The 72089-nt window shown below is 36.1% G+C and overlaps 4 protein-coding genes, 1 long non-coding RNA gene and 1 pseudogene across 7 annotated transcripts in view; all 6 read right to left on the reverse strand.

The window, feature by feature from the left end:
* Window positions 1–10851: 10851 nt before the first annotated feature.
* On the reverse strand, window positions 10852–20074 carry LOC125776092 (uncharacterized). Its single transcript, XM_049446977.1, has 3 exons — window positions 18972–20074; window positions 17189–17374; window positions 10852–10985 (listed from the first exon to the last, which is right to left on the reverse strand). The coding sequence occupies exons 1-3, from the start codon at window positions 19930–19932 to the stop codon at window positions 10852–10854; spliced, it is 1281 nt and encodes a 426-aa protein (XP_049302934.1). The 5' UTR covers window positions 19933–20074.
* A 4371-nt stretch (window positions 20075–24445) lies between these two features.
* LOC125776093 (uncharacterized) lies at window positions 24446–26210 on the reverse strand. The gene is made up of 2 exons (XM_049446978.1): window positions 25938–26210; window positions 24446–24904 (listed from the first exon to the last, which is right to left on the reverse strand). The coding sequence occupies exons 1-2, from the start codon at window positions 26208–26210 to the stop codon at window positions 24446–24448; spliced, it is 732 nt and encodes a 243-aa protein (XP_049302935.1).
* Window positions 26211–28714: 2504 nt separating this feature from the next.
* Window positions 28715–30368, reverse strand: LOC125776094 (nicotinamide/nicotinic acid mononucleotide adenylyltransferase 3-like; annotated as a pseudogene).
* Window positions 30369–34415: 4047 nt separating this feature from the next.
* Window positions 34416–40212, reverse strand: LOC125776095 (uncharacterized). The gene is made up of 4 exons (XM_049446979.1): window positions 40194–40212; window positions 35081–35233; window positions 34855–35024; window positions 34416–34778 (listed from the first exon to the last, which is right to left on the reverse strand). The coding sequence occupies exons 1-4, from the start codon at window positions 40210–40212 to the stop codon at window positions 34473–34475; spliced, it is 648 nt and encodes a 215-aa protein (XP_049302936.1). The 3' UTR covers window positions 34416–34472.
* Window positions 40213–56592: 16380 nt separating this feature from the next.
* On the reverse strand, window positions 56593–57766 carry LOC125776588 (uncharacterized). Its single transcript, XM_049449643.1, has 3 exons — window positions 57575–57766; window positions 57401–57517; window positions 56593–56830 (listed from the first exon to the last, which is right to left on the reverse strand). The coding sequence occupies exons 1-3, from the start codon at window positions 57686–57688 to the stop codon at window positions 56648–56650; spliced, it is 414 nt and encodes a 137-aa protein (XP_049305600.1). The 5' UTR covers window positions 57689–57766; the 3' UTR covers window positions 56593–56647.
* A 5880-nt stretch (window positions 57767–63646) lies between these two features.
* Window positions 63647–72089, reverse strand: part of LOC125776589 (uncharacterized) — a 32141-nt gene continuing 23698 nt past the window's right edge. For all 3 annotated transcript variants that reach the window (XR_007421834.1, XR_007421833.1, XR_007421832.1), the window contains 3 exons: window positions 67935–68516; window positions 64305–65024; window positions 63647–63955 (listed from right to left, as the gene is read on the reverse strand). This is a non-coding gene — a long non-coding RNA (uncharacterized LOC125776589). The remainder of the gene's footprint in view (window positions 63956–64304; window positions 65025–67934; window positions 68517–72089) is intronic.

Here is a 72089-nt window from a genome sequence, read left to right on the forward strand (position 1 = left end):
GCCAGCAGCTGTACACTCTTAAAAAAGATTGTACCTGCTCGATTCAGTTCTGCAGCTCTAATAATTTTCTCCAGCAGCAGATTGAAAACGACGCACGATAGGGAGTCGCCTTGTCTGAAATGTCGTTTGGTATCGAACGGCTCAGAGAGGTTCTTCCCGATCCTGACGGAGCTTTTCGTGTTGCTCAACTTCAGTTTGCACAGCCGTATTAGTTTTGCGGGGATACCAAATTCAGACATCGCGGCATAAAGGCAGCTCCTTCTCGTGCTGTCGAAAGCAGCTTTGAAATCGACGAATAGGTGGTGAGTGTCGATTCTCCTTTCACGGGTCTTTTCCAAGATTTGGCGCATGGTGAATATCTGGTCGGTTGTTGATTTACCAGGTCTGAAGCCATACTGATAAGGTCCAATCAGTTTGTTGACGGTGGGCTTTAATCTTTCACACCATACGCTCGATAGAACCTTGTACGCGATGTTGAGGAGGCTTATCCCACGGTAGTTGGCGCAGATTGAGGGGTCTCCTTTTTCATGGATTAGGTATGGCACACTTAAATTCCAATCTTTGGGTATGCTTTCATCCGACCATATTTTGTAAAGAAGCTGATGCATGCTCCTTATCAGTTCTTCGCCGCCGTGTTTGAATTGCTCGGCCGGCAATCCGTCGGCCCCTGCCGCTTTGTTGTTCTTCAGGCGGGCAACTGCTATTCGAACTTCTTCATGGCCGGGTAATGGAACGTCTGCTCTATCGTCATCGATTGGGGAATCGGGTTCGTCTTCTCCTGGTGTTATGTGTTCACTGCCATTCAGCAGGCTGGAGAAGTGTTCCCTCCATAATCTAAGTATGGTCTGGGCATCGGTGGCTAGATCACCTTTGGGGGTTCTACAGGAGTATGCTCCGGTCTTGAAACCTTCTGTAAGCCGCCGCATTTTTTCGTAGAATTTTCGAGCATTACCCCTGTCGGCCAGCTTATCAAGCTCTTCGTACACACGCATTTCGGCCTCTTTCTTTTTCTGTCTGCAAATGCGTCTCGCTTCGCTCATCAACTCTTGGTATCTATCCCATCCCGCATGTGTTGTGATCGATCGTAACGTTGCAAGGTAGGCAGTCTATTTTCTCTCCGTTATGCCGTCCCACAATTCCCTTATACCGAGTTGCTGACGTGTGCTCTCAGAGAGCAGGAGTGAAAGCCGAGTAGAAAATCTTTTGGCTGTCTGTTGTGATTGCAGCTTCTCGACGTCGAACCTTCCTTGTGTTTGTTGGCGTGAGTTTTTTGCTGCACAGAGGCGGGTGCGAATTTTGGCTGCAATAATATAGTGGTCCGAGGCGATGTTATGATGGAGACGTGTCTTCCGTCTATCACAACATGATCGATCTGGTTGGTGGCTTTCCGATCCGGAGACAGCCAGGTAGCTTGATGTATCTTCTTATCCTGGAATCTAGTACTACAGGTAACCATTTACTTCGGGCCCCGGCGAAGTCGATCAGCCTCAACCCATTTGGGGATGTTTCCTCGTGGAGGCTGAATTTACCGATTGTAGTGCCAAAGATACCTTCTTTGCCCACCCTGGCGTTGAAGTCGCCAAGCATGATTTTGACATCGTGGCGGGGGCATCTCTCATAAGTGCGCTCCAAGCACTCATAAAAAGCATCTTTGGTCACATCGTCCTTCTCTTCCGTCGGGGCGTGGGCGCAAATCAGCGATATGTTAAAGAACCTCGCTTTGATGCAGATTGTGCCTAGACGTTCATTCTCCGGAGTGAATGATAGTACCCGGCGACGGAGTCTCTCTCCCACCACGAATCCAACACCAAACTTGCGCTCCTTTATATGGCCACTGTAGTAAATGTCACAAGGACCTACTCGTCTCTGTCCTTGTCCCGTCCATCGCATTTCTTGGACGGCGGTGATGTCAGTCTTTATCTTTACGAGGACATCTACCAGCTGGGCAGCGGCACCTTCCCAATTAAGGGACCGGACATTCCAGGTGCATGCCCTCAAATCATAGTCCTTATTTCATTGGCCATGGTCGTCATCAAAAGGGGGTCTCTCATCCGAGGCCTTTTCATAGGGGTGTTTTTTACGTGGCGGGTCCCAAACCCAGCGCAAAACCCTATGCAGGAGATGTTTCGCCTTCTCACTTTAGCTCGCCTTCAAACGGATGTTCTTAGGCTACCCAGAGGATACTTGGTCAAAGACCGGAAGTCGTGAGCTGCTTGAGTCTTATGTAAAAGAATCGTTTCTGGCCACTCCCAAGTAAATGGCGATCAGAGAACTTTTCTCACTTGCATGACTCCATCCTCCACTCACTCAAAATTATTAAGATAAATATCATATGGGGAAGGATCTCACCGAGTCGTTCGATACCAAACGAGGTTTCAAGCAAAAAGAGTCCCCATCGTGCATTTTATTCAATATTCTACTTCTTCTTAATTGGCGTAGACACCGCTTACGCGATTATAGCCGAGTTAACAACCGCGCGCCAGTCGTTTCTTCTTTTCGCTACGTGGCGCCAATTGGATATTCCAAGCGAGGCCAGGTCCTTCTCCACTTGGTCCTTCCAACGGAGTGGAGGTCTTCCTCTTCCTCTGCTTCCCCCGGCGAGTACTGCGTCGAATACTTTCAGAGCTGGAGTGTTTTCGTCCATCCAGACAACATGACCTTGCCAGCGTAGCCGCTGTCTTTTAATTCGCTGAACTATGTCAATGTCGTTCTATACATATCTTATACAGCCCTCGTTCACTGAAGCCACACTGATAAGGTATAATCAGTTTGTTGACGGTGGACTTTAATCTTTCACACAATACGCTCGACAGAACCTTATATGCGATGTTGAGGAGGCTAGTCCCACGGTAGTTGGCGCAGATTGTGGGGTCTTCTTTTTGATGGATTGGGTATAGCACACTTAAGTTCCAATCGTTGGGCATGCTTTCTTCCGACCATATTTTACAAAGGAGCTGATGCATGCTCCTTATCAGTTCTTCACCGCCGTGTTTGAATAGCATGGCCCCCTATTGCTCGGCAATCCGTCGGCTCCTGCCGCTTTGTTGTTCTTCAGGCGGGCAATTGCTATTCGAACTTCTTCGTGGTCGGGTAATGGAACGTCTGCTCCATCGTCATCGATTGGGGAATCGGGTTCGCCTTCTTCTGGCGTTGTGCGTTCACTGCCACGCAGCAGGCTGGAGAAGTGTTCCCTCCATAATTTAAATATGCTTTGGGCATCGGTGACTAGATCACCTTTGGGGGTTCTACAAGAGTATGCTCCGGTCTTGAAACCTTCTGTAAGCCGCCGCATTTTTTCGTAGAATTTTCGAGCATTACCCCTGTCGGCCAGCTTATCAAGCTCTTCGTACACACGCATTTCGGCCTCTTTCTTTTTCTGTCTGCAAATGCGTCTCGCTTCCCTCTTCAACGCTGGGTATCTATTCCATCCCGCACGTGTTGTGGTCGATCGTAACGTTGCGAGGTAGGCAGCCTGTTTTCTCACCGCTGCGACACGGCACTCCTCGTCGTACCAGCTATTCCTTTGCACTTTCCGAAAACCAATGGTTTCGGTTGCAGCTGTACGTAAGAATTTTGAAATGCCGCCCCACAGTTCGCTTATACCGAGTTTTTGACGAGTGTTCTCAGACAGCAGGAGTGCAAGCCGAGTAGAAAATCGTTCGGTTTTCTGTTGTGATTGCAGCTTCTCGACGTCGAACCTTCCTTGTGTTTTTTGCCGCACAGAGGCGTTTGCGAATCTTGGCTGCAACAAGATAGTGGTCCGAGCCGATGTTAGGACCTCTGAGCGCACGCACATCTAAAACACTGGAGACGTGTCTTCCGTCTATCACAACATGATCGATCTGGTTGGTAGTTTTTCGATCCGGCGACAGCCAGGTAGCTTGATGAATTTTCTTATCTAGAATCTAGAATCTAGTACTACAGATAACCATATTTCGGGCCCCGGCGAAGTCGATCAGCCTCATCCCATTTCGGGATGTTTCCTTGTGGAGGCTGAATTTACCGACCGTAGTGCCAAAGATACCTTCTTTTCCCACCCTGGCGTTAAAGTCGGCAAGCACGATTTTGATATCGTAGCGGGGCATCTCTCATAAGTGCGCTCCAAGCACTCATAAAGGCATCTTTGGTCACATCGTCCTTCGGGGCGTGGGCGCAAATCAGCGATATGTTGAAGAACTTCGCTTTAATGCGGATTGTGGCTAGACGTTCATTCACCGGAGTGAATGATAGTACTCGCCGGCGGAGGCTCTCTCCCACCACGAATTCCTTAATGAAAGCCAGGAAATATGTTTTTGGTTTTTGGCATGATAGTACTCGTAGATAAAAATCAGGTCGATATTTTTTAATCATCCATATAGTAACATTCATATACTCTTCTGAGAAGCAGAACATTAAATAAAAAACTACAATATGATCGATCCAATTATGTGTTCATGTCAGGGAAGTAACCGATTTTAGTTGAGGTTCACTTGGAACTTTTGGAATTTTTATGATACGCATAATCACACTTCGTTGCTGACTCTAGTAGACAAGCTAAGTAAAAAGAAAGATATTATACTTTCAGTCTAGATTAATTTGTGTTCTGCACTACACAGTAAAATGTATGTGTAAATGTTATGATCCAAACATGTTTCACTGATATTATTACTGAGTGGACCACTTGATGGATATATATGACTTGGAACACTTGGCGAGTTGTCCATGTGAGTGTTGAGTTGAGTCGTCATTTAATGAAGCTCTATTGCATTTTAAAAAATGTGTCTAGAGAGTTATGTAGACTGCTACTTATGTCCATATCACGTTGTTATGTATCTTAATAACTTCTTACTGTATCAAACGGCCAACAAGTCCAACAATGCAAGTCTATGAATCATGCAACATAAGAGGATAATTAATTAACTTGTCAGAGAAATAGATAAGTGGTAGCTCGTAACTTTCAACGAATATGCTATATGCTTGTTCATGTTGTGGACACATCTATTGCTAAGTAACGGGTGATTTTTTTGAGGTTAGGATTTTCATGCATTAGTATTTGACAGATCACGTGGGATTTCAGACATGGTGTCAAAGAGAAAGATGCTCAGTATGCTTTGACATTTCATCATGAATAGACTTACTAACGAGCAACGCTTGCAAATCATTGAATTTTATTACCAAAATCAGTGTTCGGTTCGAAATGTGTTTCGCGCTTCAGCGATGAGGCTCATTTCTGGTTGAATGGCTACGTAAATAAGCAAAATTGCCGCATTTGGGGTGAAGAGCAACCAGAAGCCGTTCAAGAACTGCCCATGCATCCCGAAAAATGCACTGTTTGGTGTGGTTTGTACGCTGGTGGAATCATTGGACCGTATTTTTTCAAAGATGCTGTTGGACGCAACGTTACGGTGAATGGCGATCGCTATCGTTCGATGCTAACAAACTTTTTGTTGCCAAAAATGGAAGAACTGAACTTGGTTGACATGTGGTTTCAACAAGATGGCGCTACATGCCACACAGCTCGCGATTCTATGGCCATTTTGAGGGAAAACTTCGGACAACAATTCATCTCAAGAAATGGACCCGTAAGTTGGCCACCAAGATCATGCGATTTAACGCCTTTAGACTATTTTTTGTGGGGCTACGTCAAGTCTAAAGTCTACAGAAATAAGCCAGCAACTATTCCAGCTTTGGAAGACAACATTTCCGAAGAAATTCGGGCTATTCCGGCCGAAATGCTCGAAAAAGTTGCCCAAAATTGGACTTTCCGAATGGACCACCTAAGACGCAGCCGCGGTCAACATTTAAATGAAATTATCTTCAAAAAGTAAATGTCATGAACCAATCTAACGTTTCAAATAAAGAACCGATGAGATTTTGCAAATTTTATGCGTTTTTTTTTTTTTAAAAAGTTATCAAGCTCTTAAAAAATCACCCTTTAGGTTGCGTGTAGATACTCAATTAACCATTCATTGTAGGCTATACGTACGACTAAACGACTGTCAAGGTCAAATAGCTTTTCCTGTGACACAGTCTTCACAATAACAAACAATTAGTATGTATTTCTGACGAAATTAACTACGTACGTAGTGGTGACTACCACGGCTTTCTGACTAAAGCTTTTTATTTGCTTGCTGCTGTTGATGACAGGACAATTTTTAGATGTATCAGAGGCAGGAACCTAAACCGGAATAAAATGAAGATGATAAGGAATTCCCCTAATTAAACTACTGTAATTAAAAGCCAAAGATTTTGAAAGTTTATTTGCTTGAAATGTCTTAATCAAATTCTCGTATGGAAATGTTTTCATTTGTGAAGCTTCATTGCATACGAAGCTTAGATTTTCTCTTGATTTTTTATATTCATAGATAATTTAAAATATAGAACTTTATACGAATTTCGATCTTCAGCGTTCACTGATTTAAGTGTGAATCAAAAATTTCAGATACAATAATCCACCCTGGCCTATTTTACCCAACCATTTAACACATAATTTAATGATTGTGATCTGCATGAATTATTTACTGCAAATAAAACCTGGAATCTTTTTATATTTTGTGTGTATTGCTTTTATATACGAGTTGCCATTATATCTACTGTACAACACTCGGCTCGGTATTGAATCGCAAGGGACATTTGATATCTTGCGACAATAACGCTGGGTGTAAATTCCTGGGAGTAAGAATTATATGGTAGAGCTATGAAAATGACAACCTCAACATTTATGTGGAATTTCAGATATTTTGATCCAAGGGTGGTATGTAAAACTTATATAATGCAGGTGTGTACTTCGAAAAATCCATATTACACATTTATGAGTTCAATTGGATTATTTGGTATCAAAATAGATAATTAAATCGAAGTAATACTTAATACATAAAATATAATATAGCCGTCACTTACCCAAAAAATTGATTAGGTCAGTACTTTTTCTACCTATCATATACCGAAAGTGTCTCTTAAAATCATTATGTAGTAAATAGGAGTTGGAGTAGTATCGACCCAATTTTTAACTGTTCTCATGCCACAAATTAAAAAAAATGTTTGCTGGATTGCATTAAGGTACATCACATGCAATCACCAAACATATGGAGTAAAGTCAGATGTATGTTCGAAAGTCCTGATATTAGTTATATGGGGGTAAGTCAAATTTTCGCTCAATCTTATAAATTTTAGGCACAAAGGTATACTGTTATGAGTAAAAAACGCTCTCTTATTTTCATTTAGATAACTCAAACTCTCTAGCGTAATTAGTTATTGATATATCGAGCTTTTAGTAGTTTTGAACAGTGCCCTTATACAATATGAGGAGTTCTTAACAGTACCGTTATATCGGGGTTACCTTCCGATTTCATCCGTTTTTACACTGTCGGTAGAAGTCCTAATAATATTTGCGGCTCAGCAAATTTGGTTCTGGTAGCGTTAGTAGTTTAGGAGATGTGTACAACAAACTTATTAGAGACTTTTCAAAATTTTTTTCCACAAGTACCCCTTGCCACTGCGATCCCCTGTACCAAACTACAGATATATATCTTAATTTAATGCTTAGTTATTTCGCTTTCTAGGTTTTCAGTTAACGACGGTTTGTGGGCTTGAAGGTACTCCGATTACCATCTCCAATACCAATATTATCATGTTTCATCAAAATATCTTGATTTTTACTTAAGTTACAGCTCACACACTATCACCAGTCTCAGTCAAAAGTATTATAGTCCGTTGCAGCATGTTACAAGATTATAAAAAACGTTAAATTTGAATGCACCAAATAATCTTTTCAAATTGAAAAGGTTCCATTCAAGCACTTTTTGATCGAAGATTGCGCTGTTGTTTTGGAGAGAAGGTGTTAAGTATATATATACAATATAAATTGTGCCCAAAAAATAAGGTGACATTGTATTTCTTTTGAAAATTCTTTAATTATTCTTCCAAATCAATTTCATTCCCTTCAAAGTAATCCCCTCCCGATGCAATGTACTTATGCCAACGGATTTTCCAATCTTCGAAACACTGGTTGTAGTCACTTTCCAGGATGGCCTTCAGTTCCGTCTTCGCTGCGGCTGAATATCCTCTATCGTATAACCCGGATACCCGGACCGGTCTTTTGAGCTTGGTGAACAGCCAAAAGTCGCACGGCGCCAGATCAGGTGAATACGGTGGTTGCGGAACGATATGGGTTGCGTTTTTGGCGAAATGATCACGAATTACGAGGGCAGTATGGGATGGTGCATTATCGTGGTGTAAAAACCAAAAATTGTCTTTCCACAATTCCGGCCTTTTTCGGCGGATAGCGTTACGCAAACAACGCATAACGTTCAAATAATATTCTTTGTTCACTGTTTGACCGGTTGGAAGGAATTCATAATGCACAACACCACGATAATCGAAAAAAACAGTCAACATGACCTTGATTTTTGAGCGACTTTGGTGCGATTTTTTTCGTCTCGACTCTCTTTTGGCATGATATTCGCTCGATTGATCGGTTTTTTCGGGGTCGTAAGCATAGCTCCAAGTCTCAGCGCTAGTTATAATGCATTTCATGACACCCTGGTAGTCGGAAAGCATCGTTTCACACACTTCAACGCGACGCCTTTTTTCCAAAAAATTCAATGTTTTCGGTACCAGTCGAGATTTGACGCGCTTGAGGCCCAAAACATCCTTCAAAATGGTATTGGCTGAGCCTTTCGATATGCCAACTTCATCAGCAAGGTCCCTAATTGTTAATCGACGGTTTTTCAACACCAAATCTTTGATTTGTTGAACGTGAGCTTCGTCAGCTGAGGTTTATGGTCCCCCTGGACGCTCTTCGTCTTCAACACGTTCACGGCCGGCTTGGTACTCACTATACCACTTGTAAACATTTTTTTTAGACATAGTCTCATCACCAAAAGCTTTCTGCACCATCCTCAAAGTATCCGCATCAGAAAATTGATTCCGTAAACAAAATTAAACGCAAATTCTTTGCTCAACAAATTTCGACATCGCAAAAAACGAAAAACTCACTTTTAGCAGCTCACAAAACGACACGTATCCCAAACACTAATGAATATTTTGACATGAAATTTGACATAAATGTGACTGATAGTACTACCAACCTAAAAAAAAATAATTCTCCAAATCCTTCGACGCGCGCAGTTTAAATTCAAATGTCACCTTATTTTTTGGGCAATAAGTATATATTCTATATATATTATAAAATAAAATAACCTACCTAGAAATATTCCAATTACAGTTTTGATTTACTTTAAGTCAATTAATCTCCGTAATAAGTCATATTTCATCATAAGTATTTCTATGTGTGTACTTGCAACGATAGTTATTAATTTTAAATGCTCATAATGTGGAAAATGTCATAGTAAAGAGTTCGCAATTATGCCATTAAATATGCAAAATGCAATTACGTAATCATTCAAATACTGTAACTACTACCATAACCATTTCCATTAAATGCAACAAAAGTAAAATAGATTTAATTTTCTCTTCATAGAAGAGTCTTTACTCTAAGTAATGAAGTAATGCAGTTATTTCCATTTGACGAATAATTGTAGAGCTCGTCTTAAAACTTATAGATACTCGTACATATGTGTATACATACATGCATATCAACCTTACAATTTTGTTATTATTTCCAAGCAAATATATATATCAAATAGCAAGTTTAAATAGAATCAGAACAGTAGTAGCGACTTCACTTTGTTTATTAAATGACATTTAATACTGAAATTATAAAAAAATTAAGTTGGCTGAATAACTTGAATGACTAAATTGCTCTTTTGTGAGATAAATAAATTTTAAATTTGAGTTAATTAGACAATTAATTAAAACTATGAACTATAAAATCTGCTTGTTTAAATTTAAAAAAATCATATTCTTAGTACATAGTTAACCGCAGAAATGCGGGAAGAACGAAAAATCTGATCCAGCAAAAACATTAGTCATTCATTCATCAATAAATTAAATGAATATTATGCAAATATTAAAATTAATTAATTCTGGTGACGCATGAATGCAATAGAGTAAATTTTAGAATTAATTAATTTTAATGAGTATGAGTAAAAAAATATTTTTTTTAAGTAATAATTACCTTTTTCATTAATTTAACCGATATTATTTTTGTACTGCAAAAAAATTATTTTTCATTCTAATCGTTAAGTTTAGGCTATTGGTGTTGTCACTTCAGTTTTGTATGGTACAGAAAATCAGATTTAAATATACCTGAAATTGAAAAAGAGTATTTCCGGAACCCAAAACCACTTAGTCGTAGACTCTTTTAGTTACTATTTTTTCCTTCACCTCAGTGAAAATTGTATAAAAATCATCTGGAAAAGAAATATATTGTCACCTGAAATGCAAAATAACGTATCATCAAAAAATTTGAAATTGTGTGTTTTATTGATTACGCTTCACTACTTAAAATAACATACATAGTATTACATATATTCAACATTTTCAGGTTCTGCGCTCAGATATAAACCAGTTTTAACCAATATTAAAATTTTTTTTCACTCATGTTCCATTTTATTTCGTGTTTCGTTCATGCCACTGTAAATTTCCGAAAATGTTGTTACGTTATTTTGCATTTCAGGTGACGATATGAGATATGAACACAACTAAAGAAACGAAATTCAATATATTGTGCGTATAAAAAAAATCAACAACCAAAGGATCGAAAAATATTACTCATATATTAGGGAAAAAATCGAAAGTATTCACTATATCGCTGATGTTGGTGCTTGTTAAAGGTCTTAACTAATTGCATTCACCCCTGTGGATGAACGTCTAGCCACAATCCGAAGCGAAGCGAAAATGTTCTTCAACATATCGGTGATTTGCGCCCACGCCCCGGCGGAAGAGAAGAACGATGTGATCAAAGATGCCTTATATTAGCGCTTTCAGCGCGCCTTTAACGCCAGGGTGTGCAAAGAAGCTATCTTTGGCACAACAATCAGTTAATTCAGCCTCCGCGATGAAATATCCACAAATGGGTTGAGGATGATCGACTTCGCCGGGGCCTGAAATATGGTTATCTGTAGTACTAGATTCCAGCACAAGAAAATACATCAAGCTAGCTGACTGTCTCCGGATCGAAAAGCCACCAACCAGATCGATCATGTTGTGATAGACGGAAGACACGTCTCCAGTGTTCTAGACGTATGTGCACTCCGCGGTCCTAACATCGACTCGGACCACTATCTTGTTGCAGCCAAGATTCGCACCCACCTCTGTGCAGCAAAAACGCACGTCAACAAACACAAGGAAGGTTCGACGTCGAGAAACTGCAATCACAACAGACAGCCGAACGATTTTCTACTCGGCTTGCACTCCTGCTCTCTGAGAGCACTCGTCAACAACTCGGTATAAGGGAAATATGGGACGGCATTTCAAACTCCTTACGTACAGCTGCAACCCAAACCATTGGTTTTCGGAAAGTGCAAAAGAACAGCTGGTACGACGAGGAGTGCCGTGTCGCAGCGGAGAGAAAACAGGCTGCCTACCTCGCAACGTTACGATCGACCACAACACGTGCGCGATGGGATAGATACAGAGAGTTGAAGAGAGAAGCGAGACGCAATTGCAGACAGAAAACGAAAGAGGCCGAAATGCGTGAGTATGAAAAGCCTAACAAGCTGGCCGACAGGGGTAATGCTCAAAGATTCTACGAAAAGATGCGGCGGCTTGCCGAAGATTTCAAGACCGGAGCGGTGGGGGTGTGATAAGGCCATGTGAGATAAGACCATAATGGTCTCATCCAAATGAGAGATAAAGCCATATGGTCTAATTTCCATTTAAATGTGAGATGAAACCATATATTTTTTTGATCAGATGGGACATAAAGCCATATTTTTTATTTGTAAATGCGAGGTAATGCCATATTTTTTCTTTTAAAGTAAATGGAAATAAAGCTATGAAGGCTTTATTGCACTTTTGAAAATGGTTTTCCAGAAAAACTAAGAAAACTTTTCGCATGGGGGAGGGGGCGGGCCGGCGCACAGTGAGACAGCCCAATAGTAACTGCGGCAAAAAATGGTTTTTGACGTGTGATCCAATTTGGATGAAATTTTCACAGTATATTAACAGATATATGAGTAACAATTCCCTGAAATTTCAGCCTCATAACTTTATTACTTTTTGGTCTAGAGCAAGTCAAAGTTGAGGTATGCCAACGCGCTTGAAATATGTTAGTTCAATATGTAATAATCAAAAGCTTATTAAAATAAAAATACATAATAAATGTAACTTTAAAATATTTTTTTAATTAATTTAGTTATTGTAGAATGAGTAAATGAAAAAATAAATTAAAAAAAAAAACACAATTTTTTTTTTCTTAACAACAGAATTGTGGTGCAAAAATTGAACATTTTGCATTTTCAATGGCCTAGGAAATATAGAGCAGCCCCTCGCCCTAGGTGAAGACTTACTCCAAATGAAAGTTTGAAATCTCAGCTTTAATTTAAAGTAGAGAACATATAGCAAAAGTTTGCAAAAGCACATTAAACATACAAAAAACTACAAAAAGTACGTAACGTAAGTAAAAGCAAAACCTAATGAAATGAATAATTTGGATGCAGTTATTTTGAGAACAAATTCAGCTGAAGCATTGAAATTTGGAATTTCGCCGCTACATGCTCGAATAAAATTCATGGTAATATAACGGGTGATTTTTTTGAGGTTAGGATTTTCATGCATTAGTATTTGACAGATCACGTGGGATTTCAGACATGGTGTCAAAGAGAAAGATGCTCAGTATGCTTTGACATTTCATCATGAATAGACTTACTAACGAGCAACGCTTGCAAATCATTGAATTTTATTACCAAAATCAGTGTTCGGTTCGAAATGTGTTTCGCGCTTTAATTTTGTTCAGCGATGAGGCTCATTTCTGGTTGAATGGCTACGTAAATAAGCAAAATTGCCGCATTTGGGGTGAAGAGCAACCAGAAGCCGTTCAAGAACTGCCCATGCATCCCGAAAAATGCACTGTTTGGTGTGGTTTGTACGCTGGTGGAATCATTGGACCGTATTTTTTCAAAGATGCTGTTGGACGCAACGTTACGGTGAATGGCGATCGCTATCGTTCGATGCTAACAAACTTTTTGTTGCCAAAAATGGAAGAACTGAACTTGGTTGACATGTGGTTTCAACAAGATGGCGCTACATGCCACACAGCTCGCGATTCTATGGCCATTTTGAGGGAAAACTTCGGACAACAATTCATCTCAAGAAATGGACCCGTATTTAATATATTTTAGAAAATATGGCACTTTTTGTGTTGAGGTAGTATGGGTGATGGGGTTAAAAGTGGGCCAAAGTTCAATTTTTATTTCAAATAATGTTTGTAACTATATAACATTAAAGTATACCAAAATTGAAAGTTATACCTAAAGTATTACGGACAATACGGCATTTTACAAATTTCTACTGTATGGCAGGTGGGCGTAAAAGTGAGCGAATTTCTTATTTTTTTCTTTTAAACTGGAATTGTCTCAAAAATAACCTGTGCAAAATTTCAGAGCTCTACAATGACTCCTTGTATTTAATGACTGAGTAGGCAATTGAAAAGTAAAGTCCTCTCTCGACGAACAAAAACCAAACTCTATAAGTCGCTCATAATTCCCGTCCTGCTATATGGTCCAGAGGCTTGGACGATGACAACAACCGATTAGTCGACGTTGCGAGTTTTCGAGACAAAAGTTCTGCGAATGATTTATGGTCCTTTGCGCGTTAGCCACGGCGAATATCCCATTCGATGGAACGATGAGCCAGAGAACGTATATCATAGACAGAGAACGTCTATCATAGATAAGGTTCACGGCGCGGAGATCGTAAAAATATTTTTGGCTAACTCGGTCGAGATGGTCCTGTTTCACCACTGCCAGCTCGGCAGGAGAAGTTTTAACATTTTCGCTTGAACAGAGCTGAGCCGGAAATAAAAATTTTGCTCAAAACTATTAGGCTGTTCACGGTAAGGTGGTTATCGGGTTATGTGATTATTAGATTAAAAATAACCTCTATGCTCCGTGAGCACCCTATGTTGTATGGTTATTTGCTTATTTTTATACAAACAGCTGTTCATTGTTTACAATTTTAGTTCAATGAAATTCCAACTTATAAAATGCCTAAACAAAGTTTAAAAAGCAAAATAATCGAATTTAAAATAAGTTCTGCTATTCAGGAAATGGACTTTATTGAAGGTATGTGCTTATTAAATAATCCGAATTTTAAAGGTTCAAAAAATGCTTTGTATAAAATTTGCAGACATCTTGCATAATTTGCTGATTGTAAACAAAAAACAGCTGTCAATAGCAGATTTTCTAATAAGAAAATCTAAATGGAAATGCCATTCGCTTAGTTTTATTTATTTTTTGTGCTGCCATTTAGTAAAATTCCGACGACTTTCTAACACTGGAAATAAGCAAACAACCACATAATCTGTAAACAAGGGCCTAGGTTGGTCAACTTTGACATGAAAGCAAAAAATATGAGCTTCGCCATTGGTTGTCCGCGTCAACGGAATTTTTGCATGAAACATTGAATGTACATATTTACATACATTTGTTTCATGTAGACAAATGTACAAACATTATGCGTATGGTTCTTTTATATTTATTTACATGCAAACATAATTATACATATATGGGCAAATGTGCGACCGCTTGGTCTTTTAACATGATATCGAAAAGTTTATTGACCAAAGCAAATATTTATGTATTTAACCTATACATAAATATAAAATGCATATTTAGGTAGAAATACAAATTTTATTAAATTATACATTTGCAAAGATTTTATGGAATTCATCATAAAATAGCTCAATTTTAAAATATATATCGCTCATTTGCTGCAAGACCGGCATAAATCATAAAAAACGTGATTTTTGAGTTATTATTATTATTATTATTATTATTATTTATTAGACACATTATAAAATATTATATCTAACATAGTATGGCGTACTAGCTGCAGCGGCCTTTGACGCCTATCTTATAAATAAGTTTAATATTATTACAATTGGTTGATTAATCTAAGTTGTTCTATGAATAAGTAAATTTGATTGATATTTTTTAAGTTAATATGATTTAAACAGTCTGTAGGGTTGATTTGATTAAAGAAAATTGCTCTGATTCTCGCGAAGTTGGGACAGTGATCTAAGATATGTTCGGTTGTTAGAGTATTGCCGCAGTCGCATCTTTTCGGTGTTTTGTTGGTGATCAAATGTTCGTGTGTAAGTTTCGTGTGTCCAATTCGTAGGCGTATATAAATTGACCATTTTGATTTTGACGTGTTTGTAGGATATATGGCGCCGAGGCCATTAACATTGAATTTGGTATATCGGTGGTGGAAATTTTTCCAATCAGCCGTTTTTTTTTGTTGTAGATATTGGGATATATAGTGTTGGAGGTCCTTTTCGGACGATGGTGTGAAATAGATGGACGGAGACTGGGCTATTAAATTGGCTGTTTTATCTGCAAGTTCGTTTCCCATAATTCCTTGATGACTTGGCACCCAGAAGAGAACTATTTTTTTTCACTAATTATACTCCGAATTTGAACAATTAAATTGTTATGACAGTTTAGATTTTATACGGCAGAAATTGTTCATAGACTGTCAGAACATATAACGTATTTTCCTGAGTTATTCCCTGCAAACGAGCATGCCTTTAGTATGGCTAAAGCCTCGGCGGTGAATATGGAATAATGGTCAGGAAGGAGACCTCCTGAAATCATAGTGAAATGGCGAAGGCGGTTGCGATATTCGATTTTGTTGCATCGGTAAATAACCAGTTGTATGAGTTTAGTTTATAACTTTCTTCCAAAAATAGTTTGCGGAATACATTATATTGAGTGTGGCTTTTCTTATGCAGATGAAGATTCAAGTTTATCGACGTGTCTTGCAATGTCCATGGTGGAAAACTGGGTTTTCTTTTTGTTAATGTAGGTAGGTGTAGGTTGAGTTGTTTATGTAGTGATGCACAGCGACGAATGGTGGATAGCACTTTATAAGAGCGCTTCGATTTGAGTGCATTTGCGAAACATTTATTTAATTGGTGGTTTGGTGTGGTGTTGAGTTTTGGAATTAATTTTGCAGTTGTTTCAAACAAGCTATCCTCTATTGAAGGTAATCCCGCTTCTGCGAGAATACATCTTGGCGGTGAAGTGGGGAAAGCGTTTTAAGCTACGGCGGATAGCAGCGTGATATGGAGCTTGAATTTTTTTTATGTTAGCATTGGCACTCCATCCGTAAATTGGGAGACCGTACTCCAACTTGGAGAGAATCAAAGCTCTGGTTGTATTAATAAGAGTATTTACATGTATTTCTGAGAATTTTGAACTAAGAAATTTAATGATATTTAACCGAGATTCTAAGCTAGTCCTTAAGGTAATACAATGTTGATTAAAGTTAAACTTATTATCAAATATTACTCCAAGAATTCTTAAATTATCTACGAGTTCTATGTTAATATCATTAGATAGTGTATTATTAACCGTACAATGATGCTTACGGCAGATATGTAATACTTTGCATTTATTAATAGATAACAAGGCACCCGACGAGCTTCCCCAGGTTTGTATGTCCTGAAGGACGTTAGAAAAGGTATTTTTTATTTTGTTAGTATCTTTTATTTTGGTATAAATTATTGCATCGTCTGCATAGACAGATATATGCAAGTTTTTATGCTGCAGTACAATTGAGTTAAGTTTATCGAATGCTATAATGAATAGGATCACTGATAGAGGGGAACCTTGTGGGATGCCGTTAAAAAGTGGGAATGGTTTTGACAGAGTGTTGTTAACTCGTACTCTGAACGAACGGTGGGCCATAAAAGCCTTTATCGAGTTAAAGACCCTAGGTCCAACCTTCCAGAGTTTTAGTTGGTGAAGAATTGCATATACTCCAACGCGATCGAAAGCTTTTTCGAAATCAGTCCCCAGAATAGTGACATGGTTTCGTGACGAAAGAGCATCCGACACGAAATGATGTATTTGTAAAAGAGCGTCCATCGTTCCGTTTTTCCGCTTAAATGCAGATTGATTGTGGGAGATAAGCTCGTTTTTGGTTACAAACCACATAATCCGTCGCGCTAGAATCTTTTCAAAAAGTTTGCTCATGCATGGTAAAAGAGATATAGGTCTGAAGCTGTTTATGTCGTGGGTGGGTTTTTGTGGTTTAGGAATGGGTATGATCACTGCTGTGGTCCACGTATGGGGGTATTTACCGTGTTGCAGTATATCATTAAAAATTTCAATGAGCTTGTGTTTTGTATCAGTTGTCATATTTTTTATCATTGGGTAGGAGATACGGTCGAAACCTGGTGTTTTACCTTTTGTCTGACTTAGTGCGGCTTCAAATTCTGAGTAAGTAATATCGACTTCGAGATGTTTGGCCGAAGGTGCAATATTCTCTGGAAGGTAGTTTAGTGATAATATGTTAGTTTTGTTTGAAATGTATTCCGAGGAGAAATTTTGGTCGTTTGAGTAATTAGACCATTTCTCGCCAAATGCTTCAGATATATCTTTAGATGATGTGAGGAGTGTTTGGTGGACTTTTAAAAATTTAAGTGGAGATTTGGGTGTGCCGGTTAGGCTTTTTATGTCAGCCCAGATTTTTTTTGGAGAAGATATTGGAGATATCTGGGACGTGAATTTTGTGAGGGCTGTTCGTTTTGCTACTTTTGCTTCTCTCTTAAACAATGCGTTTGCTTTTTTATAAGCGATAAGGTTGTTAAGTGTCATGTTGCGTTTGAAGTTTAACCAAAAAGTTTGTTTGTCCTCCCGTAGTTTATTGAGTGTGCTACTCCACCAAGCTACGTTTCTTTTATGGGGTATGCCTTTTGTTTGTGGTATTGATGTATTTGCTGCTTTGTGGATTGCTTTGGTTAATAAGGCAACACCTTGGTGGATGTTGGAATAATTGAAATTAATCGATTTTTTAGATAGTTCGTTTTTAAATTTAACCCAGTTAGCAGCATCTGTTTTATATTTTAGTGTAAGTGTGATTTTTTCGGATTTATATTGTGTACTAATGTTAACGACGATTGGATAGTGGTCACTGCCGTGGAGAAATTTATCGATTGCCCAATGGCATCTATGGTAAATTAACGGTGAGACCATGGTTAGATCAACATTTGTAAATGTCATATGTGTTGAAAAGTGGGTTGCCGAACCATCGTTAAGAAGAGTGAGGTTGGCTTTCTCTAAAAGGTTTTCTATTTTTTTGCCACGACAGTTGGTTGAGGAAGATCCCCATAGTGTACTCCATGCGTTGAAGTCGCCATTGAGAATTAAAGGTGTTTTAAAATGAATTAAGGGATTCAACAGGTCATTTACTGAAAAGTTTTGACAGGGGGGAATGTATGTGTTTATTATTGTTATTTTTGTATGTAAGTCTAGTTGAAGAGCGTCAGATAAAATGTTTGAGTTTAGCGGTATGTGTTTGTGTGGAATTTGTCGCTTTACTAAGAAACCAATTCCTTGTTTATTTGTTGAATTAACATTTAGATTTTTAAAATAGCCAATATATGGTTTTGGGATGATAATATTATTAGTGTTGTATGGAAAGTGTGTTTCCTGAATACTAATAACATCTGGGTTTTTTTCTTTAATTAGTAAAATAAGTTCTTGATAGTTGTTAATGTATCCTTTCATATTCCATTGCAATATTTTTAATAGTCATTGAATAGAGAGAAGAGAAATTGAAACAGATGTGGTACGTAATAGGGAATAGAAAATCGGAGAGACTTGACTAAGAGTTAAGTTCTCTCATTGATTTGTCCAATTCCTTTGTGTATATTTCGTGAGAATTTCCACGGCTGGTGGAAGGCAGGTAATTTGCCGAAAGAATGCTTGGAATGTAAGTTGTTTTTTTAATTTCGTTGTTTTCGTTTTCGTTTTTATTTTTATTTTCATTTGTTGGGTTATTGGGAGTGAAGGAGGGGATTAAGGATAGAGTGGGAGCGTTTGTTGGTTTTTTGTTTGGTTGATCTGTAATTTTTTTTGTGCTGTTTTTGTTTGTGATGTCTTTGCTGGTTTGCATTTGGGTTTCGTTGACGGAGGTAAAAGAGGAGGCGGTTACTGAAGAGTAACTGAAGGAATTAGTAATGGGATTTTGTTGCTTATACAAAATTTTAGCTTCGCGCATGGTGCATTTGTTTCTTGTTTTTATTTTTAATACTTCTTTTTGCTCTTGATATTTTTTACACGTGGGTGATGAAGCCGAGTGCTCCTCCCCACAGTTTGCACATTGTGATCGCGAACAGTTATTTGGAGAATGAGGTGGAAAATTACAATTAATGCATATAGTTTGATTCTTACAGTGTTTCACCGTATGCCCTAACAATTGGCAATTTTTACAACGCATTGGATTTGGGATGTATTCTCGTACCTTCACAGTGTTCCAAGAAATAGAAAGTTTGCTGGGGAGTGTGTATAGGTCAAATGTTATAAGAACAACACCGGTGGGTTTTGGTGTACCATCTATGATTCTGTTGAATTTGTAAACTGAGGTAACGTGTTGTGCTTTAAGTTCGCTGACAATCTCTTCCTCTGGTATGTTATTGAGGAAAGGCGCGTAAACTGTGCCTTTGATGTTATTTAGGGATTCATGTAGTTTACACGTGATATCGCAGATTCCAGGTAACTGTTTGGTTTTCAAGAATTTATCAGCCACCTCTTTGCTTTTGACAAGCATGAGGAGACTTCCATCGCGTAGTGTAGCTATGGAGATTATTTCCTTACTAATGAGTTGAATTGCTCTATGGACGACAAAGCATGAGTACTCTGTTATGGGTTTTACTGTATTTTTGGCGGCAAGTGTTATGTATTTTGGGTTTTGTGTTTGCACGATAGGAAGATCTGGGAATTCAATGGGAGTTTTTTGATAATGTCTTTTTTTCTTGTTTTTTGGGCTTTCACTTAACAGAGAAAACATGTTTTCTCTTCGGTCGGGCGGCCCCGGGGCCATGATTTTTTAATATTTCTGTTTTTGTTTATTTGATAATAGCACACTTATAGCGAGCGAAAATTTAGTTAAGCAAGAACGTGAGAAACGATTGAGCAAGCGAATTTTTCACCGATGACGTCTGTTCACGCGGAGTATTAGTCGAAGACTGATTTTTGAGTTAATGCTGCAGAATTGTTCGATATATCATACTTCATGTTGAGTGAAAAATTCATATGAATACCTCTTATATGCTCCGCTTGAGAAGAGGTGTAAGGTTGGAGTCACGGTGTAAGGTTGTAGTCAGTTGAAAACTTTAAACGCGTTTTCTGGAGAATCGATTTTTTTTTAACTTATGCCGGTCTTGCAACAAATGAGCGATATGTATGTACATACTTATGTGCTTTCATAACAAATATATTGTATGTATACCGATCTATAAATTATAAGCAGAGTTGTTTGAGCATAGTAAATAAGCGAATCTTCATACATTCCTTTACATTGGAATTCGCATTATTTTTCTCATTTAACCCTGCATAGCCAATCATATTTTTATGCGTTATAACCAATGTTAGTCGATTCGACTAATGTACCCTAAAAATCGGTTCTATGGAACCGGTTCTTCATTAAATATTACAAAAGATATCAAAAGAAGAAAATTATACAGTTTTTTGTTTTTAAAAATAAAAAAATCATTCATATTTAGTTTATTTTTGATTAATTTTGGTATAAATTTACTTGCTACTCTTATTCAGTCTTAGTAGTATCTAACAAAAAAAAAATAAAAAATAGAACATAACTTAAAAACATGAAAGACTTTCTGCCGTTATAAAATAAAGCATTACTTTAAGTAACTAAACTAGAAAAAAACTTTTAAATCATTATTTTGCACAGAAGGCACAAAGCTCTTCTTTGGCTCACCACAGGTACTTTTGCCGCATTTTGTGCATACTGTCTTCGTCATGCGGTGAGAAAGGGGTTTTTTCTTTTCGCTTATCATATTGTGCGTGTAGATCACATAGCTATTAACAAATGCAATATTTAATATGCCTAAAAATAGGCACATTGTCCATCTCTTTGTTTTTCGTGAGCACGACATAACACTACACATCTGGTCAAGAGTGTCAACGCCACCCTTTGTTTTTTTATAAAACTCGACCAAATTTGGCTTATCACTTAGTGGATTAATTGCCCCTTCTTATTAGGTTTTGCCATGTACGAAAGCAGTGTTAGCTTGTTATCGTAGCAGAACATAGCGGTGCCAGTTTTTCTTCCTTTTTGCAGTTTCATTTCCTGCGGAATTTCTGCTTTGTTTGCACGCAATGTACCAACTAATGTGAGCTTGTACGGCTCTTGTAACAGCGACTTTGCGAGCGGAACTGACGTGAACCAATTGTCCATCGTAATATTTCGATTGGAGCCGTGGACAGTTTTCGTAATTTCTTTTACGCAATACTCACCAAGAGGAATATTACTACAGTTGGTACCCTTTCCTAAATAAGGCATTGCATCCACTACATAATATGTTCCACTATCGCAGAGAACTATGATCTTTAGCCCATATTTAGCTGGTTTGTTTGGGATGTACATTCGGAACAGGCATCTTCCACGAAATGCTAAGCTAAGCTGCTCATCAATCGTGAGATAGAGCCCGGGGTTATAGTTCTCCCGACATTTTTGCATAAACATTTCCCAAACATCTCTTATAACGGGTGATTTTTTTGAGGTTAGGATTTTCATGCATTAGTATTTGACAGATCACGTGGGATTTCAGACATGGTGTCAAAGAGAAAGATGCTCAGTATGCTTTGACATTTCATCATGAATAGACTTACTAACGAGCAACGCTTGCAAATCATTGAATTTTATTACCAAAATCAGTGTTCGGTTCGAAATGTGTTTCGCGCGCGTGTTTTGTTCAGCGATGAGGCTCATTTCTGGTTGAATGGCTACGTAAATAAGCAAAATTGCCGCATTTGGGGTGAAGAGCAACCAGAAGCCGTTCAAGAACTGCCCATGCATCCCGAAAAATGCACTGTTTGGTGTGGTTTGTACGCTGGTGGAATCATTGGACCGTATTTTTTTCAAAGATGCTGTTGGACGCAACGTTACGGTGAATGGCGATCGCTATCGTTCGATGCTAACAAACTTTTTGTTGCCAAAAATGGAAGAACTGAACTTGGTTGACATGTGGTTTCAACAAGATGGCGCTACATGCCACACAGCTCGCGATTCTATGGCCATTTTGAGGGAAAACTTCGGACAACAATTCATCTCAAGAAATGGACCCGTAAGTTGGCCACCAAGATCATGCGATTTAACGCCTTTAGACTATTTTTTGTGGGGCTACGTCAAGTCTAAAGTCTACAGAAATAAGCCAGCAACTATTCCAGCTTTGGAAGACAACATTTCCGAAGAAATTCGGGCTATTCCGGCCGAAATGCTCGAAAAAGTTGCCCAAAATTGGACTTTCCGAATGGACCACCTAAGACGCAGCCGCGGTCAACATTTAAATGAAATTATCTTCAAAAAGTAAATGTCATGAACCAATCTAACGTTTCAAATAAAGAACCGATGAGATTTTGCAAATTTTATGCGATTTTTTTTAAAAAAAAGTTATCAAGCTCTTAAAAAATCACCCTATAGGAGCCAATCTGTCATTAAGACGTAAAGTTCTTTGAGACCTTTCGTCAAAACGCAAACACGCCATCAAGAAAGTAAATCGGGAGCGGCTCATTGTTGCTATGTATCTAGTGCCAGAATATTCTGAATTAAATAGTTCATGAGAAGTCAAATGGTTATCTTTTATAACAGCGCTTAAGGTCAAAATTCCAATAAGAGCCTCAATCTCCTTTTTATCAACTGGCTTTTCAGTGGCATACTCTGCATTAGCGCTCTGTTTCCTTTTTTCAATTTCCATATTGGTATAGCGAACCACCGTGTCTATAATTTCTTCAGTAAAGAAAAGCTTGAACACTTCTAAAGGTTCAGTAATACCCTTAGCCTGTCTTGTTGGTCACCTAGCCTGATGCACTATATTTCCCGCTGAACGATGCCGTCTTCCTTTGCTTGTCGTCCATTTGTGTTTATTCTTCCCACGTAAAATGTTTTTTGAAAAAGGTATAATATTTTTGTAAGTCGGTTGAGTAGGACTATTACTGCTTTCTTCATCGCTGCCTTCCAGATTGTGATCACTGCCTTCATAACCATCACTATCTACTGCTTCATCTGACGAACTTCCCTGCATCATTTCTTCGGATGGACTTGGTGCGTACTCGCTTTCGGAAGCACTGAAATCTTTTTCTTTATCATCGGAAAGATCCAAAATTCTCTCAATTTCATCGTCATATATTCCATGTGCAGCCATATTACTCGCTAAAAAAAGTTGCATTAAACCCAATGTTAGTCGTAACGACTATCTTACTTTTACAAACACATACATACCCTTCAGCTAATCCACACAACGTGACTGTGTTCATCGGCAGTAGCTTTCCAACTGAATCAACTGTCACAGTATTAAATGAGAAGACGATAGAAAAAAAGGAAAAAAAAATTACGAGAGCAAAAAGAAACAATGTTAGTCGAAACGACGACGATCTGCTTGGTAGAGCTTTTCAATTAAGACCTGTTTCATCTGCGTTGTACACAAAATCAAAATCGTATTCTTTTTCATCTAGAAATTCTTTTAACTCGTCTACAAAAGAGTCGGCTGATGCAACTTTAGCAGAAAGTTTATCTGCTTGAATCTCCACTTCTCGAATGCCATGTCTAGATTTGAATCTTGCTAACCATCCACAGCTCGCTTTGAAAGAATTATCACCACCAAGTTTTTGATTAAAATCCAATGCTTTTTCACATAAAAGGGGTCCTGATATGGGCTGGACGCATGCTCTCTTTTGTAAAACCCAAGTAAAAACTGCATTCTCTCGAATTTCATTTTGAGATTTTTTCATAACTTTACGTTGCGAACTTCCATCTTCTTTTTCAAGCGCGAAAGTAAATTTCATTATGGCATCAGGATTCTTTTTAATGTCTGATATCGTAGAAGTTTCTACACTCTATATTTGTGCCAACTTACTGCCAGATTCACCATTTTTTATACTTTTAATTATCTTCACTTTGTCATTAAGAGACAACACTACTCTTTTTCGCTTGGACATTGTAAACTTCCAACACAAAAAGGCGGACAAAAATAAGAGACAACCTTTCAGTTGAACGCTATCTAAGAAAATGAAACTATAACAAACACTATCCCGCAAACAAATGAAAGCGGGAGTACACGTAACACGATCGGACGCGAAAATAAACTTGTCGTAACATGTATCATTGCGCCGTTAAAACATTTTCAAATTGACAATTAGAGCCGAGACGAATGAGTCCGGATAATCGGATATTCGGATAATCGGGATTCTACTGTACTTATTTATTAAAACAAACAAAACATGTACATATGTATATATTTCAATAGAAAAAGAGCACAAATAATTCAATAAATAAAGTTTATAATTTTTTGATGAAAAATTACCGTAAGAAAAATTCATATTATTAATTCTTCATTTAACCTTATCAAAAGCAAATTATTGATATTTGGTGCGTTGAGCCTGGAACGATGCTTAGTTAAAATTAACGAAAGAGCACTAAAGGCACGTTCCACTGAAGTCTGACTACATGGAACAGATAGAACTACTTCGGCTAATTTTGCTAAAGCTGGCTCATGGCTTCGCAAACCTTTCCAGTAATCCAGTATGTCTGTTTGGAAAGGCATCCGAGTTTCGTGTGCTAGTCCTTCAAGTTTTTGACGAATTGTTTGAACATTGCTTGTTGACTGAGGAGATTGCTGTGTCCAAGAAGTAACTTTTTGTTCAAGTAAGTGAAAAGTATCATTTGAAGACAGAGAAGGTTCGAATTCAACTTGGCTGGCCACTGGATCTGCATCATTGCATATTGGATTTCCCTCCAAAGAACTTAACATTGTGCTTGTAGGAATTATATGTGACTAGAGAATATAAACCAACAAAACATGATAATCATATTTTATCGATCAGTAAATTTGGTAGGTTCCTTAATGTCATGCATAATTTTTAGTAAATAATAAAGTAAAGATATTGTAGATTGAAATGTACTTACTACCGCCTGTTTTCTTTGCATTTCATTGAAGAACAGTGAATCCATATAATTAAATCTTCGATCCATATATAAAGCGGAAACGAATGCATTGTTTTCAAGAAGCTTTTCCTTCCGCAACTGCATTGATCCTAATAAAGTACTAGCGAAGATATTGTTCGGCATAGTTTCCAATTTCGTTTCGCAAAGCAGCCAATCCCTGTAGAAATCACCCATTATATAATCTTCTGTTTGCAAATTTCTTGTACATTCAGCAATGGGCTTAAACGCAGCAACAAAATTTTGTACGAAATCCCAATTTATTTGACAGTTAACTTCATGAATATTTCCAAATTCTTCCAAGTTCAAGAGAGAATTTAACATATCGAACGTAGAATTCCATCTAGTTAAATTGTCTAATGTAGGCATTCGGATACCTTCACCAAAATTTTCATTACGAATCATTTTTCGAAGAAAACGTGCCGCCTCTCTACACTTTGTTAATTCTGTTGAAACAGTTTTATATATCGCTCATTTGCTGCAAGACCGGTATAATTCAAAAAACGTGATTTTGGAGTTAATGCTGCAGAATTGTTCGTTATATCATACTTCATGTTGAGTGAAAAATTCATATGAATAGCTCTTATATGCTCCGCTTGAGAAGAGGTGTAAGGTTGGAACCACCGTGTAAGGTTGTAGTAAGTTGAAAACTTTAAACGCGTTTTCTGGAGAATCGATTTTTTTGACTTATGCCGGTCTTGCAGCTAGTTGGAGCGTATGTACAGCACATCTTACCACCGACAATACCGAATTCAATCTAGTGTGAATTTGTTCATATTCATCACCATCCGTGGTTTCACTTTCTTGAAGTAACTCTGAAGTTTTCACAACGTTCGCTACATTATCGGTAGTAGATATTCTTCTACCGCGTTTATACCAAAGTTATGGAAACTTTTTAAGATTTCTTCCTTTAGAAACAGTGCAGTGTGTCTTTTTTTCAATTCCACCATCCCAATAGTAACAATTTTTATTTGAAAATTATCAATAACTTGAACGTTAATTCCCAATATACTTTTTTCCATTCGTGAAGCAATGTCCAACTTTATGCAAATCATTTTGTTTCGTAGTAAATCAGATCGTTTGATTTTCATTTGTTCGGCACACGTGCCAATCCTTTCAATTATATTCCTTGAGTTCATATTAAATTCGTGTTCATAAGGCTCTAATTTTTTTAAAATACTGTTCATCATCAAAAAGCCTAAATGCATCGTCTTCCTGATTAAAATTATTTGCCTACTCACAATACAACTTAAATTAACGGTTAATCATGCTCAAGTGCACTCTCTGCTGCATTACTGACTTTATCATCAATACAAAATACTGAGTGCTGAAACCTGAGATGAGAAAAAGAAACTTGTGAGGAGTATTATTTTGAGGAGCACGTACGTTTGCCGTAAATATTAGAGCGAAAAGATAAGATAAGTATTAAAGAGAAATATTCTAGAAGAGCACTCTTTCCTTTGAACTCACAATTGAGGAAATCAAAATTTATTGCTCCTCAATTGTGTTGTACTGAGGAGGAAAATAAAAATTTTACTTCTCAGTGATGAGTATTTGCGAACTCTGCTCGAAACAAAGGGCTGGTGGTGGTCCGTACGAGGAAAAGCTATTAACTGCAGCAGAAGAGCAACTCCTCCAAGCTACGGGGATAGATGTTGCTGTAGAAGGGTTGACCGTAGTAAAATCTTTAGGAAATGTAGAGCCCGAAGAAGGATTAAATGAGTTGGTAGAAATGATTATAGATAGCGAGGAAGAAGAAGATCCGACTTCATCCACCAGTCATAGTGCGACAATGTAAAGCGAAGCCCACTGTCGAAAGTGAAAAGCTTTCTCTTTTAAAATGCAATTTACGCGCATATGAAGTAAGGCAAGCGCAAATAAATAAAAATATTGAGAAACCATTTGTTCTAAGGGAGAGATCTCTCCAAATAAAAGAACAGGCACATACTGCAGATATGAAAATAAAAGCTGTAGAGTTGCAGATTAAAACTCATGAGCTTGATATTTTAAAGAGAAAAAATCATACATAAATACCAATATATAAGATACATATGTTAATTCCAAGTTCTTTATTGAAAGTATATTTGTTAAAATAAAATATGAATTCAAATGTTGTTGGAACGTTTAATTCAATTATTATCTAAAGACAACATAATAACTATTACCCAAAAGCCAGACATTTCTCATATTGTTTCGATTATATGCTTCCTCCAAAAATCTCCTCTGCGCAGAATGCTTCCATACGAAGCAATCGTGAGCGGCTCCACCATATTTTGAATCAATAGCTAAAATTTGATGTTCGTAATGACAAATCTGCAAATACATATACAGTATACTCTCGAAAAGTAAATCGATTGGTATTTTGGGTAATTTACTTTTTCGAATAATTTACTTTTCCAAATATATACATAAATTATCTGTTTTTATAATATTAAATGCATTTTTAAACTTAAAAAATTCATTCATTTATTTGCTTCAATAAAACATATGGATTTACATGAAAAACATATTTACATTTACATACATACATATGTATTTACTATGAAGAGAAAAAATCTTGAATATTCTTTTGTTTTTTTTTTCTTTTGCAATATATTTTCTTACCATTTTTGTACGACAATTCAAAAAGTCTGACACCTAATTTGCATAGTTTTCATTTTTAAACCAATGGATCAAGTTGTTTACGCTTTGAATTCCTTCCACATATGTCACTTTGGGTTCCTGGCTGACTTCTTCTCCAGCTGAAGTGTCTGACAAAATTTCTATTTCATCAGCAGTTTCTTTGTTTACTAAAAAGACGCGATAAACAAGAGAGTAAGTGTTTTTGCAACATCGTAAAAAACGCTGCTTGCTTCGTTTCGAATTTTTTATCACACTCTCTGAAAAGTAAATTAAAAAAATTACTTTTTCGAGGTGCATGTGTAATCTTAAAAGTGATTTACTTTTCCGCGATTATTTACTTTCTGAGAATTTACTTTTCGAGAGTATACTGTACATATGTATGTACATACATACATATTCGTAAGTAAGTGGTCTTCAAATCCAAATATATACATAAATGCATATGCTATGTATATATTTATGGGTACATCTACATATGTGTATATGCGACTTACTATCATTGAATTAAGACTGTGTTATCCTTTTCTGTTGAAAAACATATATTCATTCACAGTTGGTTTTTGAATGCCAAAATGTATACCATCAATACATCCGATAACTAAACATTTGTATATGTATTTATTTTTAGCATCTTTATTTAGTCGACAAACATACCTCCTGGAACTTTATATTTCTCAGCATAGAACTCTATGCACTTAGATAAACGGTTTGGTAAAAACTTAATGAAATGTGGACAAAGTTTTGTTTCCATTCCTCTACAATTTTACATACTGTGCTTTGACACATTCCAATTAAAAAGTCGCTTCCAACTGAGTGTTGATAGCCTCCACTCGCCAAAATGGACAAAGTCGCGCTAATTGAAGAATTGGTGGTACTGCGGTTGATAAATGCCTGTTAAATTCTATTTCCAATAGAATGAAAGTAAATGCGACTTTGGTCAGTCTAAACCGCTTCCTGAATCTGTAAATGATTTAAAATAATAAGATCTTTACCAAGTTAAACGATGTAATTAAAAATGTTCTTACGCTGCTTCAGGGAAAGCCATGGGATTACTTTTGTCACGAATCCTAGACCTTATGGCCATTTGGTGATGTTCTTCATGTGAATTAGATGAACTTGAATAAAAAAACAAAAAAAATTAATTTAGTAAATTTATATATGTATATACGTATAATAAATTTGAATATTTACGTTCAATTCCAATTCAAATACTTCCTTCTTTTGTTTTGCTTCGATATTCGATCATTTAGAGCTACAACAGGGAAGTTATTTCATAAAATTTCTATTCGTTTCGCATCGGGTGCGACGATCCGCACACTCGACACGTTTCATTCGATACCAATACTTGCTTGCTCACGACTGCCGCGACTCAGGCCCTGACCTATTAATATTTTTTTTTTAATTTTGTTGATGTAATGATGTTAAACTTTTACTGTATTATGATGAAATTCTCAAGGGCAAAAGGGCTCAGATAATAAAATCGCGGAAAACGCGAAAGTTCAAACTTTTAGTATCGGACTTTCGTTAAAATTAAAACTATAGGGAACTATATCCTAGAGCTTGTATGTATGTATGTATGTATATATCTATAAATATCATGAACTACTTGAGTATCCAAGTAAATATACATGCATAAAATATTTTATAAATGAGTGTAACTTACGTTTTACAATTAAATAGTCCTTGCATTTGAATATAGTCAATAACCCTGTCATCGAGCAAGTATTTCACAGGCTGATCACACGATATAAGACGTCGTATCATGGTAGAACTATCTTCGTTTGGTACCGAATTCGTTATTAACGTAATAACGTAAAAAAGACATCAAAATAATTTTGTGACCACTATTCATCAAAAACACTGTTGATAAACCATATCTGATCTATCGTCAAGATATCTGACTCGAAAATTAATCTTTCAGGATTAGAGGCATAGCGTGATATTACCACTACACTATGATTGCCAACAATATCTTCAATCTTAAAAAAATAAACAAATTAATGAAATTGTATATCAAGTGTCTACAATATATTTGCGCTAACTGCCCATAATCCTGGCACTGCAAATGATTCTAGTAAATCAGCTCCACACAGCAATTTCAATTGGACACTATTCTTCCGCTCACGCAAACCAGGAGGCATCCAACCAGTTAGAGTACAATTCATGTCACTTTCCAGTGGTGAGTCGATATAGTTATTTATATAGTTTTGATGGTACTACAGAGATTGTTCGCGACCATTCCGATTGTTGTATATCCCAGTCCGAGGGCTTAAAAGTAATAAAGTAAAGAAGTTAATAAATAAATAAAGCCTGTAGAGATATTTTATAACCAACTTACTTTGAGCCATGTTGAAGATTGCAATGCTAATTTAAACATAGCAAATCCATGTGTACCAGCAACGAGTCCTTCCTTCAGGTATGAATCGTGTGTGGGTGAAACGATGCCACCAATGACGTGATGTGTTCCTTGTGTTTTGTAATAACCACGCGCAATTTCTATACGAGTATTATAAAAGAAGAATATAATAAAAAATATATGCCATGCATTCGCATATTTAATGTGAAAGCGTTTAGTGTATTGGCGTCGGTGGGCTGAAGGAACCACAGGCTATCAGAACTATCCGGGGCAAGATCCGCTGATTATTCAATTGTTAATCTTCAATTATTGAGGACATTCTGGTTGTTTATATAATTATTGTCTTGAACAATAAAGAGAAAAATGCAAAAGTGTATTTTGCCAACACGCAAATTGATCTTCGAGAACGAGAAATTATAATACTCGTATACTTATGTTCTCTGCTTCGAAACAATGAAAAATGAAATGGCTGTGTTTTTAAAATAAAATTTGAATTTTGCTTGAAATTTCTAATTTTTAGTCTGCCATATCCGATTTTTGATCAGAGCAAACTGGCAGGTCACAGGTATTAATTCGAAGAATGTTGCTTTAAGCAAAATCAGAGAACGAACGAGAACACAAAAACATATGTTCATATTTACGCTGGTTTGAAGGCGAAGCTGTTACAGCGGCAAAAGAAGCGGTGACAATCAGCGGCCATTCGTTTATTTTATACGGCACAGCTTAGATTTTCTACCAACAACACAATGTGGTGACGCTTTGTCGTCGCCGTGACAACGGAGTTTTTGTATGAATATATACGAGTATATTTACATACAAAGTTGTGTGTAGACAAATGCGAATGATCCCTGCAAAAAGTGAGTCCAGTCTTAGACTGTATAAAAGACAGTCTTTCGTTGACTTACTACCGGACCAAGTCTAGACCAATCTCATGTAAAATCATAGGATCAATTTACATGGAGCACGTCCTAGGCTTGGTCTACCATTCTACCATTTATGCCGTCGACAGTCCAGACCAAAGATAGACGGTTTGGTCTATGCATAATACAGTCAGATGCTAGAGCAAGTAGACTGTACAAATAGTGCCTATTCTGCTCTATATACATATATTGCAGACCAAAGTAAATAGGTATTATGTAGTCCGATTGGTCTATGCATAAGACAGTCTCATTGATAGACCAATCGACCTGCACAAAAGCTATTTACTTTGGTCTATGCATTTGACTGTCTTATGCATAGACCAATCGGATTGCATAATACCTATCTACTTTGGTCTGCAATATATATTTTTCTAAAAATGAAAATTGCTGTTTTTTTATTTTGGTTTTTTTTTATATTTTTGATTTTATTCATCACATTTCGTTTAATTTAAACATTTAAAGTCTTCTCTTGTTAAAACTAAGTATAATTTATAATAATGATTTCAAAAATAAAAAAAACAAGTAAGGAAGGGCTAAGTTCGGGTGTCACCGAACATTTTATACTCTCGCATGATAAAGTGATAATCGAGATTTCATTATCCGTCATTTACATATTTTTTTATTTTGGTTCCTAATGTATATATTGTATTATATAGAGAAGGCATCAGATGGAATTCAAAATAGCGTTATGTTGGAAGAAGGCGTGGTTGTGAACCGATTTCACCCATATTTCGTACGTGTCATCAGGGTGCTAAGAAAATATTATATACCGAATTTCATTGAAATCGGTCGAGTAGTTCCTGAGATATGGTTTTTGGTCCATAAGTGGGCGACGCCACGCCCATTTTCAATTTTTATTAAAAGCCTGGGTGCAGCTGAAGGAAACGATTCTGTAGAGTTTGGTTGACGTAGCTGTAGTAGTTTACGATATATGTACAAAAAACTTAGTAGGGGGCGGGGCCACGCCCACTTTTCCAAAAAAATTACGTCCAAATATGCCCCTCCCTAATGCGATCCTTTGTGCCAAATTTGACTTTAATATCTTTATTTATGGCTTAGTTATGACACTTTATAGGATTTCGGTTTCCGCCATTTTGTGGGCGTGGCAGTGGGCCGATTTTGCCCATCTTCGAACTTAACCTTCTTATGGAGCCAAGAAATACGTGTACCAAGTTTCATCATGATATCTCAATTTTTACTCAAGTTACAGCTTGCACGGACGGACGGACGGACGGACAGACGGACGGACAGACAGACATCCGGATTTCAAATCTACTCGTCACCCTGATCACTTTGGTATACATAACCCTATATCTAACTCTTTTAATTTTTGGACTTACAAACAACCGTTATGTGAACAAAACTATAATACTCTCTTTAGCAACTTTGTTGCGAGAGTATAACAATTCCTCAGATAATGATTTAAAAAATTAAAAAAAAAACAAGTAAGGAAGGGCTAAGTTCGGGTGTCACCGAACATTTTATACTCTCGCATGATAAGGTGATAATCGAGATTTCATTATCCGTCATTTACATATTTTATTCAAAATAGCGTTATATTGGAAGAAGGCGTGGTTGAGAACCGATTTCGCCCATATTTAGTATATGTCATCAGGGTGTTAAAAAAATATTATATACCGAATTTCATTGAAATCGGTCGAGTAGTTCCTAAGTTATGGTTTTTGGTCCATAAGTGGGCGACGCCACGCCCATTTTTAATTTTTAAAAAAAGCCTGGGTGCAGCTTCCTTCTGCCATTTTTTCCGTAAAATTTTGTGTTTCTGACGTTTTTTGTTAGTCGGTTAACGCACTTTTAGTGATTTTCAACATAACCTTTGTATGGGAGGTGGGCGTGGTTATTATCCGATTTCTTCCATTTTTGAACTGTATATGGAAATGCCTGAAGGAAACGGCTCTATAGAGTTTGGTTGACATAGCTATAGTAGTTTCCGAGATATGTACAAAAAACTTAGTAGGGGGCGGGGCCACGCCCACTTTTCCAAAAAAATTACTTCCAAATATGCTCCTCCCTAATGCGATCCTTTGTGCCAAATTTCACTTAAATATCTTCATTTATGACTTAGTTATGACACTTTATAGGTTTTCGGTTTCCGCCATTTTGTGGGCGTGGCAGTGGACCGATTTTGCCCAACTTCGAACTTAACCTTCTTATGGAGCCAAGAAATACCTGTACCAAGTTTCATCAAGATATCTCAATTTTTACTCAAGTTACAGCTTGCACAGACGGACGGACAGACAGACATCCGGATTTCAACTCTACTCGTCACCCTGATCACTTTGGTATATATAACCCTATATCTGACTCTTTTAGTTTTAGGACTTACAAACAACCGTTATGTGAACAAAACTATAATACTCTCTTTAGCAACTTTGTTGCGAGAGTATAAAAATAATCACATATTCAGTAAAAAACAAGTAAGGAAGGGATAAGTTCGGGTGTAACCGAACATTTTATACTCTCGCATGATAAAGTGATAATCGAGAGTTCATCATCCGTCATTTACCTATCATCATTGCTTCCTAATGTATATATTATACAGAGAAGGCATCAGATGGAATTCAAAATGGCGTTATATTGGAATAAGGCGTGGTTGTGAACCGATTTCACCCACATTTCGTACATGTCATCAGGGTGTTAAGAAAATATTATATACCGAATTTCATTGAAATCGGTCGAGTAGTTCCTGAGATATGGTTTTTGGTCCATAAGTGGGCGACGCCACGCCCATTTTCAATTTTTAAAAAAAGTCTGGGTGCAACTTCCTTCTGCCATTTCTTTCGTAAAATTTAGTGTTTCTGGCGTTTTTTGTTAGTCGGTTAACGCACTTTTAGTGATTTTCAACATAACCTTTGAATGGGAGGTGGGCGTGGATTTTATCCGATTTCTTCCATTTTTGAACTGTATATGGAAATGCATGAAGGAAACGACTATATAGAGTTTGGTTGTAATAGCTGTAGTAGTTTCCGAGATATATACAAAAAACTTAGTAGGGGGCGGGGCCACGCCCACTTTTTCAAAAAAATTACGTCCAAATATGCTCCTCCCTAATGCGATCCTTTGTGCTAAATTTCACTTTAATATCTTTATTTATGGCTTAGTTATGACATTTTATAAGTTTTCGGTTTCCGCCATTTTGTGGGCGTGGCAGTGGGCCGATTTTGCCCATCTTCGAACTTAACCTTCTTATGGAGTCAAGAAATGCGTGTACCAAGTTTCATCATGATATCTCAATTTTTACTCAAGTTACAGCTTGCACGGACGGACGGACGGACAGACAGACATCCGGATTTCAACTCTACTCGTCACCCTGATCACTTTGGTATATATAACCCTATATCTGGCTCTTTTAGTTTTAGGACTTACAAACAACCGTTATGTGAACAAAACTATAATACTCTCTTTAGCAACTTTGTTGCGAGAGTATAAAAAAATCTGTTTTTATACTAAAACTAGATAAAAAAGAGTCAATAGTGTTAATTATATTAGTTATTTCCGATTTTTAGTTTATTAACGGTGGTCAATCTGTACAGCCTTTTTTTAACAATCTGGAGGCATTTCGATAGTTGCCTATCGGGCTTTTCTGACGTCGCCGACATTCCACCTGTTATTAAAAATAAAAGAAATTGAAGAATATATTTAAACAAAAATGAATTTATATACGTACTTATAATCGCATCATACAAGGAAGTATATTTTTTGAGGCAAATCTTGCCATGGACGCCGCCTACATTGACTTCGTTGCACATAGATCTGGAGATAATTTCCTCAAAGTGCTTTTCAGGATCCCCCTTTAATAAGTGTTTTATTGCGTTAATCTAATTCAAAATTATTAGTGGAATACAATAATTCAATTATTAAACTTACATATTCATTGATGTTCACCTCATTTATGGCGTTATTGACGCTTTCCATTTCTTCAATGGTTTTTATTGGGAAGAGTTTGCTCAAATTCCTCATATCTGCGTCCTTATTAGCAAGAACGCTTAATTGGACGCCTTGCTTTGCCTGAACTTCCATCATTTTTTTAAGGTAATCTGGAAAATAATCATTTTTAAAATTATTTGCATCAAAATTTTATTTAAAAAAATACTTAGCATGTTGTCAAATTTGGTGTTCAAATCGTCAATTTTAGCCTCCAAAGATTTGCATCTTTCACAAGTTTTGTTATTGCTATTGCTGTTGGGGAAGTTGGTATTATTATTGGTTTTGAGATAGTTGTTTTCGGAATGAATTTGCGAATCATCTATAGAATTATTTTAAAAATTATTAATCCGTTATGAAAAGTTAGAAACAAAATATACTCACAAAATATTATTTCATTCTCTTTGAAGTCAAATTGTCTTATCTGATTTGTTTTTGCTGAGTCATTTTCATATAAATATTTGGTGTTTTTTATATTATATTTTTTTTTATATTCGTTTTGTTTTTTGTTATCTATTAAAAAGTGCAGCTATTTAATAAAGGCAATAGTAGAAAATTTTGTGAAGAAGGAAGCAACATCAATTTATATGCTACATCATCTGCTTTAAATTCTTCACTTTCTTCAGATAATGAATCCGAAAGTGCTATTCCTAGAGCTAATGAAGTGAATGGAGCTGTAAAGAACGGATGGACATTTTTAAACCGGACTGCTTCCAACATTATTTCTCCTGCATTTGACTTTTTATTTTTTTTTAATTGAAATACGTATATCTGGTAAAATAACGCAGGCATTATCTGGTGTCTTTGAACTTAAATAAAAATTTTTCATCCCATAACTTGTAATTATATTATTTTTTTTTTTTTTATTTTTTTTTTTTTGCTTTCATTGAAAAAAAAATTCTGAAATTTATATTTGCCAATTGTTGAAAAATTTGTGTCGGCTTCCTGACATTTTTTTTTAATTAATTGCAAATGATTTTCAAAATCATATGCTGAAAATGTGTAAAGACAACCCAATTCTTCAACACAGTCGCAAATATGGAGTAAACCATGGACGTTGTACGATACAGACTCCCGGCCAAATATAACTGCAAAATTGTCAACAAACAATTGTAACATAGCTCTGGCTGTACTCAAATTTCGTATATAATTAGATGCACAAGAAAGAAGTCTGCACGCGCAATGAAGAAGCAGAAATTCATAATAAAAATCTTCGTGCACGTGGTCTTTCAACAATAAGATTCCAGTGTAAAGCAGAAATTGTCGAAACTCTATTGCTTTCCAATGGTGAATTTCTTTAGAACTCCTTGGCAATCTAACAAACTCTTTTGGAATATATTTCCTTATCAACTCAAATTGGGATGACATCTGTTCTTGGCTACTTTTGCTCATGTTGTACTTTGATTTTTTTTTCAATAAGGCAATCAACATTTTCTTGGTAACACCCATGTCAATCAAATGCATTGGACCCAATGACACTTTACTGACCATATTTAAATTTATTTTTTCCAAAGGTGATTTTGAAGAAATAAATTTATTCAAATGATGATCTTTATATTTTCTTGCAGCAAAATCAGCATTTGTAATTAAATTCCCAATTTGAGGGGAATACGCTATTTTTTTTTGTTTTTTAGCTATTTGTGTACATTTGGAGCAGCCATGAGCTGATGAATGATGAGCAATACCACAAACAAAAGATTTTGCTGGTGCATCACATATCACAACTCGTACATTCAGTGGAATAAATTTGCCATTGGTGGCAACTCCATTATTTAATAAAATTTCTAATTCTGCAACAAAACTCTCCAAATATACACAAATATCATCAGGTTTAGTTTTTCCTTCGTAGATTGCAACAGGAAATAAACAGATTTATTACAGCTAACCACTTTCACTAGAATTGGCCATAATTGTTTTTGTGAAGATTTGAATAGAGGTAATCCCTCAATATTTATGTCCACTATGATTTGAAGTAAACTCGAAATTCCTTCAATTTTTTGTATTTGGTTTTGTAAACCAAAATATATTAAATCACCAGGAGATATTTTTTCCAAGTTTACTTGCATCAAAGTAGACGGACTGAACGGAACATCTAATCCACTTTCATTTAAAATTTTCAAAAGTGCACGCAGATTTTTATAAGATATTCTTGCATCTAATTGCCATTTCCTAATTTTTTCAAGGAATGTTCTTCCTTTCGGAATTTCGTCATGAATTTCACAATTAAAACTGTCTTCAATTGTGTTTTCAAGAATGGCGTCACGACACTCTTCTACCGCGTCATTTGGATTTTCGCTACCACTTAAAAAATATTCATCACGCTTCCTCTTCACTAATCTTCTCATGTGCCTTTTAGAATAACTAATTTTTATACTCTCGCAACAAAGTTGCTAGTAGTATTATAGTTTTGTTCACATAACGGTTGTTTGTAAGTCCTTAAACTAAAAGAGTCAGATATTGGGTTATATAACGGGTGATTTTTTTGAGGTTAGGATTTTCATGCATTAGTATTTGACAGATCACGTGGGATTTCAGACATGGTGTCAAAGAGAAAGATGCTCAGTATGCTTTGACATTTCATCATGAATAGACTTACTAACGAGCAACGCTTGCAAATCATTGAATTTTATTACCAAAATCAGTGTTCGGTTCGAAATGTGTTTCGCGCTTTACGTCCGATTTATGGTCTACATAATCGACCAAGTGAGCAAACAATTAATGCGATTGTGACCAAGTTTCGCACTCAGTTTACTTTATTGGACATTAAACCAACCACACGAATGCGTACAGTGCGTACAGAAGAGAATATTGCGTCTGTTTCTGAGAGTGTGGCTGAAGACCGTGAAATGTCGATTCGTCGCCGTTCGCAGCAATTGGGTTTGTGTTATTCGACCACATGGAAGATTTTACGCAAAGATCTTGGTGTAAAACCGTATAAAATACAGCTCGTGCAAGAACTGAAGCCGAACGATCTGCCACAACGTCGAATTTTCAGTGAATGGGCCCTAGAAAAGTTGGCAGAAAATCCGCTTTTTTATCGACAAATTTTGTTCAGCGATGAGGCTCATTTCTGGTTGAATGGCTACGTAAATAAGCAAAATTGCCGCATTTGGGGTGAAGAGCAACCAGAAGCCGTTCAAGAACTGCCCATGCATCCCGAAAAATGCACTGTTTGGTGTGGTTTGTACGCTGGTGGAATCATTGGACCGTATTTTTTCAAAGATGCTGTTGGACGCAACGTTACGGTGAATGGCGATCGCTATCGTTCGATGCTAACAAACTTTTTGTTGCCAAAAATGGAAGGACTGAACTTGGTTGACATGTGGTTTCAACAAGATGGCGCTACATGCCACACAGCTCGCGATTCTATGGCCATTTTGAGGGAAAACTTCGGACAACAATTCATCTCAAGAAATGGACCCGTAAGTTGGCCACCAAGATCATGCGATTTAACGCCTTTAGACTATTTTTTGTGGGGCTACGTCAAGTCTAAAGTCTACAGAAATAAGCCAGCAACTATTCCAGCTTTGGAAGACAACATTTCCGAAGAAATTCGGGCTATTCCGGCCGAAAAAGTTGCCCAAAATTGGACTTTCCGAATGGACCACCTAAGACGCAGCCGCGGTCAACATTTAAATGAAATTATCTTCAAAAAGTAAATGTCATGAACCAATCTAACGTTTCAAATAAAGAACCGATGAGATTTTGCAAATTTTATGCGTTTTTTTTTTTAAAAAAGTTATCAAGCTCTTAAAAAATCACCCTATATATCAAAGTGATCAGGGTGACGAGTAGAGTTGAAATCCGGATGTTTGTCTGTCCGTCCGTCCGTCCGTGCAAGCTGTAACTTGAGTAAAAATTGAGATATCATGATGAAACTTGGTACACGTATTTCTTGGCTGCATAAGAAGGTTAAGTTCGAAGATGGGCAAAATCGGCCCACTGCCACGCCCACAAAATGGCGGAAACCGAAAACCTATAAAGTGTCACAACTAAGCCATAAATAAAGATATTAAAGTGAAATTTGGCACAAAGGATCGCATTAGGGAGGGGAATATTTGGACGTAATTTTTTTGGAAAAGTGGTATATAATGAATGAAATTCGGTATATAATATTTTCTTAACACCCTGCTGACGTGTACGAAATATGGGTGAAATCGGCTCACAACCACGCCTTCTTCCAATATAACCCTATTTTGAATTCCATCTAATGCCTTCTCTGTATAATATATATGTACATTAGGAACCAATGATGATAGCGGAATAAAACTTTACACAAATACGGTATTTGAGCTGAGGTATACCTTGTGGGAAAATTGATCGGAATATAACTTTTCAAGGTCCCTGATATCGAACACGAAGAACTCAGTGCCTAACCTAACCTAATCTAATTTTTCACCGAAAATATCGGTAAATCTCTCAGAATTTATTTCTAATTAATTTTACAGCAAAATAAAAAAAATATGTAAATGACGGATAATGAAATCTCGATTATCACTTTATCATGCGAGAGTATAAAATGTTCGGTGACACCCGAACTTAGCCCTTCCTTACTTGTTAATATTATATTTATGTGTTAAGAAAAAGTCCCAAAATTTCAGAATGTAACCTATACACCTTTTGACTTTAGCTTTAGGGAGTGAGGTCTCTCTGACAGATCTCTCTGTAAATATCGACCAGATCAATCTCAAGAGTTTTTTCAAGTGATATGAAAACCTACCGTCGGTAAGTTGGGACGCAAGCGGCTTTTTCAGTGGCACGTGGTCAACAGCCATGAAACTTTCCTTTTTACCGATTGAAAAATGTTCACTGAGGAATAAGATTTTATTCAACAAACCGACAAAATCTTCAACATGGCCACCATCCAGTTACTATAACGACGTTACAACTGTTCTCCTCTGTGAATAAGGAGTGAATGGGGTTTCCTCGAGCAAAAGACAGCCTATTTGCAATAATTATTTTTTCCTATAAAAAATTAAATATTTTTTTCAAACTTTTTGTTATTCCAAAGATGCATATTTTACAAAAATTTTGTGAATTTTCAAAGAAAAATATTCAAATCTAGGCCATTACAACGACATTTCCGACTATGTTTTTACAAAAAAAAAATCTAATTTTGGTGAACATTTCTCGATATTCTGTTTTTTAAATAGTTGTAATGGAAAAAAAAAATTGTCTTTTAAGATCTTGTAAATTATATCTTGAAGACCTTAAATAAGACAATAAAAAAATTTAATGCCGTGATATCCATGTAACCCTTAAAAACTGGGGAGAAAGTGTACCTGATGGTTTAGAAGACATGGTAAAGCAGTTTTGGATTTAGAATATTCAGCAATATCCCTGCAAATTACTGACCGACGGGAAGTTCACATTTGAATCCATTGAACTACAGTTTGTAGTCAGCTGTGGAGGGCATTATCTTAGAGAACATGTTCTTGAACATATTTTCACATTTCATTTCATTTACAGTTACTTCTACAATTTCCGACGATTTAATACCATCGTGTTACGTGTGCCATTTCACCTCGATTTTTATCACGTTTAATTCTCAATTCGTTTTTATTTCATTTATTGCCTTCACATATCGTTTTGCCAATTTGCTTGCCACAAAAATTGGTATTTTCATTTTTTCATTCTTGCCACAATTTCCACAAATTATGCGTCATAAAAAATTCAATATAAATGCTGGTAGAAGTGTCGCTAAAACCTCAGCTGCTCGTAAACTGGTGTTTTTAATCCAACGAACCCTTTTTTTCATTTCCATTCCAGTACATGAAAGTGTTGTTTTTGTGAACACATAACGGTATTTTACAATGTTGGAATCAAGCAAGTACGATTGTGTAATATATACATATGTACATATGCACTCGTGTATGAAAGGGTAAAGGGCTAAATATTGCCAATTGTGGCATTGACTTTTATCCGCGGTTTGACAGTTATTTTTCAAGATAAGTCCGATTTGTGGAAATGTATTTTTTACATGGGATATAGTTTATAATATACAAATCATTCATATATGTACAGTACATATGTATATTCAAGCATACATCAATACTTATTACCAACATTGGGTTGAATAAAAAATTGCATGTATGTCAGAGATTATATATATAGGGTGATTTTTTAAGAGCTTGATAACTTTTTTTTAAAAAAAACGCATAAAATTTGCAAAATCTCATCGGTTCTTTATTTGAAACGTTAGATTGGTTCATGACATTTACTTTTTGAAGATAATTTCATTTAAATGTTGACCGCGGCTGCGTCTTAGGTGGTCCATTCGGAAAGTCCAATTTTGGGCAACTTTTTCGAGCATTTCGGCCGGAATAGCCCGAATTTCTTCGGAAATGTTGTCTTCCAAAGCTGGAATAGTTGCTGGCTTATTTCTGTAGACTTTAGACTTGACGTAGCCCCACAAAAAATAGTCTAAAGGCGTTAAATCGCATGATCTTGGTGGCCAACTTACGGGTCCAATTCTTGAGATGAATTGTTGTCCGAAGTTTTCCCTCAAAATGGCCATAGAATCGCGAGCTGTGTGGCATGTAGCGCCATCTTGTTGAAACCACATGTCAACCAAGTTCAGTTCTTCCATTTTTGGCAACAAAAAGTTTGTTAGCATCGAACGATAGCGATCGCCATTCACCGTAACGTTGCGTCCAACAGCATCTTTGAAAAAATACGGTCCAATGATTCCACCAGCGTACAAACCACACCAAACAGTGCATTTTTCGGGATGCATGGGCAGTTCTTGAACGGCTTCTGGTTGCTCTTCACCCCAAATGCGGCAATTTTGCTTATTTACGTAGCCATTCAACCAGAAATGAGCCTCATCGCTGAACAAAATTTGTCGATAAAAAAGCGGATTTTCACATTTCGAACCGAACACTGATTTTGGTAATAAAATTCAATGATTTGCAAGCGTTGCTCGTTAGTAAGTCTATTCATGATGAAATGTCAAAGCATACTGAGCATCTTTCTCTTTGACACCATGTCTGAAATCCCACGTGATCTGTCAAATACTAATGCATGAAAATCCTAACCTCAAAAAAATCACCCGTTACAAGGAGCTTTCCAAAGTAAGCAGGACTTTTTGAATCTGGCCTTCTCTATGTAGACTAGTGCGTTAAAATCTGCTATCCTTATCGGTTGTTTAGTGAGAATTTCATGATATTTCATTTATTAGAAGTGAAATTATTGCATTTTAAGTGTCAGTATGTTTGTGTTATCGGTGCTAAAATGAGCTTCGAACAAAGAGCCAATATTAAATTTTGTTTTAAAATTTGTAAAACTCTTACCGAAACGTTTCAATTGATGAAACAAGTTTATGGCGATGATTTCCTATCCCGTAGCAGAGTGCAAGAGTGGTTTCAACGTTTTCAAAGTGGTAGGGAGGACTTAAATGACGATCAACATGTGGGCCAATCAAAATCCGTGATCATCGGAAATTCCATTGAAACTGTGCCTGAATTCATCAAAAATCAGCCGTAATCATCATTGAATTTCATGGAAATGAAATTGAACATCTCCAAAACATCGATTTATTGCATTTGGGCTTACGAAAGGTGTGTGCACGGTTTGTTTTGCACAAATTGACTGACGACCAGCAATTACTCTCATCGATCGACACTTGTGACCGATTATTTGACCAAAAATCACATTTTAACCATTAACCACTCCCCGTATTCACCTGATATGACACCGTGCGACTTCCTTTCTTTTCGGAAAAATGCATTTGCCCATGAAAGGAAAGCGTTATGTCGATAGATTTGCTTTTAGACCATGCAAAAAGCTGTATTGAAGCAGAATGAGACTATTTTGAATAAAATAAATTGATTTTGCCGAAAAACCCCTTTGTTCTGTTTTCTTTTTTAAAGTCCTGTTTACTTTGGAACGAACTTTGTATACATCGCACATTGACCAACATTTCCGATCAAAAGTCAACTATAGGAACCGGGGTCTAAATATTCGGCACCTAAGGGTTAGAATGATTTTCTTTTGATATGTGGTCATAAGATGGCACACCCTAAATTCATTCTTCGTGCAAATTTAATGCCGTTATATTAATTGCTTCTTGATTTATGTACTGGAAACTGGACGAATCAAGTTAAATTTAAAATTGTGGTATATGGGAAGTAGGCGTGGTTGTTGTTCGACTTCGTCCGTTTTCAAAATGTGATATTAAAATGTAAGAAGAATGTCACGTATTAGATTTTGTCGAAATCGTTTGGTCAAGTACAGAGATATGGGATTTCACCAAAACGGTGTCATGCCCATCGTCCCATTGTCACACCAGCTCCAAGTGTTTTCGTCATCCTAATTATTTATATATATATAACCCAATATCCATCTTGATTTGTTTTATGTGTTACATATAACCGTTAAGTGAACAAAACTATAATATAATAATCTGTGTCAACTGGTTGCAAGAGTACAAGAAGAGGACAGAATTATGTGCCGACAACTATTGTTTTCTCTCCCACTCTGGGGAAACCATTTAGAGTAATTTGAATACATTAAACGTGAATCGCTACGCGTAATGAAAGCAATTCTAGAGATTGACTTAATCATCTGTTTCGAAAATTGAAAGAAAGGTTAGCGCAAGTGTATTGGGGCCAAGAGAGATTACTTTGAGGTGATGACATAGATTTAGAAGAATAAATCCTAAAATTATTAACAAAGTCTTACTATTTTTTGCTGTTAGGTAATACAATATCTTTATCTGTCATATTTTTACTTGTCCGGCATCACAAAGTTGTAAATATTTTACAATTATTTCACTACAACTAACTTGATTTTAAATCGCTCCTTTGAATCTTTATTTCTTTATTTTCAAATCACAGACTATGATAAAGCATTCAGGTCTAAACGTTTTTTCAGGCGGAAATCAAACTTTGACAGCGATTGTAGTGTTACTAAACTTAACTTGTACAACTTAGACATATTGCAAGGGATATCTTTCGTAAGCTGTAATCCACTTTTTGCTGGAGCGTGTCAAAAGCTCCTGCATTTCTTACGTTAACCAACAATTGTAAACAGAGTTGAAGGAAAAGTCGTACAAATAAAATAGTCAAAGAAACACTGAAGTGTTTGAAGATTTGCATAAATAAAACGACTGAAGTTATTTAGTTCGAGCGAAAGTTCTTTAAGATGCAATAGTTGGAAAGTTGTCCCCTGTAAATCAATTGAAAAAAAATTTCAAATAAAGATCATGTGGAAAATATTGATTATACTAAGCAGGTTAAGCACGTTTAAGGTTCAATTTATTTCTGAAAAAGGTTTCTGGTGATTTTCGTGTTTGTTTATTCAAGATTTAAAATAAATGAAATATTTACTACATTTCTATACGTGTTTAGTTCAGTTATATTTTTTTTTGGTTCACCTTGATCGGTGATATTGTTTACTCACTTGCACCTTGAATGTTGAATATAACAAAATGCAAATTTTCACTTTTAATAATGAATAATTATATTTTTTACTTTTATTTTTCAATTTTTCTCTAATATTTTGGTATTCGTATTGCTTAAAAAATTCACTTTTTATTAAAAAAAGCTTTCACTTATTCTTAATACTTTTTGTTTCGAAAGCCTTTTTTGTGGCGAAAGGCTTTGAGATGACGGGTAAGTCGAGAAAAGAGACCCATTCCGTTCTGACTAATTCCATTCTATCGGTTGTGGGTGGTGGAAAAACGAATTGTTGGTGTGTAGTGTGGTTGGTTATTGGTAAGATGTGTGGTTGTGGTTGTATGTGGTAGATGATACGTTGTGTTGCACTGGTTCGTGGGATGTTGTATGTGGGTTTTGAGCGATAAGTGCTGCGAGGCGGATGTGTGCGAAGTAGCAAAATATCGCAGGATCAGACGTCGCATGTACAATACGCCATAGGTTGAGCAGGCTTGTCAGCAAATTTTACAAATTTGATTTAAACAAGTGATTAAAATTGTTGAATAGAAATATTTTGAAAACACCATAAACATTATATGAATCACTTCATAAGCAGGATTACTTCCGCAATCTTTACATTTAAGAGCAATATCAGAAAATAATTTATTAATAGCAGGGGTCTCTCAACAAAAAAAAAAAAACATTACAATCAACAATTTTTCAAAGCGACCATGAAAATTTAGCAGCTATTTGTCGTACAATTTAAGGCAAAAACGCTTAGAAAAATTAAATATATTTTTTTGAAAGGTACTTAAAAGACTTTCTATTATGCGTATACCATAAATAAAAATACTTAATGGCAGAAACTGTCACTTCCTTTTATAAATTGATCGCTGTGCTCAACCTCAAAGAAATATTAAACTACATTTAGGCATAAACCTGTGAAGGGCTAAATGCAGTAGAATGCTAGAACATTAAATTGGAAAAGTTTTCACATTTAACTTAAACCTTCTGTCATTTAAACAATCACATCCATTGTTCTGAAAACCAAATAGCTAAACTTGTCCTGTGGCATTTATAACTCCAAAAGAAGGCTTAGCGTGTCGCGGAAGCATTTGAGAATACATGCCACAAAGTTTTGTAGCTGTGAGAAAGTAAGATACACCTACACACTAAGTGCCCTTGCCACTAGCATTTCACATAAATGAAGGAAATGTTATTATCATTGGCATGAAGCCGCTTCGACAGCCATCCAATCAAAAACCATAACAATAGTTAGTATGTATATATCGATTAGATATATACGTATGTATATCAAAATTATCAGCATGACGATTTACTTTAATCAAAGTTGATATCTTTTTCCTCTTTAATGGAATAGCCGAGTTAAAAACAGTGCGCAAATCATTTCTTCGTTTAGCAATTTGGCGCCAATTCGAGATACCAAGTGCAGTCAAGTCCTTCTCCACCTGATTTCTCTAACGAATTGGAAGTCTTTCTCTTCCTCTGCTTCCACCGGCGGGTACTGCATCAAATACTTTCAGAGTGGATTGTTTTCCATTTGGACAACATGACCTCGCCAGCGTAGCCGCTGTCTCTTAATTCGCTTAACTATGTCAATGTCGTCGCATATCTCATAGAGCTCATCGTTCCATCGAATGCGATATTTGCCGTTGCCAAAGCGCAAAGGACCACAAATCTTTTGAAGAACTTTTGTCTCGAAAAATCGTAACGTCGACTCATCAGATGTTAACATAGCCCATGCCTCTGCACCATATAGTAGGACGGGAATAATCAGTTACCTATAGATTTTGGTTCTCGTTCGTCGAGAGAGAACTTTACTTCTTAATTGCCTACTCAGTCCAGTAGCAGATTGAAGAAATTGCACGATAGGGAGTCGCCTTGTCTGAAACCTCGTTTGGTATCGAGCGGCTCGCAGAGGTCCTACCCAATCCTGACGAAGCTTTTAGTTTTGCTCAACGTCAGTTTACACAGCCGTATTAGTTTTGCGGGGATACCAAATTCAGACATCGCGCCATAAAGGCAGCTCCTTTTCGTGCTGTCGAAAGTAGCTTTGAAATCGACGAATAGGTGGTGAGTGTCGATGCTCATTTCACGGGTCTTTTCCAAGATTTGGCGCATGGTGAATTTCTGGTCGAATGTTGATTTACCAGGTCTAAAGCCTTGTTTGAAAAGCTCGGCCGGCAATCCATCTGCCCCCGCCGCTTTGTTGTTCTTCAGGCGGGTAGTTGCTATTTGAACTTCTTCATGGTCGGGCAATGGAACGTCTGCTCCATCGTCATCGTTTGGAGCTTCGCCTTCTCCTGGCGTTGTACGTTTACTACAACTCAGCAGGCTGGAGAAGTGTTCCCTCCATAATTTTAGTATGCTCTGGGCATCGCTCACTAAATCACCTTTTGGGGTTCTACAAGAGTATGCTCCGGTCTTAAAACCTTTTTGTGGATCTTCTGCTAGCCGCCGCATCTTTTCGTAGAAATTTCGAGCATTACCCATGTCGGCCAGCTTGTCAAGCTGTTCATACTCACGCATTTCGGCCTCTTTCTTTTTTTGTCTGCAAAACGTTGCGAGGTAGGCAGTCTGTTTCTGTTGACGAGTCGTTCGGCTGACTGTTGTGATTGAAGCTTCTCGACGTCGAACCTTCCTTGTGTTTGTTGACGTGCGTTTTTTGCTGCACAGATGCGGGTGCGTATCTTGGTCCGAGTCGATGCAAGGACCTCGAAGTGTAGCGACATCGAAGACATGTCTTCCGTCTATCACAATATGATAGATCTGGTTGGTGGCTTTTCGATTCGGGCAGCCAGGTAGCTTTAACCCTCCGATGTTCATATGGGTCTGGCTAGACCCATTCGATCTTTAAATGTATGTAGATCTTTTATTTTTAATATCTGAGGCTTCTTAGTCCATGACTTCCTAAAATGTAGTATGCTAAACACAATGAAGTAGCAAAATTAAGATTTTTGCTATATTTGTTGTAAAAATAATAATTTTAAACTAATTTCGTTTATTAAGCTCACATGGGTCTGTGCAGACCCATATAAGCTTCTCATGTAAATTGGTTAACCGTTAGGTGTAAACAACTAAACTGTTAGCGGAGGCAGCGGCAGAGATAATTTTTTAGTTGACATTTGACAATTGAAGTGAACACGTGTTTTTTAATTAGTGGGAAGTGTTTTTTTTAAATAAAATGGAACAAGTAAATATGGATGAAGTTGATGTGTTGACGCGTTTGCTTCGTAAGCTAAACGCAGCAAATGTGAGTCCGGAAGAACGTCAGCGACTTCAGGCACAAATTGAAGAAATTATGGGACAGGAGTCCGATCCATTTGAAACAAGTGGCGACGTAGAAGATGATGAATATTTTCCAGATGAAGATGACTTCGGTGAAACATCAGATATAGAACAGGAAATCGAGTTAGAGGCTGTTCTGGATGAAAACCATGATGATATTGAGGATTTGTATAGAAAAGCTATCGCCCTTGAGGCTTCAACTACAATGGAATCATGCAGCACATCTATTACCCAGGGCCTTATATACAGGTCGAAAGATGGTAGAATGTGGAATTCAAATCCTCCACCACCTGGAAGGCCTCGTTGTCACAATGTTACAACTTTTACTCGTAAAGGGCCACTACGAGGAGCGTCACCGAGTCATAAAGCTCTTTTCAAGCTATTGCTGTCTCCTGAAATCGTAAGTATCATTGTGCGGGAAACCAACAGAAAAGCCGTTGAAGCGTTTCGTCTATGGAATGAAAAGCATCCCAGTAATAAACAGCGTTCTTGGGTAATGACTGACGAAGACGAAATGTATGCTTTTTTTGGGATGCTACTTATTGCTGGTGTATTCCACTCGAATTCTCAGCCAGCGAAAGAATTGTGGGCCAGCTACAATATGCCAATTTATAAAGCCACTATGTCATTGAATCGGTTCAAGAGCTTAACTACTTTCATCCGTTTCGATAACAGTGGTACTCGTGCTGAGAGGTTGAAGCAAAGCAAAACTGCTGCCCTGGACGATGTATGGCTCATGCTGATGGCCAATTTAGAGAAAGCATACACTCCGGATTGCCATGTAACCGTCGATGAACAGTTATTTTCCATATCGTGGGCGCACTCGATTCAACCCAATATATTCCGAGTAAAGCTGGCAAAATATGGCATGAAAGTGTGGTGGATTTGTGACTCTGTTTCAAACTACCCTTTGAAAGGTATAATTTATACTGGAAAACCACCAGGTGGCCAGCGAGAAACGAATCAAGGTGAACGGGTCGTCATGAAATTGATGCAAAATTATATGGTAGGACTGTTTAAGCTGACAATTTTTTTTCAACATACAACTTGGCAGAAATGTTGATGAATCGTAGAGTGGCTTTTGTCGGTACCGTAAGAAAAAATAAGACCTTCATTCCGCATGAATTGCTTAACCCGAAGCGTGATGTTAAAAGCACTTTATTTTGATATCACAATAATAATATCGGTCTGTGCTCGTATATGGCAAAGCCGAAAAAGCCAGTTATGTTATCCACTGCCCATTACCGTCAAAGCACCGATCCATTGAAAGGATTCAAGCCAGATCAAATTTTGGACTACAATAAATTTAAAGCGGGGGTAGATACAATGGATCAAATGTTGACTGGCTATTCGTGCAAACGCTCGACAAACCGTTGGCCACTGGCAATGTTTTATAATATGCTGGATATTGCCGGTTTGGCCTCATTCATCATCTATGACGAGCTGAATCCGGCAAAGCAGAGTGATAAGAGGCGCACATTCCATGCAACTATATAGTTGTAAACCCAATTGCTCTTCATAATTAATACTAATCTGGGCAGACTCTTATGATGCACTTACCGCATCATAAGGCACCGAACATCGGAGGGTTAAGAGTCTTCGTATGCTGGAACCTACTACCAGACTTTATTTTCCTTCAATTATTTTGTGGATAATTAATTGTAGGAGCTCATACTTAGAGGACCTCAGAATATGTTCAAGGTAGGCTGTTTTTCTTTGTTTTATTTTTTTAAGCAACTTCCTATTGCGGTTCACTCTTCTCAAAACTTCACTGCTTGTAATTCTACTTGTATCTGTCCATGGAATTTTCACGATTCTTCTAATAAGCCATAATTCGGAAGACTCTAGCTTGTTGATATCTGTGATTTTCAGAGTCTACGTTTCCATGGCATGGAGAAGCACTGACCAAAAATAGCATCTAAAATAATGTATTTTGGTTGTGACTTTGAGGTCATGACTACAAAATTCTATTCGACATTTTGTTTCTTTAGAACCATCTCAATTTTCGTTGGTCTGACAACGAAGATTCTTGAAATTTTCAACTTTCTCGATGGGCATATTGTTAATCGTGAGGTGTGTGTTATTGTATTTATTTTTTCTACTAACAATCATGTACATAATTGGTCTCGTTTATGTTAATACGTAGGCCATGTTCGTCACCACGTAAGTTAGCTCGGTTTACAAGTTCTTATAATCTCATCAAGTTATCGGCTATAAGTGTAGTGTCATCTGCATAGCGTATATTATTGATGAAAATACCATTCACTTTCAAACCTTGATCAATACTGGTTACCGATTCTTGAAATATTACTTCCGAGTGTATGTTATATAACAAGGGTGATAGAATGCATCCTTATCTTACATCTTCTTTCTTTCTTGGGTTATATCACTATTGATGCTTACATAGGCAGTTTGTTGCCAGTATATGTTTCTTATGCAACAATTCTCTTTGTTATCTACGAGTATTCCTACAGAATGAAGAATTTCGATAAGTTTATCGTGTTTAATGGTGTCGAAAGCTTTTTCATAGTCAATAAAACGTAAAATACATGTTTTTGGACATCTTTGCAGTTTTGAACCAAAACTTGTATACAGAACAATACCTCGCGTGTTCCAAGACCTTTTCTGAAGACAAATTTCGTCTTGCCCATTGATTCTTCACATCTCCTATATATTCTGGCGTGAATGACTTTAAGAAATACAATGTTTCGCATTATTTTCCTTAGGTAGTGGTATGAATGTAGATTTTAACCTGTCTTTTGGATATTTGCCATTGTCATAAACGGGGTTAAAGAGCTTTACTAAGAGCGTTATATTTATTAACTTTATAATTTCACCTCCGAACCAAGCAGCGGGTTTTTTTATTGTATAGTTCTCTCTATTTCGCTTTTTGTAATATAATCGCCAGTTGATCTGTGATGGAGATGAAGGTTCTGGTTCAATCTACTGTTATCCGAAAAAACGTTTTAAATATATTTCTTCCATATACTTTTCTTTTAATTTTTGGTATGTCAAATTCTACCTCATTGTTTTTATTTGGAAGGCGCCTTTTTACGATGAATACCTGCAGCTTGTTTCAATTTTTTATGTTAGTGAAAGCTATCATGTAAAAATTGTAATCTTTCCTCAAACCTTTTTCTGCTTGTCCACCTGTACCTTTTTTGTCAGCATACGATATATAGTATGTACGTCTTGGCCTCTAATAAACTGGAATATGATCAGTTAATAAAATTTTCATTGAGATGGGGGATATGCGCTCCTCACTTCGTTTACAACTGGTAATTAAGTGTTTTAATGTTTTGACAACGACTCCCTTTAAATCAGACAAGTCTACATCTGGTTCTGTTGTTTTAGACAAAAATCGTTAAACCCTTCCAATAACTCTTCTTTTTCATTTATTCTCTCTATAACACTTATTAATTTTGTATCGGTTTTTTACGAGTATATTTTTATTCATTTTGTTCTTGTGATTAAATTCTACCAAATCTTCTGAAACAATCAAATCCACCTGTTTGAGAATATTATTGCCAATGATTGCAGCGTACGCCACATATCGTTCTCGAACAACGAGGAAAATAACATCGCCTTTCAACTCGCCACCTTTAACAGGAATACTAAAACTACCTAATGTGTTAAGTACACTACCGCTAATACCTCTTAAACATCGCGTATCATCGTTTAATTCTATATTTCCTTCCAAAAGTAGTACAGTGTCATATCGTATTAAGCAAACATCACATCCAGTATCGATTAATGCCGAAAAGGTTACATTATTACAAATCAAGTTTTTAAAAATGTATCTTCCAGTTACTTAAAGTTTGTAGACGACGATAATTAATTTACTAACCATAAAGTAAGGGTACACGGCGGTTATTCGGCGATCCTAAAAAGGTGTATAAAAACGGGCGCTGAGTATAAGGAGCATGCCTCAGCTTCTATGCCAAATGTGGTCGGACGAAAGCATGCCCAACGATTGGAATTTAAGTGTGCTCTGCCCAATCCACAAAAAGGGAGATCCCACAATCTGCGCCAACTACCGTGGAATAAGGCCTCTTTAACATCGCGTATCTATCGCGTTCTATCAAGCGTATTGTGTGAAAGATTAAAGCCCACCGTCAACAAACTGATTGGACCTTACCAGAGTGGCCTTAGACCTGGAAAATCGACTACTGATCAGATATTCGCCATGCGCCAAATTTTGGAAAAGACTCGTGAGAGGGGAATCGTCACGCACCACCTCTTCGTCGATTTCAAAGTTGCTTTCGACAGCACGAAAAGGAGCTGCCTTTATGCCGCGATGTCTGAATTTGGTATCCCGCAAAACTAATGCGGCTGTGTAAACTGCGAGCTGCATATATTAATATCATCGGCTTCAACACCCGCGCCGTTAGTTCTGGTTTCTCTAGACTGGACAAGGAAGCAAAACAAATGGGTCTGGCAATGAACGAGGGCAAGACGAAATATCTCCTGTCACCAAAAAACAGTCATCATGTTGTCCGAATGGACGAAAACACTCCAGCTCTGAAAGTGTTCGATGTAGTACCCGCCGGGGGAAGCAGAGGAAAAGGAAGACCTCCACTCGGTTGGAAGGACCAAGTGGAGAAGGACCTGGCGCCACGTTGCGAAAAGAAGAAACAACTGGCGCGCGGTTGTTAACTCGGCTATAATCGCGTAAGCGGTGTCTACGCCAATTAAAAAGAAGAAGTACGATCCATTCATAATTTCATCGAAAAATGTTGAATTGATTCGCAGTTACATACTTTAAATAATATATAGTACCTCTCGAACTAAGTTCTTCTTTGCTTATTGCGTACACTTTTAAATGGAAAATATTTAAAAATTTACTTAATTAATTTAAAAATTTATTTTCCTATAATTTCATTTTTCCTGTTGTGTTTTTAATATTGGGTTTTTCAACAACAATTCCAAAATATAAGTTTTGAATTGAATACACACATATGTTTTATAATTTGAAAACAGTAAACTTAACTGCAAGGTATTTGGTACCTAAAAATTAATGGTGCTATTTGATACTATACTAAATATCTTAAAATCATTTTAGCAAATATTGAATAAAACGAAAAATAATTACTTATGTAGAAAATAGTCTTTTATTAATTTTTATTATATTCAATATTACAGTTTTGGTTTGAATTTTCAATTTTCGTGCTTAACTTTTAAACGTTTAACACAAACTTATTATTTAAACAATTTCAGTTTTCTTATTATTTAAACAATTTCAGTTTTCCTTTTAAACATTTAACACAAACTTATTAGTTAAACGTCAAGTGTTACTCGTCGCGCTGTTCGACTTCGACTGTGCTGTTGTCATCTGTTCTTGTCCGTGTTAGCGTCCGTTTAATTAGTTTCGTCAAGTTCGGTCTAACCGTCAGGGATGTAATTATTGGTATTTCTGTCCGCTTCTATGTTCCCTTCCTACATTCGGCCCTCCTGACGCATCATTCGACCCGAATGATGCCTCAGGTTCAATTGAAGGCGCCCACTTCTTCATATACTCGGCAATTGAAATGGTTTTATCGGCCCCTTCATGATCACCTACTTTCTGTACCTCATATCTTCCGTGTGGCAAAACCTTATTAATTTTATACGGACCTAAAAACTTTGGCTTTAGTTTTAATCCCGAACCGAACTGTGTTCGCTTAATGGCTACTAGCTCGTTAATCCTGTACTTTATTTCTTCCTTAAGTTCAATTTTAGCTACAATTTCGACCTCAACTTCAACTGCAACTTCAACTTTAATTTTTCAAATTCAACTTCAACTTCAACATCAGCCTTAACTTCATCTTCAATTTCAATTACATTCTATTTTCATCTTCATTCTAATTTTTATTTTCGTTTTCAATCTCCATTTCATCTTCTATAGTAGATGGAACAACTATAAGTTCCTTAATGGGATCTTTGCGAAGGATGCCATGCTCAAGATAAAAATCTTCAACCCATTCCTCGATTGAAAGAGAACCCGATCCGCTAAAGGATGCTAATTAATCCTGTATATCACGTAAAGTGAATAGCGTATGACTCTGTGTCTCGCATGGAACATAGCTTGGTGGTGATGAACCAACATCGCCGTATTCGGAACCTTCATTGTTGTCATCGTCAACATCTACACTTTGACCAAAATATTCAAGCAGTCGATCCTGTAATGCCGTCTTTCGTCTTGTCACCCTAAGTCATAGCTCAGTCAATTTATCTTTCAGTCCATTGACTATCAACTTTACAATTTCGTCTCGGTTCATTTTGTCTTACTTCAAGTTACTGGTTACAATATATGATACGCTTAGATTTAAAATATTTTAAAATTACACAGTTATTTGTAAATGCTTGTACACAAATATTAGTGGTATATACGCATAGAGAAAATAATATTATGTTAAAATCCACAAAACTTTAATACTTATATTTAAATTGTACAATAACCTATGCATACTGTTTCCCAACTTCAACAAAGATTTGTTATTTCTTATTCTTCTGTCAACGCCTCTTATATACATATGTATATTGAACTACAAGCTATGATAACATTTTCGAAGTCAACATTTTGGCTAAGTCTTCCATACAGAATAAGCTAATAGCTTAATTTGCTGGTCAAATAAAACACGTCTAATACTCTTATATTCATTGCCATTAAACAATACTTACCTCTCTACATTTTGAGAAAATTGTAATATCAACAAAAAAACTGCAATTTCTTCGTCCATTGTATTCCTTTCTTGTTACTTTTGTGACTTGCTTATTGCCAGCTGAAAATTTGAGACAATATTTCGTGACTAGAGACTTTATTGTAGGTAGTAGCTAGTCTCAAATTGAGACTTAACTTCAAATAATGACTAGAAACTGCTTATACTATGTTCGGACCGACAATGAAAATATGTTTTCGTGGGAAAAACTGGGGGGCTATTCTGTATTTCGATTCGAAAAAAATTTACTCGAATTCGGATTTTTTATATTCTGTAACTCGATTTTCGGATTTTCAAATCAATTTTCGAATAAAATATTCTTTAGCTTTTGAGTTGTAAAAAGCAAAAATGAAAATTGAATGTATTGATTCTGGCACAGGGAGGTACAAATTTCGCATAATTATAAAGTAGATCCGAATTTCGAACAGAATACATTTACGAACCGTGATACAGAATAGGGCCCCTGGTTTTCGCCCTCAAACTTGTGATTTTTTCCATGTAAAATCTGTCAAACGAAAACACATAGAAAACAAGTTTTCGCTGAAAACTACTTGAAAACTTACATTCCATTCATTATAATCGGTGCCTGCTCTAGTTTAATCGATGTTTTTGGAAGACATGTTTTGCCGGCCACAAATTGTCACTTGATATTTGTTTACATTCCATATACAAATACAGCTGTCGCTTGATATTCTCATATTAAGGGGATTCTCTTGCTTTTGCAAAACCTTGCACCGTGCAGGAATTGCAGAATTTTCCCTTTGGTTCAACAAACACACACAGAAAATTATTTGTCATATGTCATATGTCAGACCAAAACCCATGTTTATTTTCGTGTCGTCATATATCACTAGATTCTGCAATGGGTGCTTTCTTGGCCTTGCATATTTCGGTATAGGATTTTTGCATTTTGTGTCATCGTGCAATCTTGCAAGAACAAGAGAGTGCCGCTATTGATAGTTGTCAGTGAAAACTCAGCGAAAACACACAATGTCGGTCCGAACGACTTCGATTCCACAACATACAAATGTGTTTTTAAAATGTTTTCAATGTCGGTCCGAACATAGTATTAGTGCTCTTCGCTGGCCTTAGATTCCACAACCCACAAATGTGTTTTCGAGATGTTTTCAATGTCGGTTCAAACATAGTATTACAGAATCGCACTATAAAACCCACAACATAACTATTACTCAGTGAGCAATAATTCATATAGTTTCATAAAGTTATAAGTTATAACGATTCGAAAACATGGCATTGAAAGTTGTAATTGTGTAAACTCATTTTGGTATGTAATCTATCAGCAATTTTTTTAAACAAGTGTAAAAATTTATAATTTTATGATTTTACGATGCTTTATGACGGGTTCTTAGTACCCCAATAGTTTATGAAATAATTCTTATTTTGTAGGGGAAAAATTAAAATCAAAATATAACTATTATTTTGAATCTAAATTGAAAAGTAATTATCAAACTTGATATTAAGCTTATTTATTCATAACTGTTATGATCTCTGCTTATAAGAATAAAATCGGTAAACAAATTTTTAGAGGGTTATTAAAATATTTCCTTCCATTGTTCTTATTCCCACTGGGGATATAATATGCACTATTCGCTATTAGTATTCGCTATTGAGAACGCTATTCGTATGTATAGTAAGCTAGCATGTATATCAAAGCGAATGTATATTAATTTATATTTATTATTTTTTTACAAGAATAGTAGAATAGCAGTTTGCATGACAATTATGTTTTGTTATTGTACTTTGTGTGTCAGTCATCATTGCCGGGCACCTCCCATAACTGGACAAATTTTCTTACACAACCAATTCGTATAACCAGATATGACGTTCCAGTGGCGTAGCTACAACCTACAAGTTTCATGAGGTGGTTCGAACAAAAGTGAATTTTTACAAAATATCTTCGATATTAAGTATATACAATTTAGGAACTAGAAGCCACGCAAATACCCACTATACCTGTATCAGTTGCATCTTGTGAAAGATCTTTTAGCAAACTTAAATTGATCAAATCTTTTTTGAGATCGACCATGAGTCAGAGTAGACTATCCAATCTTACGATTCTCTCAATAGAATGTGAAACTGCTTCAACTTTAAATTACAATGATATGATATGTGATTTTGCAGCGATCAAAGCTAGCATCTTTCTATTACTATGTACATATGAAGTGTGCAAGTATATCTCTCTACCTGTAAGTAAAACAACTCATCAAAACTAAGTAAATGTAGCTCTGACCATTAGCTAATTGAAGTATATTGAATACCGCGACATTAATAATTTTATATTATATATAATGAAATTTAAAACTAAAATTATACTATAAATTTAATTAAATATCATTTCCCGTTTGAAGGTAATACGAGAGCATATTTTAAAATTGCATTGGCACTATCTGGTATGGATGTTTTAGATATTAATGAATGTGTTGACTCTCTTTCTTCAAGAATCATCTCTGGATCAAATCCGGCATAACGACTTTTCTTAAGCTCTTTATTCACCACTTTTATTTGCTCGTTAATCTTTATGTAAGAGAATATTTTTTTTTATTATTTTATATACATATCATTAATTAATAGTTAAATGTGCTAAGTTCATTTATAATATTTCCTACAGCATGATAACTAAAGATGAATTGTAATCTGTGTTCACTGTTGCCGACAAAAGTCAAATTTTAATAAAAGGCACAAATGAAGATTCAAAATTCAATTCTGATAACTGGAAAGAGGCAAGCGTGGTTTTAAAAATTGTAAGAAATAGGCACGATCCCGTCTTTTACCACCAAACTTGGCGAGAATATTTTGTTTCCGTTCACGGTAGAATATGAAAATGAATGAAATCGGGTGATAATCATTTTTATCTCTTAACTGTAATATCCGAAACACTAAGAGTATATACCTGAGGCAAACTTAAAAAGCAGTTAGCGTTTCACGTAAATATATTAAATTAATTGAGTGCCCAAATTCGGTGATTATAAGTTCGTCCAGAACATAACATTGGCTTTATGTTGTTGTACTATATTTACGCATAATTGTAATTGTAGTTCATAGAATAAATGAATCTTAGCACCCTCTGCCAGTAAGATCACTCACCATTATTATCAAACGAGGCGTGTTCGCACAACTAAATAAATTGGCAATAAATTGGGGAAAATTTTCTGATTTCTCATTTATGGCCTCATGAATGAGTACTCGTATTATAGCTCGGATCTATAAATATATTAACCTTTAAATAAACAAATTTAGTTTTTTCTAACATATGCACACTTCCGGATGGTTACACAAATATGCCGAGTTTCCTTGACGAAGTTGCTTTTTAATTCGTTGCACAGTTTTGTAATGATTTATAGATTTTGTATCCCAATTACTCTTAAAACTCATTATGGTTGATTAATACTGCGGCGATTACTAATAGAAGTTTTGAAAAAAAAGAGCATATTCAAAGAATTTTTCACCGAAAGAACAATTTACATTTAAAGAAAAGAACTATTATTTTATATAATTTTTTCACAGTTGAATTTATTTAAGGTTGCATAAACAGTACAAAAAATATTGCAATTATGAAATATCAGTATGTTAAACATTCATACATATGTACGTAAAACGATTTTTGTTAGTCTAACAGACTTCATCAATGTGTCGGTCCTGTCTGTATATTATATTCATATAAGTGCGTGAAAACTTTTTTAAATATACTTGTGTAATACCAATATTAATTTCAATCAATCCAAATAGTCCCCTAACCCCAATATACGTGATATAGTGATTTCCTCCATTTTGTCTTTCCATCTAACTTTGAAGCGTTTATGTCGGTCAATATATGTTATATTTTAATTAAAGTGGGCAATTTTTCTTAAGAATAATGTGGTTTTTTGCTGAATATGAATGAAATTCGTTTAGATACTCGTACATAATATTCTGATTTCCTATCACCTAGTTGATGTTTTCTTCATATACTCAGTATTATAAATTTAGCCCAATTTGGTTGAGTATATATCACATATGTATGTAAGTATGTATGTATGTTTCATTTGAGTTAATTAGTTTGATTTTAATATAAATATTTCGGACAAGCAAATATAGTAATGAAACTAATCGAGGCTATGACCAATAACATAATAATTCTTCGAATAGTGCATGTTGATTTTGTCGGCAATATTCTTTAGAAGAAAGTATGGTCTACACCTGAAAGTATTTCCCAGCCTTTAATCCTTCCAAAAATTCGAATGTATACAATAGATTGTTCCGTCTACAGATAATTCGTCGGTTTTTTCCAGTAGATCTTGAAAGGAAATGGCCACCCGACTCTTAAGACTTTTTGTAAACTGGCAATGCCTTTAGTTCAATATACAAGCTATGATAACTTATTACAAGCCAACATGATTTTGTTGGCCAAGTCAGTGTTTTTATGAGTTGCGGTGTCGAAGTCATGTGAAGCTGATTGATAGTATTTAGGAATCTAATGATCGCAGATGGCTTGTTGATTTTACAAGTTGTTTCAACAGATCAAAAAAAGCGAGTTTTTACACTGCATAAGCTTAAGTGTGAGCATCATTGTGTTGAATTATTTTCTATAATGAATGTTTAGAAGACCTGCTTCAGTTAGGACCAAATAACAGTTTGGTTGGTGAGGTGGGAAATGCTTCTTCTTGCGGCCATGTGATAAGGGGCTTCAATGAGAGTGAGCTGTGTTTTATCAAAGTCCAAAATCTATTTTTGACAACATCGGCGCTTTTACAATATTTACAAATGTTGAGATGTATATGTGACAGTGTTTTGATGAAAGAAACTTAATAATGTTTAATCTAGTGCGTGATATGCATGTAGTACTATTTCAGTGACTTAATCAATTATTATCGGGTCTCATAATTACTTTTGGTATTAAAATATATATGAAAAGGACTCCCAGTACACAGTAAAGTGGACATAAACCTCATAGGTAAGGGAAAAGAAATACAATCTATCGCACCTTACACTACAATCAACTATCCGCTATAAACTAATGAATATCAATAAGCAATCGTACTGCAATCTGCGAACTACTATCTTGTTTTGTTATATTGTAGTTTGCTAAGTTCGGGTGTCCACTTGCAACTTACCAGAATCGAAGCCTGGAAACTACATTCAGGTGTACAATGTTTGTTATATGAGGTCTACTCGTATAAAGTAAACCGGAAGTACAAAAATCATTCTCTTGGGTATATGGGGGCTATGGAAAGTATTGACTCGTTCAACCCATTTCTTACAGAAGGCTACATTCCAAAAATTAATGCCACAGATTGGCCGATATTTTTTTCATTAGTGGTTGATTTGCGAGCAGGAAAGTGATGGAACTGATGAATTAGATAGAACTTAAATATGATTTGTATAGGAAGCAGGCGTAATTGTAGTCCGATTTTCACACTGTCGGTAAGAGTTCTTAAGGGAATTTTTCGAAGGGAATTTGGTTTTGTAGGAAGCTTAACTGCTTTAAGAAATATGTACATTTAAATTATTAGAGGGCGATTAATGCGATTCCCTTAGCCAAATTACAGTTTTACAAATAAACTAAATTATGAATTAAAAGATATCGCTAAATGTTTTTGGGGGGTCCGATTTCACCCCACTACGAACTCGTCAACACTTGCCAAGGAATACGTGTACTAAGTTTCATTAAGATATCTTAATTTTTACGCATGTTATCGCTTGCACTGATGGACGAGCGGATATCCGGATAGACAGAGAGTTCCTCAGAATTCAACTCACTCCATCATCCAAAAATTTAGAACTGGATGTATTTTTCAACGCTGAATCATGGAAACATAAAATAGTGAAATTTCTGTTTCACCATCCTTAAAATTTAGGGATAGGAGACCATAAGCCATAAAAATACTAAATTTCATCAAAATCGGCCTATCCGTTCCGGAGGAGTTTGACAATAAGTATTGTGAAAGGAGAATTAATATGTTGGATATAATTCTAAATTATAACACCGTAGTTTCTTAACATGCGTCAAAGATTAATTTCGACTTTTAAGATCGATTAGATTATAGCTATACCAGCTACTTAGTGAAAAAGCCAATGACAAGCAAACGCCACTTTAATACGCAATATTAAAAGCTAAAAGTTTACAGGGTTTGTACGGAAAATAAGAGGACTGATTTTCTTCAGCCGCTACATCAGGGCTCGCACCGACTGGATTCGGTAGACGGCGTTCTTAGCTAACGAACGAGCGGCGGTCAGTTGTCTCCCAGCACCTGGAGAGTCAGAATAAACACTTTTTTTTAAATTCTGTGTTAAACTCGGTAAATCTGTGACAGAGACGTTTAATATGACCAAGCAGGCTTACCCAGATATTGCTTTAGCAAGAAGTGGTGTGACATAAGAGACAATTTTCCGAGTGGCCCACGCCGGGGTCTCCTCACCAAAAAAAGGGAAGAATGAGAAAATCCAAAGTGAAAACGATGCTTGACAGGAAAGGCATCGTCCACCATGAATATGTTCCTCCTGGCCAAATCGTTAACGCCAAGTTTTATGTGGAAGTTCTCAAGAGACTTAAACGAACGACCCGCTCACACCGTCATTCTTGTGAACAGCTACCTAACCAAGACCCGCATCGTAACGCGAACTCAGCTGCTCCACAACCCAGATGTGGCCGAATCATCACGCGAAAGAAAATAGCAAGAGACCTTGAGCTAAAACTAATGTAACTATTTTTATCCCCGAATTTAACTCTTCCTTACCACCGGCTACATTTTTTATATGCTATCATGTACGGATATTTTAATTCTTCGCCTTTATTTATTTGATTAAAGTATTACTATTATATTCTGTGGAGTCAAAGTGAAAATATTTCAGCGATATTCAAATATTGTTCAAGTTCTGAGGCAAAAAATTTAAAATGTTGCAGAGTTTAAAAAAATTGGGAAAACAAATTATATTATGAATGGGGTAATTATATTGGTTATGTTCATATAAGCTGTATTGGATAGTTTTTGTTGGTATAAAAGTATATTGTTATATGTATACGTATAGGTTGCTGCCATTTTCATAATCAAATAATTTTTCGTGCACTCAGTGAAATGTAAAACCGGTAACTCTGCCCACCTAGTGGTTTTAATTAACTTACAAGTATATACGTATTTCGCTCTGGACTTTTTAATATTTTATGGCAAATGCCTGGCAACGGAACGAATCTAGGGAATATTTCAGAGTAAAAGTTTTAGCTCAATCGAAATGACAGGTAGGGCTGGTGTAAGTAATATAATGGGTCAAACCACGTCCACTTCATTAGGAAAGAGACCAGACGCATACCCCGTGATATACTCGTAAGTACAATATTACGACAGAATACTTTTTTTTGTTAAAGTTATTGAAGGTTGAAATTTAAAGCATGACAAAATTGTAAAATTATTTTTCATAAACTAATAGAGATAAATCAATGAAATTTTGTGAAGTCAAAGAAAAATGTTCGCGCTATATTATAGATATTTTTCCCGATCCATTTGTTTAAATAATAATATTTTACATAATTTTTTGTTAAACAATTAAGATTTTTCACGTATTCTTCACGCCAAAAAAAACTGAAAAGTATGTGACTAAATTATAATGTATCAAATATCCTACTTTCAATTATTTTTGCAGAGTTATTTTACGAGTATATTCTGACCGATATATACGGCATAAAGCCAACCGGCAGTTTGAAATTGTTTTTTAGGTATCTGGAAATAGGTGTAGTATTGAGGCAATTTTGACATTACTATATATTGCCAACAGAAAACGATGTTCTATGAATTTTAACCTAATTTCTATTACATATCTCAGACATTGATCGATATTAAAAGAAAGTCAGCCATAGTCTCTGGGGTCCACCTTTCTTTTTTGCTAGGGAACGTGTGAAACAAGTTTCACCAAGATATCCTATTTTTTACCCAAGTTACAGATTGCACGGACGGATGGACGGACAGACAAAAAGTTTCCCGGATTTAGATTTTCTCGTTATCTTGATCATTTATATATGTACATGTAACCCCATATCTATCTCGCTTAGTTTTAGCTGATACGTACAACCGCTGGGTGAACAAAGCTATTACAATGTGTAGCAACATGGTGCAAGAGTATAAACATATGTGACCCTGCACATAGAAACCCGGCTAGTGTGTCAAAATGTCGATTATCGGTTTTCAACGAGAATGTACGTAGAACTACAGGGAGCAACCCGAGAGCTTGTTGGTTCGTCTCGGAAACGCTTCAGAGTGAGTGAAATTGAGTGTGAACAAATGTTTTAGACATCCGGCTAGTGTGTCAAATACCCGGTTAGTGTGTGAAAATTTTGGTTTTCCCTCATAGTTTCCACGGTAACACTGTCGAAAAATATAAGAGTCATCAGACCATTGTGCTAAACTGCTAACATAGTAACGAACAAGGAGGAAGAGGGAGAGAGAACACGTGTTCCACGTGTTTCAACGTCTCTCGTGAAAAATCCCGTTTTAACACACTAGCCGGGTTTCTATGTGCGGGGTCACATATATATAATTTTAAATATTTTACGTATAGAGTTGATTCAAATATCGGTTTGATAGTTGAAGCCCGTACAGCTGTTTAACAGTTAAATATAGCATTTTTGTATATAAATAACCCTCATTCCGCTTTAATATTATCGCCTATGTCATTATCAAAGGATTTTATTTCTCAGAAACATTTGATAGAATATGTTTATGTGAAATACCATCATACGTATAATATATGGTAAAACATAAGAAAATTTAACAACGGCTTGTTATTACATATTTATCAGGCAAGTTAGAAAACGGTAAAGTTGACATTTAGTTAGCGTGATTTATTCGGGCTAAACATGCACATGAATTCATCCGCGCCCCTTTCATCACTTGTTGACTGAATACAACTCGGCGAATGCGTGCCACAGAACAATTAATTACGAAATAGATTGCCGAATAAATATAGACATGGGAGGGTATGCTTCAATAATCACTCTGCGATAACTTTATTTCTTTTTTTTCTCTTCCCTGTGTGTGTGTGTTTTCATCTGATATAAATATTTTTGATCTTTCGTGGGTAAGAATTCCGTAGACTTCAACTGAAGTAAGTAGTGATTATTATATGGTAATACGCAGAGTTTATACGAGTAACACAATTTCTGTAGGAACTACTATGTAAAAACAAACATAGCAAATTATTTTTTGCTGATACAAACCTTGTGATCTTAAATGCCCAAATTAAATCAAATATCAAATAATATAAATGTACATTCTTTATTTATAAATTAAACAGTTCAATGTTTCAATAGTGTAAATGAATTATTATATTAAAATAAAAAAATATAATAAAGATTTTATACAATACATTTTTTTTAAGAAATTCTAAACTAATAGTAGCAATAAAAGCTGACCACTATTTGACATTATTTTTTTCATATCAAAATGTAGAAATATTTTAGGAATATAGATATATTAAATATCGTAGAAGTAAAAATCACCTTCAATGCGATGTTCGTTCTCTTAAAGTACTTCGGATTGCCTCTATACCGTGAATATCTAACAGGTCGGTGATGATGTAAGCTGGCGACTATCAAGGCAACGATAAATTCGGATCAGTATATCAGCGCATTCGAATTCTAATTGGTAATTGATATCGAGTCGTATAGTATTTCTGAAATAGCAAATAATATAGTTTGCTGGTGGATACATTATTGTTTCGATGATAGTATAACATTCTTAGAAAACCTTTCACTAGTTCAATCTTCACTTATGCAGCTACTTTTAAACTTGAGAAAGTCATGAGATATGAATTGCTAAAATTAAAGACGTTGGAAAACGCCCACTTTTTTAAAGCACAAGTACTTTTCATTGCTGTATCTCCGCACCAAACTTGTTGAAATATACAACGTTATATTTATCTCGACTCAAAAATATTTCGAAAATCCACAAACAAAAAACTTCAAACTTCTCATCTTAGTGTACTAACTTTAACTAGAAATCATAATGAACATTGAACTTACAAAAGTGACAGGATACATGTTCATTCAGATATCATACTTTTATCTAAGTATGTTAAGCTATCGCTTGTCTAGGCTGACGCACGGACATCCCGAAATCAATTCGTCGCAACTTATAACAAATATATGTATATCCTTATAAATCCAACGGTGACCTGTGGATTATTTAGAAATTATTAGGATTTCAAACGATAAAGCTTTGTCTGTTTAGGTTTGATAGCCACAGCTGATTGGTACATTTTGAACAAGAAATAAAACAGTTTCTTTATGCGGGGATGGAAAAGTTGCAGGGCAATTAACATAAAGGAAGACGATACTAAGTTTTTTAAACTGATGCGAAAAAGGTCTAATTTTAGGTACTTTTATGATCACTACAATTTATTCCGTCGTATCTTGATAAGTACATTACTAAGTTTATATAAACTTAAAGGCTAGGTCGTATTGTCGGGATGGATGAGAATAATCCAGCTTTGAAAGGATTTGGTGGATTTTGGCCGGTGGAAGCAGAGAAAGATCTCCATTACATTAAAGCGATCAGGTGGGGAAGAACCTGGCTGCATTTGGTGTCTAGAATTGGCGGCAAATAGCGGAATAAAATATAAGCTATACTACGCCAATAAAGTAAGTAACAGAACACAGTTTCTGTCCATTATTCATCTAAAGTCTTACCATAATGAGAAGCTACGTCACGTTTTTTTGGCGAGGCCAGATAGGTGAAAAAATCTGCAAGAGAAAGACAAAAGGATTATTTGACTGAGAAGTGTTTAACTGGCAGGTGAGTTAAGAGGAAGTCAATGATGGTCAAACGCAAGAACATTAGACAAAAGTGAATTGACATGAGATATGTGAGATTATTTTGTGAAAGAATATTAAAGTTGCAAATAAAATAAATGTATTTAAATTATATATATTATACATAATATATAACAACTACCATTCCTCTTAATATAATATTTATGATCCGATGAACCCGTGCATGAGTACCGCAAAGTCATATTTTTGTGCCAGTTTAGAGATTCAGCGCCGTCCTTAATGCACAAGCACAACCGGAAGAATCGCTTAAAGCCGTAACGGCATCTTTTGAGAACCGAATTACCCAAAAGGTACTATTTACCCCAAGCACTCAATGGATCTCTCAAAATACAATACTAATGCACTAATTCTCCTCACTTGGATGTTATAATGATTATCGAATTTAGTCCACCTGAGCCTTCCTCCTTGGTGTTTTACTCAAAAAGCTCTTATATACAAGTATATAACCACTTTTTGTGAAGCATACGACATTTAATCTTCCGAAAGTGTACAGATACTAAGCAACTTATTTTCAGACGTCAGTGTCTTCACTCTGCATAGTGCATATGCAGCATATGCGTCATGCTCTAATCAAAACTCTGTGTACCTGAGTTTCGGCCACATTTGTTTATGCTAATCTAAGACTTAAGTGATTTTATAGCGAAAGTTCAGTTCGATATGATATCTTTAACCCAAGTAGCCATTTAACTTAAATTTGTAACAAACTTTAAAAACTTTAAATTTGTAACAAACGATGCATATATAGCTAAAATATTAAATGCTGGGGAAAAAATATGTCAAATAAAGAGGACCCGTCAGGACCCGTCCGCCCGTTTTGACCAAATTTGGTAATTGGCTAACATTTATGTATTACTCTAGTACATGGTTCTTCCATGGCCTCAATTCTTGCAAGTTTCAAGATCAAGACTACTAAATGTTCGTTATACCTGAACTTGGCTCTTCCTTACTTCTTTTCATGAACAACCGTTCCATTAACCTAAATTGATAGTTTGGTGGAATCATCGGTTCGTACTTCGTTCGAAATGAAACTGATAACATCATCACGGGGCTACGTGTCACGCACCACGTGCAACATCCGAACTAGTTGAAACTAGTTTGTAGATTCGATTATTTTAAGAAATTGTGACATTGAATAGACTTCAAGAAGTTGTGCTTTAATACCATTAGACTCCCTCTTGTGAGGCTATTTAAAGTCATTGGTCTTTAGCAACAAACCAGACTTTCTTCAGACTTCAGAAGCCAATATTCAATATGCTTTTCATGACATACGGCTTAATTTAGTGTAAAAAAATACCGAAAACTGGGTCATTTGAGTGATGCTACAATATGTTCAGAACTTAATTGTATTGATTGTACTTAACATTATACAAACAAAATTTTTTTAAAGAAATCATATCACTGTTACTGGAAACCCCTGTAGAGAAGTGTATGGCAAAAAAAAATTCACGGCTCTGTGTGAAATAAAAGTCCTTCAATCACTTTCAAACAAAAGCATCGCTTGTGCGGATGGTACGGATAGAAGAACAATTGCATAGACTGGAATGAGCGCATATACCAATAGCTTCAATCAAATATATTGTATAAAACTTTACTGGAGTTAAACAATAGTCCCTTTGTACGCAAGATAAAACTTATTCTATTCAATTCTAAATTCTTCATATTGAGTTCTCAGTATTGGCAAAAACTTAGTTAATTGATATTTTGTGTGTGAGATGGTGGTGATAGCTAAAACTAGCAGAAAGAGAGAAAAAAAAAACAAGTGACAAATTCGGTCAGCAAATTAAAGTTTTAAAATCATAATAATTTCCTAATATCTCCTATCCTTCGATTGTCGAAATAAGCATTATTAGTACAGAGCTAATGAAAAATATAATTGCTTGGCTGTTTATATTTACATTCGCAAAGGAGGAAACTGAAAGCAAATATTGCAGTACAGAAGAAATTTTCCATATTATAACTTTGGTAGAAAAAGTTATGTTTTATGACAAATGATTCTTTCCAAGGCAATAGAGGGGGTATTAAGTTATGCATATTAATATCTCGGAGCGAGTTCTATTCGGAGGCATCCCCTTAGGCAAGGTAGCTTAGAAGAGATTGTAATGTACATGTCTCTATATTAGAGAACAAATATTTCTGGTTAGATTTTGAACTTCGAAAATGTAAATAATATAATCGGATAATCAATTTGCCATTAGATTTCTTTTTGAAATTAAGAGTTATAGAGCTCTCTCAAATAATATTCACTACGAGTATAATTTTGAAAATGTCACAAATATGTATGTAAGGTTTTTTAACAGTAAGGAATACATTTTTGTTTGACTGGTCATAAGTATTGGTAACGTCTCTTCCAGTCCGTACTAGGACTATTATAGTTTTTTTGTGAAATCAAATAATTATAGATATGTCCTTTTCATTAGGAAATTTTGTATTAACTGAAAAATGAGGGCGGTCTAAATATACTCAGCCTTAAAACGAAAACTGATATTTGTGGAAAATGGTGAATCTCCGTTCAGCTCGACATTCTTGTCTCAGCTGACTTCTTTAACACATCCGAAAACAAAATTTTCTGGAATTCTTCAAATTATGATCCAAGGCGACGATAATCTCCTTATTTGACACAAATGAGATTGTACTACATGATAGTAAATGTTTCTTGTAATACTTAGGCACTCGGGCGATGACTCTAAGTACTTATCGGACCGTTATCGTAAGTAAATAAATTCAAACAAAAAGTATGTATGTGAAATTCCCTTCCGTTTTAGTACCAACACGTGTTCAAACAATTACGCTAATATTGTATTATGCATACTTATGCTCAACCTTCTTTTATAGCCCAATATTTGAGGCTCCTGTTGCGAATGATTCGTAAAACCATCACTCGGTCTAGCATACAATCGGGGTACCATCCTTCAATTCCACTTCGCCGGTTGTAAAGAAGAGCAACATGGGGCATGAAATCGCAATTGAGGCTATCCAAATGAACACGGCAATGCCCAGATTGCACCGTTTACTGAGGCGTGGTTCCAACGGCTCCATAATAGCAAAGTCTGAAATGAGGTGAACGTTAGAGAATATGAGAGAGGGAGACGTAGATAGGTAAAGTGAGTGTTTTAGTGGCAAAATGTTGACACACAGTGTGCCGACCTTGAATGTTTATATACAAGTATTTGTATGTATACAATGGAGAGGTGAAATATTTAATTTAATTTGCGTCAGACTTTAGCGTTACCGCTACAATCCTTTGCTATAATTTATTAACCCACATATCGATGGATATCGCCATTAGTATAAACATCGAAACGCTTATGCTCACCGAAAGGCCAATCATTATCCAACATGTAGAAACTCAATTGAACGTCACATTGAGACTGGATACCATGGTATCCGCTATGGAAAGATTCACTGTGGAGAGCAAAGGATTATTGAGTTAATTAGAGTTTTAAATAATTCATTAGAGAGCGTTAGTAAATATTTTGCAACGCTTTGCAGTTTAATTTTTGTAATTAATATTAATTCAATATTTATTTACATTTAGCCATAATTCGCTTGTTTAATGGTGTTTTCGTTATAATTTTTACATCTTGGTTAGCTCCTGGCATTCCAATTTGTGGGATAAATAAATTTACATGACTACAAACTTAATTTGCGATTATATTTCTATATGGAGTGTACATAATAGCGACCAATCTTTTCAAATTTTACACTGAAATCGAGGAGAAGGTGCAAAAGATTGCAATTGCAAAAAAAATGGGTCTTAAAGATTGAAATTTAAACTACATAACATTTTTTCTGAAATTATTTACAGCAGGTCTGTTTGTACGTCCGTTTGACTGTGCAAACTCTAACTTGAGTAAAAGTTAACCCTTAAATGCATGATGATGTATATATACATCAGTGTTTTCTTCCTTACATAATTTGTAAACGGTAACTCAAACACAGTATTTTTTACTTTTATTAGGTGCTAAAAATATCTGTGTTGACTTTTGAATGCAAACTTTCATGATATGACATTTCACTTTTTAATTTTAATAATTTGACAGCTTGGCGCGCCACTTAAAAAATACACACTTGGTATTTAAAAAGAAAAAATCATGCATTTAAGGGTTAAGATATTATACTTAAACAAGTTACAGGTATTTCCTGGCAAAAGGCGAAGAACAAGCTTGTAGATGGACCTAATCGGACCAATAACGCCGCCACAAAACGTCATTATACCAAAATTTATAAAGTTACATAACTTAGCACTAAATTACGATAAACAAATAAGGAAGAGCTAAGTTTGGGTGCAGCCGAACATTTTAACTCCTGACCATTATGTGTATCATGTGGAAGTTGGTGTAGTATCGACCAGATTTTATCTATTTTTTCCAATACCACATACTATTAACATATCACTTTCTAAAAACTAATTATATAGAGTAAAGTCTGCCGGATGTTCAAAAATCCTGATATTACTTATATTGGAGCTAGGACAAGTTTCACCGAATGGTATCCATTTTAGGCACAAATATTAATAAGATATCTACCATATTGGCCGATATATGCGGTACAAACCCCGAAGTTCGAAAATCTTTATATTAGCAGTTTTTGTTGGATTTGAACAACTTTTAGGTATAATATGGCACATACTAAAGGCATTATTTGTGCAAAGTTTAATCCCGTTATATTAATTGCTTCTGGATTTGTGTACTGGAAACTGAACGAATCAAGTTAATTTTAAAATTGTGCTATGTATATGGGAAGTAGGAGTGGTTGTTGTCTGATTTCAATCATATTCACAACGTGACATAAGCATATGAAGAGAATGCCGAGTATCAATTTTTTTTAATCGGTTGGGCGAGTTCTGAGATAAAGGATTACGCTAAAAAGTGGGCGGATGCCAACCCCATCGTCCAATTTTCACCCCGGCCCATATAAAGCCTCGGCGGCAAACTTTACGCTTCTGTTGCTCTCAGTTATTAATTTATCGCGCTTTTAATAGTTTTTAATAGTACCCTTACATGAGTAGTGAACGGGGTTGTCATCCGTTTTCTATCATTTTCCCACTATATGTGGTGATCTTAAAATATTCGTGCTAGGCGAATTTAATTGTTGTAGCTCTAGCGGCTTAGAAGATATGTATAATAAACTTATTTGAGGGCATGTCCACGCCCACTTTTTCAAAATGTTTGCCCACAAGTGCACCTTGCTGTTGCGATCCCCTATGCTAAATTAGGGGTTATATCTTAATTTAGTGCTTAGTTATGGCAGTTTATAAGTTTTCAGTTAATAGTGATTTGTAGGCGTGGCAGTGGTCCGATTACGCCATCTACGAAGGCGTAATTTTTGTACTAAGAAACCTGCATACTAAGTTCCATCAAGATATCTAGCTCAAGTTACGGCTTACACGGACGGACTGACAGACAGACACGTCACCCAGATATCAACTTTAATTTACTTTACATAACCTTATATTTATCTCGATTTGTTTTAAGTGATACGTACAACCGTTAACTTTAAAGAGTATAAAAATCTGCAATTTGACACAGGGTAACGTCGTAGGATGAGACACCTGTGGGAACATAATTTTGGAAAAGTGTGTGTCCCCGCCCTTTAATGTACGTATCTCCTAAACGACTGAGTGTTCAAAAGCCAAGTTCCCCTAGCGCAAATACTATAAGAACTCCTATTGACATTGTAAAAAGAATGAAATCGGATGATAACCCCGATAACTTCACGGTTCTGTTAAAAACTACTTAAAGCACGATAAATCAATAGCGAATACGCCTTAAATTTACCACTGAGATCGTTTGAGGGGGGTTTATGTGAAAATTGGACAATGGGCGTGCCACCGCCTAATTTTTTGGTAAAATCACATATCTCGAGACCAGTCGGATCCATTTCAACCAATTTTGGTACGTGACATTCCTCTGTATTCCCATATAGCACAATTTTAAATTCCATTTGAAACTTTCCCTTTCCAGTATTTAAATCAAGAACAAGTTAATACACAGAAGAAATGAAAACGTTGAAACCACTCGCGCACTCTGCTACAGAATAGGCAATCATCGCCATACATTTTTTCATCAATTGAAACGTTTCGGTAAAAGTTTTATCAATTTTAAAACAAAATTTAATGTTGCCTTTTTGTTCGAAGCTCATTTTCGCACCGATAATACAAATATGCTGACACTTAAAATGAAAGTCTTACTGGACAATCGATAAAGATAGCAGATTCTAACGCCCCAGTCGACATATATGTACATGGCGCCACCAGGGGGCTTCAAAAAGTCCTGTTTACTTTGGAACGCACCTTGTATGAAGTCACAACTTTGGACGAATAGTGCTTTTGAAGTGTGTCATATTATGACCAAATAGAACCCAACTGTTCAAGGCACTGAAACCTAGTACTTATAGTTGACTTTTTATCGAAAATATCAGTCAATATGAGAGGTCTAATTGAAATTCAGAGATACTTCTTTTCTGATAGTAGTATGTCAGTGTGTTACAAATGATTGATTCTGGTCAATAATTTACTTAGCCCCATATACCTAATATACAAATTTTTGAACTTGTGGCATATGTCGACCAATATGTGAGTGATCTTAATAACATTTAAAAGCGTGTTTTTCTTATAACGGTGCATCTTTGTGCTAAGAATGAACGGGTGAAAACTCACCTATACCCCATATAACTAACAAGACTTATGTGTATGAAGGTACGTCCATGGCCTTAATCCTTGCAAGTTGCAAGAACCTTTCAGGTTATACTCGAACGGCAAGCGTCCGCGCGTGGTGAACTAATTCAGCCATAAAATTTTTTTCAGAACACATTTGCAGAAATTCACCTAGAAAATGCTACCGTCGCACAGTGGGGTAAATGGTGCTCGAAATGGAGATTAATTCCCACAAGTCTTCTAGTTATGAAAAAGTTATTTTTTTTAGTTAATTAACCATAAAGAAGTAAGAAAATAATGCAATTAGAGTTTTTTTTATT

This window comes from Bactrocera dorsalis, chromosome 2, assembly GCF_023373825.1.
Source record: "Bactrocera dorsalis isolate Fly_Bdor chromosome 2, ASM2337382v1, whole genome shotgun sequence".
NCBI lineage: Eukaryota > Metazoa > Arthropoda > Insecta > Diptera > Tephritidae > Bactrocera > Bactrocera dorsalis.

Excerpts from the sequence above, each read along its gene's own strand:
- LOC125776092 (XM_049446977.1), bottom strand. The coding sequence starts at position 19,932 with ATGGCCCCGGGGCCGCCCGACCGAAGAGAAAACATGTTTTCTCTGTTA. Across the intron at positions 17,375-18,971 it reads AGACATCACAAACAAAAACA|AGAATATTGCACCTTCGGCC; the intron begins GCACAAAAAAAA and ends ACTACCTTCCAG. Across the intron at positions 10,986-17,188 it reads TAATGATATACTGCAACACG|GCCCCGGCGAAGTCGATCAT; the intron begins GTAAATACCCCC and ends ACCATATTTCAG.
- LOC125776093 (XM_049446978.1), bottom strand. The coding sequence starts at position 26,210 with ATGAACTCAAGGAATATAATTGAAAGGATTGGCACGTGTGCCGAACAA. Across the intron at positions 24,905-25,937 it reads ATAACTTTGGTATAAACGCG|TCACATATAATTCCTACAAG; the intron begins GTAGAAGAATAT and ends TATATTCTCTAG.
- LOC125776095 (XM_049446979.1), bottom strand. Across the intron at positions 35,025-35,080 it reads CAAATTTGACAACATGCTAA|ATTACCTTAAAAAAATGATG; the intron begins GTATTTTTTTAA and ends ATTATTTTCCAG. Across the intron at positions 34,779-34,854 it reads AGGTGAACATCAATGAATAT|GGGGATCCTGAAAAGCACTT; the intron begins GTAAGTTTAATA and ends CACTTATTAAAG.
- LOC125776588 (XM_049449643.1), bottom strand. The coding sequence starts at position 57,688 with ATGAGTTTTAAGAGTAATTGGGATACAAAATCTATAAATCATTACAAA. Across the intron at positions 57,518-57,574 it reads ATTTGTGTAACCATCCGGAA|ATCCGAGCTATAATACGAGT; the intron begins GTGTGCATATGT and ends ATATATTTATAG. Across the intron at positions 56,831-57,400 it reads CGCCTCGTTTGATAATAATG|ATTAACGAGCAAATAAAAGT; the intron begins GTGAGTGATCTT and ends TCTTACATAAAG.